We start from the raw sequence: 72,089 nt of genomic DNA, 5'->3' as shown, positions 1-72,089 counted from the left end.
CAATTTCACTAGAATCTTTCAATGTGTTTTAGCTTCTCCCATCTCCCTCAAAATGTCTGTGTTATTCTGAAGTTTGTTTCTAGTCTTTTAAAGAACAGTTCTGCTGCAGAGGCTGGGACAAGAGGGTTGCAAGTTCAACTTAATGAGACCCTGTCTCAAAATGAAATTTAAAGTGTGTGGGGGGGTGTGCTTGTCTCATTCCACCTTTACATGAATTTGGGGGACCGAATTCATGCCATTAGGTTTATAGGAAAGCACTTTTACCTGCTAAGCCATCTCACTGTCCCTTAGACTTTTAAAGTTTAATTATTACTTTTCTAGAATAGATTTAGTTGAGCATTAATACTAATCCAGGGGCTCACTATAGCCTCTAAGCTAGTTAGGATTTTTAATGTTAAGCTTGAAAATACTTACGTGGGTGGTACAGCAAGGAGAGTTGACAGCGCCTTTGATAGGGTTTCTGGTAGTAACTACCTGGCATGAAATCCACCCTTGGTTTAAGGCTGGTACCTTACGCACAAGAAAATTAAGAACCGCTAGGTGGCGCAGGGATACCTAAAGGTGCTTGCCTTTGGAGGGAAAGTGGGACACTGTGGGAGTCAAGGGCTCAGAGATATGCTTCCCAAACGCCCCGGGAGGCTCCTGTGAAGAAACTGTGTGCAAGGATCCAGAGCCTGCGGGAATCGGGGTTGTTGGCTGCGGCCGCCGAGATGCGGCAAGCAACTAGGTGGACTCCGCGTGCGGTTACTAGGAGGTGGTTCCAGGAGCGCTCTTCCCGGATCATTGCCTTTCTCCATCTGCACACATGCAGGCCAAGCTGGACCACTCGGAGGTGCTGGAGCTGATGGTGCGCGCGGTGAGTAGCCGCTCCGCGTACCCGCGAGGGAGCAGGCCACTGGAGCTTGCCAGTGGTCTTGAGTGCATTGCTCAGCCTGCCCAAGCAGGGCTGGCCTTGTCAGTCCTGGTGTTGTACCTTAGGTCCTGCTGGGCGGGAGGTAGCAATAGGTGCTCGCGGTGCAAGGAGCATTGCTTTCGACCTCCTATATTCCAGTGAGAGCAGAAAAGGCTACAGGCAGACTCCAGGGAACTCCTTGCCGCCTGGTTACACACACGAGATTTAAGTGCCACATACCAGACGTTCAAACCTTCTCTGCTGTTAAATTCTGGAACCACCTATTCTGGCTCTGCCACTATGTAAGGTCAGCAGCTTTTAGGGTCTGCTGGCAAACACCCTGGCTGGACTGGCTGAAGCCCCTGGAGTGAGGGGCCTGTAATCCCATTTGCCCAGCCTCCAAAATCCGGTGGACAAACCATCTCTAACCTGAAGAAAACCTAACAGTTTAACTGAGTCAAGAGTCCTTTGATGCTGGGTTTGATGCTTGTGACTCTGGGCAGCTCAACTGCTGGCTTAATCTAATTGCTGGAGACCCTGATGACCAACATTAGCCTTCAAATGTGTGCATGCCTTCCCAAATTTTAATCCTCTATGTCTAAAGTTCAGATATGGCTAGGTATAGGATGCCATCACACCCCCTTCATCCCTTTCCCACCAGTAAATTGGCTTGCAAGACAGCCTCTGATGCCTGGCCTAGTCTTTTCTGATGGGTGTGTCTGTCTGTGTACAGGAGTGTAGCAAACCCCTTTTAGTTGTATTTAATTAGTATACAAAGTAACGGATTTCATTATCGGCTTTTCATGCATATTTAGTTTTTGATGATTCTCCCCCCTCAATTCCTTGCCCTCTCCTACTGCTCTATTAGTCTCTCTTCAACTTTCATCCTACTTGTATTTTGTTACCCTCTTTTTTCTATCCACTCTATAACCTTCCCTTAAGACCTATTTTTCTGATCTTATGTTTTCTAGTTTTGTGACAGGCAGGCAAACAGAAACACACGCAGACACACACACACACACACACACACACACACACACTGAGGTAGTGCATTTATGCACCCTATAGCACTGAGGCAGATGGATAAGAGAATCTTGTAGAGCTATTAAAGCGTTTCACACTTGAGCAGATAAGATGGCTCAGCAGGTAAGGGTACTTGCTGCCATAGCCAGAGGCTTGAATTCCATCCCTAAAACCCAGAAGGTAGAAGGAAGAAAACCCAACTCCTGCAGATTGTTCTCTGACCTCCATCATGTGCCCTGACATAAACATATATATAATTACATTTAATTACATTTTTTCAATAAATGCTTTCCAGCTTTAGCCGTGCCAACGTTCAGTGCCAGGCACTGTGCGGTATCTGGAGACAGATGAGTGGAGTCCCACTGATCCTCCACTGGACTAGGTACTGGGGTCCTGGCGAGTAGGGTTGGTCAGGTCTTGGTCCTGACCTAAACAGAAGCTTAATTTGTTACTTCAGCCAGATGAGCAGAGCAGGCCGGTTTATTCTACAGCATTGCCGAGTTGCCAGAAAGGAGAAAGGTTCTCCATATGACTTGTGTGTCACACACTTGAGTTGGCATTTTCAGCCACTTGCCACCAAACATTCCAACTGCATTAAATGAAGAATTTCAGATTGAAGTTTGAGAAAAAGAAAAGATGGGCATGGTGACACACCCCTATAATCCCAACTTTAAGGATACTGAGCCAGGAAGATTTGGCTTTGAAGGCCAGCGTGGGGTACATAATAAGTTTAAATCAGCAAGAACCATAGCAAGAAAGAGGAAGGGGGAGGAGAGGAGAGGTGGCATGTGTAAGATTTGAGAACATGAGTTTAGGATATTCCAGGCATTGTGTTATCCTGCTTTGGATGGACATGATTAATTACATAGTCCTCCTTTTGGTGAGATTTTGTTGTTTTGGTTTGGTTTTTCAAGACAGGGTCTCTCTGTGTAGCCCTAGCTGCTCTGGAACTAGCTTTTGTAGATCAGGCTGGCCTCAGACTCACAGAGACGTACCTGCCCCTACCTCCCAAGAGCTAGGGCTACTGTGCCACCACTGCCTGGCTTTTTGGTAAGCTTTTACTTGACGTTAGGCCCTTTGTCAAATGGAGTGGCTTTAGGAGTCACTACCAACCAGTCAATTAGCGCTCTGTATTGTTTCTAGGTACCATCCCTCCCTCACTCCGAGTTAGAAGGAGGTAGAAGTTAAACAGCCGGGGGAGGTAATGTGCTACTTCTCATGACTCCTCTCATGCTTCCTTCTGAGCTCACAACCAGGGATCTCCAGTCTTTGAAAGGGAAGTGAATAAAACTTCTGGGGCTTAGTTTGAAAATTCTTGCTTGCTTCTACAGACTATCAGGAAAATTTAGAGGTCTGTGATGTTGTTTAATCAGATTTTTTAAGTCAGTTGAAGAAAAAAATTTAAATAAACATAAGTGAAAGAAAACACTTTAAGTGCTCTTAGTTTTTCATTTAGTGAAAATGACATCATTTTGCACCAAAGCGTTCCAATTTTTGTATAAATATAACATCTATCACAGATCTTCTTGACTCCAATGTATTGTTTGCGAGATATTGTAAGAAATATATATTAAATTTGCATACTGATTTCAATATACATTTTACATATTTTATATTTGAAATATTAAAATGTCAGTTATTTTACAGTGGAGGAAATATGACATATTTCAGTGATGCAAGAGTGCATAATTGTACATTTCCACAGCTGTGAAATGCAATTGTAGGCTGTAGTCATAGTTAACTGTGGTATATATAATTGCTAGCATTTTTTATTTTCTTAAGAAGTTTATTGGGTGTGTAGGTGTGTCCACATGTGCATATGTGCATGTGAACGCAGGTGCCCGTGGCGGTCAGAAGCACCTGATTCTCCTGGAACTGGAATTAATAGGTATTTGTAAGCTGTACAACATGGGTGCTGGGAACTAAACTCAGATTCTCTGCAAAAACAGTATGTGCTCTTAACCACAAAGCCATCTCTCCACCACGAATATTTATTATTATTATTATTATTATTATTATTATTATTATTGTGTGTGTATGTTTGTGAGGTCAAATGTGCCATAGGGTGTATGTGGAGATCAGAGGACACTTGTTTGGTTCTCTCCTTCCACCTTTATGTGGCTTTTGAGGAACAATCTCAAGTCATCAGCTTTACAAGGTAAGCACCTTTACACACTGTGATGGTTTGAATGAGAATAGCTTCCATAGGCTCATTTGTTCTCCATTGGTGCAGTTGTATGGGAGGTGTGGCCTTGTTGGAGGAGGAGTGTCAGACGGGGGCAGGCTTTAAGGTTACAAAAACCCAAGCTATCCACGTTAGCTCTCTCTCTGCCTCCTGCTTTCTGATGAGGATGTAAGCTCTCAGCTCCTGTTCCAGTCCTATGCCTGCCTGTCATGATGGTCATGAACTCGCCCTCTGAAACTGTAAGCCCCAATAACCTCTTTCTTTTATAAGTTTCCCTGGTTATGGTGTTTTGCCAGAGCGATAGAATAACTAAAACATCTACTAGATAATTTTGTGGGACCTATTTTTTTAATTTCTTAAAGGTAAATGAAAGTCGTAAATTAATAATTGCTTTGATATTTTATATATTTTATATGTTGTATTTTATGTGAGAGGTATTTATGAAAATGTATGCCCATACACAAACACATACAGTTCTGTAGAAGAATTTAAATTCAGACGTGCTATCTCCAGTATTTCTTTTGACTGACTCTGGATTGCTTTGAGTATTCAGAAGTCTTTTATGGTTCCATATATATTTTAGATAATGTTCTATTTCTGTAAAGAATGTCATAAAATTGGGGGGGGGGGTTGTTGTATTGAATCTGTATAACTCTTTTGGTAATGTAGCCATTTCCACAATATACATCAATGCTAATTCTGCCTATTTTTTCTTCAGTGTTTTAAAGTTTTTATTGTAGATGTCTTTCAGAAATCTCCTTGGTTAGATTATTCTTAGTTCATTTTTTGAGACTAGTTGACATTGAAGCAAGGACTTGTACACAAACTTGACTTCAGAAACCATACTCTTCCATAATACTCATTCTATCATTCATAAAGGGAGATTGGAACCCAGACGCTTGCTCAACATACATGTCCCATACCGTCTGTAACCATTAAAAACTATGTTATACATTTTAACTTGCAATTTTTTAAAACTTTCATTTCAATAAATTACAAAAATGAAAAAAACAGTACATATAATTAACATATATATTTCCCTAGATTTTCCAATTTAACATCTTTCATAACCACATAAAAATTGTTTGATGCAAGCCATCAGCACTAACACAAACCTCTTTGGGAACCTTAAGGTTATTTTATTTTATTTACTCAATAATTAGATTGAATAAGTGATGTTTTAAGAGCAATTTTGTCACCACGCACCAGGTTCAGTTTCTCTTGCTAACTAATTGTGTGACTTTTGGTCATTACTTAATGTTCTTGAAATTCTATTTCCTATCCTATTAAACAGAAATATTAAGAACCACTGTAATGAGCTGATATAAAGTTTAAATCAGGTATTATATAGGCATCACTGACAAATGGTAAGGAATATTTAAATACTAAAAGTACTGTTATACAAGTCACTCTATAGTTGATAGCATGGAGAAGGAGATCCCTGTCCTACCCACATGAATAGAACCATTACTATATATTAAAGGACACTTTTATGCCTCTTGATCATTATGTACAATGTAAGAAACAATAGTACATTCAGGTGCCAGTGGAGGCCCGCACAGCAAACTCCTGTTTCTCATAAGCCTGGCTCTGAATATCTGTTTGTTTCTAAGCTGTTCCTGACCACATTGCATTTCAGTCTGGGAAAAGGAAGACTCATTTCTATTGTGACTAGCTGCATGGGCTAGATGGATTCCTCATGGATAGAGAATCAGTTTTAAGGGCACAAATAGATCCTTCAGGGCCATTAATCTACAGTCTGTTACAATCTTCAAAGAGAGTAGAAAGAAGGGGAGGTACATTCAAATTTTGATTTTTTTTGTACAAGTTCAAAAATATTTTTTGCATTACAGGTTAAAATTTCATGCCCAGCCTTCATTAAGAATTAAAATCAGATCTTAAAATGGAAAAAATAGTAATATTATGGAACACTTTACAACTTTGGTTTCTTTTTTTAAAAAATTATCTATTTATTAAATATACAGTGTTCTACTGTGTATATACCTGCAGACCAGAAGAGAGCACCAAATCTCATTACAGATGGTTGTGAGCCACCATGTGGTTGCTGAGAATTGAACTCAGGACCTCTGGAAGAGCAGCCAGCGTTATTAAGTGCTGAGCCATGTCTCCACCCCAATGTTGGTTTCTTTTTATTACTTTTTATTACTTTTTATTATTCTTCTTATTACTCTGATTTGTAAAATTTTTTCCATGCATTGTAAACTGAAAAACAAATCCAGTGAAGATGAAGTGATATGCTGAAACGTAAAGAAAATATTAATTCTAATCTTGTACTTGTTAGCAAAGGGCCACACAAGCGTGGGCAAGTTCATCTCAATATTGGATATGATTTTGAAAAAAAAGGGATACTGACTGGGCCCTTTGTGTTTGTGTTAAGTTTGTGTTAGTTTGATTACTTAATACCATCATGTATGTTGTCTAGTCATGGATATTGCTGCTATTTAGTGGCTACTTGGTCTTTTGCTCAGTATCCTTAGAAGGGGGATACCTTTGACTAAGATAATCTTGCTTTGTGTTTCACACTGTGTCTAATTATCCTGTCTGTTTAGCTATAAAATGTCTTTATCTCTGCAATTGCTTTCACCAGCCCTCGGCACGTTATCGCCACTGTGTGATCTTTCACCGCTAGTTAGTGAGGCCTCTGTATCTTAACACCATACAGGACCTAAAGGATCAAGAGGCAGTGGTTCACTGCTCATTTCATTTGACTAACTGTACTTTTAGACATCAAAGAGATTGCAAGAGTAGACGAACCACAGACTAAGTTCCACCTTGTTTGGCTTAGCTTGATATTAATTCTGAAATGGATTTGAGTAGTCTTCAGTAATTTTGTATGTATTTTATTTTTGCAGTGCTGAGGACTGAACCTAAGTCATCACACATTCTCCTTAGGTGCTCTGACACTTAACTATTTAGTCAGCCCTCTTTTCACGTTTTATTTTGAGATTGGGTCTCATTGAGGTGGCATGACTGACCTTCAACACACTCTGAGCTCAGGTAGACCTTGACTTTCTGATCTTCATGCCTTAGCTTCCTGAGTAATAGGGATTACAAACCTATTGTATTAAGCCTTATCATGTGTCCTTTTAAATTTTAATACACAGTTAGATAGGTAGTTGGAGCTAGGACCTAACTTATAAGCAACTAAAATCTATTTTCTCTTAGAAGCCACAATGAACCAAAAGTTGTCTCCCAGAAAGTATTAACTAACCAAATAATCTAATGTGCTAATACAGCCCATCTTTGATTTCATTCATTAATCTTCATTAAACATATATCTCTGTATTAAAGATAGATCTGGTTCACTTGGACCTAAAGTTAGGAGTTCTCAAATTAAGTTATACATAACATGAAATTTTTTTTGGTAATTAAATATGTTTCTGAAAGCCTTGTCCAATGTGAATCAGACATTATTCTTGTTTTTTTGGTTTTTTTTTTTTTGGTTTTTTCTAGACAGGGTTTCTCTGCAGCTTTAGAGCCTGTCCTGGAGCTAGCTCTTGTAGACCAGGCTGGTCTCGAACTCACAGAGATCCGCCTGCCTCTGCCTCCCGAGTGCTGGGATTAAAGGCGTGCGCCACCACCGCCCGGCTTCAAACATTATTCTTATGTGCCATTTGGAATTGTTCATCCTGTTATTTCTCCTTTCATTAATTAAAAATAATCATTGCTAAATGAGTAAGGGTAACATAAAAGGTACATATTATCATGACTAAACCATTCATTCCTTTATTGGAAGTCTGCTTAATCTGATTACATAACATGAATGAATGGCATAGATTTTTGCTAAAATAAGTAAATATGGCATTAATCATGAAGACCATCTGTTGCAACTCATTTAGGGGCTAGTAGCAAATTATTGTCTTTGACACTGCTTCTTGGAATCTGCGAGAGTCATTTAATTCTGAAAGCTTGAATTTCTCTCTTTTTTTCTTACCTTTCTACAGAATTGAGCTCTAGGCCCCAGGCAAGACTCAAGAGGGAAAGCAGGGAAAAGCAACTGGATGACCACACATGTGAACTGTCAGGAAAGATACCAAAGGACAAACCTTCTTGAGGTAAAAGGAAAATTAATGGTATGTGTATTTTTTCTGCCTGGATTTTTGTAGCCATCTTTTCCAGGATTAATATGAGCATTAATTTTGCAATTAATATCGTAGTTCATTTCTAAAATAAGTGTCTCTTGCTTCTTGGGCTAATACTGTATAATGGTGGATGGAGCACAAGGTTTTGCTCTGAAAAGACCTCATCTGTAGTTTTGACTTTTCCATGTACTATATATTTGAGTTTAAAGTTATTTAACTTTATCATATGTAAACTGGCAATTAAGTATTTATTAGGTAAGATTGTTACGAGCATTGAAAAAGATAATATAGGTAAAGTTATTGATATGTAGTAGAGAACAAACATTTCTTGTTTCAGTCCATTATAGATCAAAATAATATTGTTTGTGTTTTTGTGAAGAAAACTGGGCATGTGGACTTCTTTTTGTTATTCTGTGTCTGACATGGGCAGAGCAAGCTGGGACAGAGCACAGGATGAGGGGTCTGGTTGGGACTAAAGGGTTGATATGGTTTGGGTGGGATGAAGTCAGGTGGACACAGTGAGCTTTATTGGCACACAAGATGTGCATCCTCGTCAAAGCCTGGAGGTTGGGGTCAGCTCAGGCAGAGCTGACCAGAGTAGGCCTGGCACTGGTGTGGGACACAGGCACTAGATCTGGGGATTGGGGAGGATGACTGGATTGGAGGATCAGGTGGACTCACCATGTTGAGCCCTAGTGCAAGATGTGCAGGTCCTGGCTTGGCAGAGAGGCTGGATGTGGCATCATGGGGATGAAGTGTCAGGTGGTATTAGGGGCCCCTGTGCTGGTATGTATTGGGGCTAAGACATTCTTTGAAGTTATTTTGTCAGGTTTGCCACAACAATATTAAAGGTTTTTACAACAAGGTCTTAACACATATGTGCCTGCATATACATAGCATGTACACTTCTGAAAGTAGCCATAAGAAACTGGTTCTGGTTGTTTCCTGTAGTGACCAGAAGAAGGTGTCACATCTTCTGGAACTGGAGATACAAATGGCTGTGAGGCGTCATATGGATGCTGAGAATCAAACCCAGGTCCTCTAGACCAGACTCTAAAATGCTGAGCCATCTCTCCAGTTTCTAGATTTAAATCTTTGAGAAACCTCTGAACTGATTTCAATAATATATTAATTTTTATCCCATCAGTGAGAATAAGGATTCCTCTTTCCCCATATTTTCTACATTTACTGTTAGTTTCCTTGATAATCGTCATGCTGACTGGGTTAAGGTGGTAAATATCCTACCATAAAGATATTGTTGCATGAACATTTATTGTTATTCTACATACCATAGCAAGAAAATGGAGCCAACCTAGATGTCCATTAATAAATGAATGGGTAATGAAAATGTAGCACATTTGCAAATTGGAACATTATTCAGCTGTAAAGGAAAAGGAAATCATGAAAATTTCAGGAAAGAGCATGGACTTAGAAAGTATATTAAGTGAGATACCCAAATGCAGAAAGAAAAACTATATGTTCTCCTTCCTATGTGGATCCTAGATTATAGTGGGGGGGTAGGTGTATACAGAGCATAACATAACATTTAGAAAGGAGAGCAATACAGGGTAATATTAGGTAATGAGGAAGGATGGAATGTAGACAATGAACACATGAGTCATGAACGAGGATATAAAGCTATCTTTTTTTGCTAGTTTCAACCCTGTCATAGTTATTTTCTTCTTTTTTGTGGAGGCTGTATGTCCAAAATGTAGTAGTTGAAAAGTAAAATCCTAAGGGAAAGTCCATGGCTTCAAAATGGCCATTGTAACTGCACAGAAGTTCACTGAGATGTACAGAGTTTGAGACTATGCACATATTTGAGTGGCTACCTTAATTGAGCTGTGCAATGTTTTATTTGCGAGTTCATTATAATAAAGTGATTTTAGTTAATAAAAAATCATTTTAAGATTTCAAAACCCTGCCTGTCAGTGGTAGCACACACCTTTAATCCCAGCACTCAAGAAGCAGAAGCAGACAGATCTCTGTGAGTTCAAGGCCAGTCTGGTCTAAGAGTGAGACCCAGGACAGCCAGTGCTACACATTACAGTGAAACCCTGTCTCAAAAACACAAAAAAAGATTTCAAAATCACTGGAGATTAGTAATCATGAAGAGGGGCAATTTATGAAACCTAATACTTGAATAACAAAGAAATAGTATATTAAAAATGAAGGTAAGCAAATGTGTAGAATATATCTGGGGTAACAACCACAATGTTCTGCACTATCCACTGATAGATACAGGAGCCTTGGTGGCAAGTCGTCTCAGTACAGATACAGTGAGGAAAGCAAAAATACCTTCCAAACAAACTTGACTATAAAGTTAGCAGAAGGCTAAATAGAACTGTAAGGAGTAAAGTTACAGTTTTATTCTTTAAACTCTGTTCTGGCTTGGATGCAAAATATCCCCCAGAGTGCCCATGTTTTTGAACACTTGATCCTCTGCTGGTAGTACTCTATGTGGAGGTTGTGGAATCTTTAGGAGTTGGGAGTTAGCTGGAGTAGGTACATCACTGGGGACATTTATTGAGGATTATAGCCCAACCTTGCTTCCAGTCCCATATTTGCTTCTCAGAACTATACAACCAACAGATACTATATGCTCTTGCCATCTTGGGTACATCCCAAGGCACTGTGTCTTCCCTGCTATGATGGGCTATATACCTTCAAACCTTCTTAGCTCAATTAAATCCTTTCTTCTTTAAGTTGCTTCTGTCAACTATTCTGCTACAGTGAGAATAAAAGTCAATAATGTAGAAAATTTGTCCAATGGGTGGGGTCACTGTTATGATAAACCCTGCCATGTAATTCACAGCCTTCAGAACTTGTCTGTGAGAAGAATGTGGACGAGTTTGGAGCTATGGACTAAAGAAACCCTATTAGCAGAACTTAAGGGGTAATTCTGGTGGACTTTCAGAAAACCAAACTCCAGATATTATGGTAGAAGTGAAGGCCTGGCACCTGAGGGTTTTATTAGTCATGGGCTTCATGTCACTCATGTTACAATCTGGCAAAGGATCTAGGTGTATTGCCTTCATGTCCTGAAATTTTGAATGAGTCTAAATTCAAAGATACTACACCAATTTATTTGGAGGAGGAAATTCTAAGACTGCATAACCTTATGTTTATGGCATGGTCACTTTTTTGAACTTTTAGCCAGGTTTACAATGAGAATGGAGAGAAAACAGCAGAGCAGAAGGATGTAAAAATGTACCATTTGGTAAGGAAAGGCATATGAACATATTTAATATAATAGACATGTCATGTGTAAACCGTGATATAATTGTTAAACAGCTTGGTATCACTAAAAAGCAACCTCAAAATTTGCATTGGAGCTGTGAGGGTGGTGCCTTAAGGGTAAGACCCCAACCACCCAAAGTTCCAAGGCATAATTCAAACTCATTTTGAAAACCTTGATTTAAAACTAGAGTGCTGAAACTGGACAGATGTTTTAGTAGCTAAGATTACATACCGTTCTTACAAAAGACCCAAGTTCAGTTCCCAGTACTTAGGCTGGGTGTATCACACCTGCCTATAACTCCCGTTCCACTTCCAATGCCCTAGTCTGAGCTCCATGGGCATCCACATGCACATGTCTACACCCATGCCTCCCCCCACACAAATTAAAAATAAACTCGAATGTTTGAAAAGAGAAGACCCCTCAGTATCTTGCTCAAACAGGGAAATGTGTTCCCTAGTTTGTCCACCCAAGCCCTTGGAGGCTACTAGAGCCAATGGGCATCCAGGACCAGGCTACATTGCAAGCTGGGAGCAAAACTTATACCATCCATGTGGTGCTAGTTTAACAAGCATACAAAATGCAATAGTTATGTGATTATGAGGGACTGACCCAAAATTTCAGAGGGAAAAGTCTGCAAGGCTAGGCAATGTTTAACAGTTATACACTCTGAAGAGAGGCCCTGATAGGCTGGTGTATGCAGCTGTTAAAGAGAGTCCTGAGGGCGCAATGAAGACACTATACTAAAGGAGATGCCAGAAATGTCGAACATCTGCTGAGGAAAGTTAAAAACACTGAGTAGAGTCTCCCCAAGAGAGAGATCATCTATGTTGCAGGAGGCAAGGCTGGAGAGCCAAGGTTACGGAAGTCTATCAGAACCTACATTACGTCATCATGAGCTCTAATGCTGGACAAGGAGCTGCAGAGATTGATTGTCCTGGGGGTTCTGGTCCTGTTTATCTCTGGTTCTTTTCCATTCCTTGCTTTTGAAAGGGGAATGCTTATTCTGTGCCATTGTATATTGGAAGTATGTCGCTTGGATCTTTTATTTTCATTAAATTATTTTTATTTTATGTGTATAGGCATTTGCCTGCATGTAAATGCACCAGGTGCATGCACTGCCCACAAAGGCAAGAAGAGGGTGTTATATCCACTGCAAATGGAGTTACAGATGGTTGTGAGCTGCCATATAGGTGCCAGGAACTGAACCTAGTCCTCTGCAAAAAGAGAAAGTGCTCTTAAACACCAAGCCATCTCTCTAGCTCCTGGATTTTTTTTCTTAAAATAGGGCTTACAGCTAAGAGATTGATTAAAACTTTGGACTTTAAAGATTTGGGTCTCCTTATACTGGCGTTGAGAATATTAAGACTACAGGTATTTTTGAAGTTGGACTGAATATATTTGCAATCATGAGATAATCATGAGCCTGTGGAGGAATACTACAGTTTGAATATAAGGCTCATGTGTTGAACACTTGGTCCCCAGCTGGTGGTGCTGTTTGGGGAGGTTTCAAAACTCTGAGAAGGCGGAGCTGAGCTGGGGAAGTCCGTCACTAGAGGGAGGTCTTGAGGGTTGTGGCCTGGGCCTGCTTCCAGTTTCATCTCTGCTTCCTGGACCAAGATATGCATCCACAAGCTGCAATGTACTCTCGCTGGCCTGGATTGAGACCCCGCTGGCCTGAATGGAGACCTCGCTGGCCTGGATGGAGACCCCGAGGCCCTGGATGGATCTCTCGCCGCCATGGATGGAGCCCCAGCTGCCATGCCTTCCCTCCCACAATCAACTGTATCTCCTCAAACTGTAAGCCAGATTAAAACCTTTCCTCCCTTAAGTGTTTCTATCAGGTATTCTCTCACAGTTAAAAGAAAATTAATATGAATGCTAACCAGTTTCTAATGTTTGATCACCAACATTTATGACTTAGAAGTGTGATCTGATTCTCTAGCATCGGCAGAGAGAAAAAAGCTTTTGAACATTTGGTCCCCATTATACTGGTAGATAGCTTAAGAACAATGCCAATTCTGCTAGTACTCCATAGCTGATACCAGACAGGGAGATAACGTCTTCTGAGACGTTCCAGCTCTATGGGTGATTTTGCAGATGCATTTCACACAGCTTTCATAACTCCTCATTGAGTCTTAAGACCCTGTGGTTGGTGATAACAGAACTACTGTAATGCTTCTATTTATAAAAGACAAGCCGTTTCCCCGTCCAAGAGCCTTTCTTTGTGAAGCCTAACTAACCAAGATCTCCAAATCTAACATTCGGAATGTAAATGACTCTTTATAAGGGTATGGACTTATGAAATGCAAATTTTCGTGAAGTTTTCGTTAAGAGCTTAACCAAAGTATCATTTCAAATTGTCATCATTGCTTGAAAATAAGTTGGGAAGTTCCATTATTCATTTCAGTGAATCTTATGGTCTAAAACAACTACTTCAAATTGCAGATGAATTTAGGATGAGCTGAAATGAAAAAAAGAAACATTAAATTTGTGCTGAAAGGCATGCTTTGTACTACTAAAAACTGCTGCATAACCTGTGCCAAATGTCCTACTTTATATTAGATAAAAATTATAGGACGCCATTGTTTGAGATTTTAAGCCCCTGCAGAAAGTTCCAACAGAGCATAATAAATATCGAAATATTGTTACTCATACTGAAGCAAGTTATCTGACCTTCCAAAACTGAGAGATAATAGTGCAATTTCTCAAACAAGCCAGTTACAGTAGGCAGGAAAACTGAGTCCTCCCTGTTCCCAATCTTTATCCCCAAAAGTAACCTGAAGTAACCTAGAGTTAATCAATCAGTGTACTTTATTCTGCTCCTTCTATATATCTTCTGCCATAGGAACCTTGACACAACTAATCCATTTTGTTATTTGTGTATGCTTTCTTAAGCTTCTCTTTGTTTATAAATCTTCCAGTCACTTAATTGAAGCACTTTTTTCTGCTTCATGAAATGAAGTGCTCCCTGAATTAAGCACCACAAAGCCACTTAAAGATCTTTAAGATAAACTTGTATTCTGTCTTTTGACAGCAGTCTCGTTCAGATTGCCTATGTGCACATACCTTGAGTATGCTTAATAAATAACCAAACTAATTACTTTCTATGCTTTATAGAGAGTAGCCTGTGTTGGTAGCATTTTTACTTCCTGAGTGCAATGGATATGCACAGATATTAAACAGGGCAAAAAATGTTAGAAGTCAAAAGTCCAGGCAATGTATGTAACACCTACTTATCTAGACTTGAAAGCAGCTAGATACCTGAATTCACACACAAATCAAAACCCAGGGAAAACACCCAACTAGAAACCATGCCTGAAGGCCAAAGACATAGAATTGTAAGGTATATGGAATGGAGCAAACCTAGCACAAAGCACAGATAGCTATTCAAGGACATTCAGGGGAGAATAAATGTTGAAAGACAAGGAAAAGAGGGTAGTAAGATATTCAAGTATAGCCAGCATTTCTTCCAGGGCCAAAGTGGATGAGGTAAAACAAAAAGCAAGTACATTGTTTCCTATATTAAGAGAACAGTATGTACGAAGTTGTGCTAGCCAGAGAATTCGTGTGTATTTTGTGACCAATCATAGGGCTGGCCAAGAGCACGGAAAAAAAAAATAAGGGAAAGTGGTAATTTCTATCAACAATGTGACAGTATTTCTAGTCTATCCAAACTAATTCTAACTCTCTGTTTATTTTGTGGTAACTTTAGAATGAGTAATTTCACCAGCCAACATCTGCCACACATCTAAAGAGAACTCTAGCTTACTTAATTCTACTTTTCAAAAAACTGACATAAGCAGGTATCTGATGAAAATATGCTAACTGTATGCAGTGAAAAAATGATGTAGCAATTTTAAAAGGATAAATTCACATTTCACGTGTTTACACAGAAAAATAGCCTTTTTATGCAATTTAAAAGATTTAACTAGTACATTCAGGTAAGCCTACACCATATCTGTATATGGCCTGTGTGTGTGCTCTGATGATTTTCTTTCTTATACCAATTATCAAATATTTGCAATGTCTTATTTCTATATATGCATAAAATGTTCACTGAAGATCTAACTGTGATATCTCTCACTCCTGCATGTTCTATAAATCTACTTTATTGTTCTCTAAATAAAAAACATCAATAACATTAAAAAGAAAAGCAATAGCTAATCCACGTTGACCATTTCCCTCAGGGTGTAAGCAAGTGATTCTCAAATCCCACAGTGTATTAGAATGGTCCAGGTACTTTAAGAGCTATAGAAATTTTCTTTTAATTCAGAGTGGTAGGTAGGTATAGACAAAAATATCTTACAAATATTTTAGGTGAGTCCAATATGCACTCAGAATTGAGAATCCACCAAGAACACAGATGAGAAAACCAGGCTACTTGAACTTAACTCTTGGCTCTGTCTTTTATTCCTCATATAGACAAATTACTTAGACTCTGTGTGCTTCAATTTTCTCCCCTGATAGAAAGCTGCGAATGTTAGTAGCAACAATCACTAACAGTTTTGTGAGATTAACCCTATATACCCCACGAACACAAACAATGTACTATAAAGTTTCTTCTGTCCTCTGGTAAGTACTGTCATCCTGGATCTAGTAGCAGCTCCTCATTCAGCATCTGTAATATAGTGCAGCCAAATTTTTATCCTATTTAATAATATATTAGTTACAAAAATAATTTTGAAGCATCTTTCTTATCTCAAAAAATGCAACACTTGAACATATGGGATCTGCTCCCTGAAAACATGATTCATCATTCTGGAGAACGACAACTTTCTTCGATGAAACTGTTTTGGTGCCATATAGAGTAGCATCTTGGAACAGGAGGTTCTAGATTTTTCAGTGAGCCTCACTAGTTCCACTATCTGTCCTCAATCCATAATTTGTGAAAGGTTACATTATGTATGGTAGAATGGGGAGATATAATTAATGGGAAGATAGTGTTACATTTACGTGTTGTATAGCTAGACTCAGGAAGCAGGAACCTGGAAGGATCATCTCACCTTTAGGCAAGTTCCGCAGTCATTTTTCTGCAGGTCCTGAATGTCCAGTGAAGCAGTCCAGGCAAGAGCAGTTTCTTGCCCAAATGGCTAACCAACTCCATAAGGTGCCTCTTCACTGCCCATCATCCTTTTGAAGTAGCTTGGTGCTGCCAGGAGCAGCTGTGTCTCACTATCATGAAAAGTCCTAAGTTCTTAAACATTTTAAATGCCACATTCTGTAGTTTTTGAAAGGTTTGAAGAATGCCTATCCATCTGAAATATACCTCTATACATCTAGAAAAATCTAACTAACATGACTACAAGCTTGACTATTAAAGATGATTATCTATTACCCTATATTTCTTAATTATACATTATATTTTTAAAAGAGTTGGACAAACATAATACCTTAATCAAGATCAGAAATACATATACACAGTATAAAAAAATGACCTTAAATTTGTATCAATAAAGAAAGATCCATACCAATGCAAATCTCTATAGCATATTCTCCTTTAAATGTAAACAAACATTTATAAACAATATTTGGGAATATGAACATAGTTCTGTCCATACTACTTCCTGTTGTTTGGGGATGCTATTAATCATGTCTTTCATGATGTATCCTGTGTGCTAGGTTCATCTCAGTCAGCAGTTGGGAGAAGTATTTTCTTTGTGGGAATGTTCACAGCAACCTTTCAGAGAGTCTTGTTCTATGAAACCATATTTGTCTGGAAGCAATTCACAGGTTCTCATATTCTGTGAAAACAAAAGAAAAACCTCTTTTCCAAAGCACCATATCCTTAGACTCAAATTTCGGAATCAAGATACCTTTATGTTGGCTTAACTTAGCAGAGCAATGAAATGTCTCTCTGTACTTAGCTCCTTCACAGTCAACAAATTCAAAGAAAACACAATAATATACGTAATCCAGACTCTCTGTGAATTTTCCATTTTTGTTGCTTATTTTTCTTTACTTCTTTTACTCTATGACTGTATTCTATCTCTTTAAAGACTTTTTTAAAGAATGATTTACTTCTTTTTTAACTCTCTATACTCTTTTTCTTCTCTCTCTCAAGCCTACAAACATTTATCCAACAGTATGACTTGTAGAAGGAGCTGCAGGCCACTTCCCGCCGCCCAGCTCCTGGCCACCTGGCTAGCTTATGCCCTGAAATAACAACACACAAATTGTATTCATTTAAACACCACTTGACCCATTATCTCTAGCCTCTTACTGTCTAACTTTCACATCTTGATTAACCCATTTCTAATAATGTGTGTAGCACCACGAGGTGGTAGCTTACTGGGAAAGATACTAGCCTACATCCGTCTCAGGTCGGAGAAGCATGACGACTGACTCACTTCCCTTCTTCCCAGCATTCTGTTCTGTCTACTCTACCCACCTATGTTCTGACCTATCAAGCCAAGCAGTTTCTTTATTAATTAATCAATGAAAGCAACACCTAGAAAGAAGACCCACCTACATCAATGACTCATCTGGATTTTTCTTTATTGCATATCTGTAATTCTTTACTGTCCTGGACCACTTTTTAAAATGCTAAGTGCTTCTTAAAACTTAAGCTGCGCCATTATTATGATATATAAGGTACTGCCTGCTCACTCCGCAGAGAGATCTCTAGGCACACAGCCGGTCAATGCCACCATGAAGCAAGCTGCAGCAATCTGCTCACAAATCCCAGTTCAATGCTTCATCTCTGGAAAGAGCCAGAGGTCGCATGGCCGCATAGCCCAGAAAGCTGGCATTTTTAAATGACCAAGGCTTTTTTCCTGCTATGGCTGAATCAGAAAAATCTCTCTTAAAAGAGCTGTGGTATGCTGTCAGCAAACAGTGAAAAGCTGTGTTAAACTCTGTATTTTTTTGTCTAGAATTTCTTTTCAAGCCCTCTCAGGTTTTACATGGATTTAGTTGGCCACGTGGGCGCCAATTTGTTTCAAGGAGCCATTTGTTCATCCCAGCTGCCCAGAACTGAAATTAATTCATTAATGTATTAATTTAATACAGAAACTGTATTAATTAAAACACTGCTTGGCCCATTAGCTCTAACTTCTTATCTCATAAAGGTGGAACCAGTATCATAGCTTCTGAAGACCTCAACTCTTGCTAGTAATTAACACCAGGTGCTTCTTAATGTCAATATACTTTAGTATCATGAAACAGAGGATATTTAGTTAAGGCAATTCACCTACACCCCACATTACCGTCTGTGCAATTATGGGTATTTGAGAAACAAAGTAGGTGAAACCTTGGTGCTATGTGAGGGAAAGGAGATAGGTAATAGGTCAGGTGTATAAAAATTGTTAAAGTTCCTCAGTTGGGCCTATCAGAAGGGTGTCCTGATTTCCCTCTAGTGGCCTCTCTAGCAGTCAAAATATTTGTTATTTGCTAAATCACACCTCACCTTTCAGAGAAATTCTCTAGGTACATGTGCAGGTATGCAAGTAAGGGAGACAGAGCAGCATGTCACATTTTCAAATTTCAGTAGATATAGGATTAATTACTCACTAGAGTTAGTTAAGAAAAAACAATATATTTTAACATTTTTCCTTGTGTTGTCAAACCCCTCAGCTTATTGCTATTTAGTAGAAATTTCCTTGTTGTGTTCCAAAAGTAAAAGGTGATGGTACAAAAGACCATAGCATGGTGCTAGAATAGCTAGACAAATAAATGTAATGAGGAAACTCATGCTGTTTTACTGAGCTATGACTTCCATAGTGACTGTTACTGGCCATTTACTTTGTGCACTTGAGTTTTTATTTTTCACAGTTTAGAAGACTGCTAATAATAACTGTGTGGTGTCAACTGAATGCATTATTCTTTCTTCTCACTGCTTACTATCTCTTTTGTAGTAGAAGCTTTCTAGTGAGCATTAGTACACAATATAAAATTTTTCACTGTTTACTGACCCCCATTCGTATGGTTCCATGCCTTCTTGCCCATACCACCTTGTACCTGATACTCCAGTCATTCCCTCTGTAGTAATCAGATCATTTTGATAAGTCATTTCCACTGTATAAGTTTACAAACATTTTTACCTTTGCTTGGAAACAAAAGAAATGGCCAGATGCTCTGCCCTCCACTGTGTGCCCTCATGCCATCCATAAATCAGGTTTGGTCATTTTCCTTCTCTATTCACCAAGGCCAGTGCAAGTATTGATAATGTAGAAATCTGGAACTCCCTGCTTCAGCAGTGTCCTTGTACATTCTAGAAATGCATACACAAATCTTTGAAAAACCATTTTCATCATATAATGAGTTATCATTATGCCCATTCAAACAGATAATATTGTGGGTTTAAAAGTATTTCATTTATTGTGGGAAATTTCTCCTCTATACTAATTCTTTGCTAAAGGATTAGATTGTCTGTCTCTACCAAGGCCCAATAATATGTGAGACCCCCTTTTAAGTTTTTTCTATTTTTTTTTACTGCAGATAGCATGCCCCTGTTCCAGACCATCAAAAATTATGCTGCAAATTTCCTGTGATAGTTATCACAAATTACATGTGGAGTCTGTTCCCTCTGCATATATTCAAATATCATTAAGGCCATTAGATCAGAGGTTCTCAACCTATGGGTCGCACCCCCCTGGGGCAGTCACACATCAGCTATTCTGCAATTCAGATGTTTACATTATAATTTGTAACAATAGAAAAATTAAAGTTATGAAGAAACAATGAAATAAGTTTATGGTTAGGGTCACAACATGAGGAACTATCTTTTTTTCCTTTTCTATGATTTATTATTTTCTTTTAAAGTATATTTATTCTTTGACAATTTCAAAAATATATAAAGTATTTTGATCATATCTATCAACAATCCTCCTCCAGACTTCCCCAACATGTGCCCCTTCCACTTTCATCTCCTCTTCCCTTAAAAAAAAATAACTCAGATTGCCATTAGCACTGCTTTCATGGGCATGGGGAACCTATAACAACCAAACCTGACCCCAGACTTGCCCTGCTCCCAGCAAATATCAGTTGCCCAAAGCTCGCATCACGGGCCTTTCCCTGATACATATAGGAATTTTGACTAGCTTCAACTTAGGAAGGTCTTACATGGCTGCCATGTCATCTTTACAAAGCAGTGTTTCATAGCTCTTCCCCTCATCCTCTGACTCTTATATTTTTTCTGTCTCCTCTTCTGGGAGACTCTCTTGCATAGGTTACAAAGGATACCCCGTTTGCTCCTTAGCCCAGAGTCACTTACTAGTAATTCAATGCATTATGCCTCTGCATTAACTCTCCATGGTATAAGGAAGCTTTCTCATCTAGGAGCCTGTCCTTTTGTTGTAAGAGGTTCCTTGCAAGACCTTCCCCATTTCCTTTGTACTTTCACATTTTGAAAATTCAAATACAATTACATCATTTTCCTCCTTTCCTTTCCACCTCCCAAGGTCCCCTATTTCTCTCTCTTGCTCCATATCAAATTCATGGCCTTTTTCTTGTCTAGCTGGAGGAAGTGGGTATCAGGATTAATTTACACTGTTAGTGTCTATGTTAACAAACAAGAACTACAGTAAATTAGCATCTAAATTAATTAATTAATTAAATTAATTAATTGTTACACACACACATGAACACATGATTGCATAAATATGTAAACACAACCTGCTCAGTTTGTTTAGTGTTACTGTATACAGAACAGTCATTGCCAAATTCCTTTTATGAAGCTACAATTACCCTGATACCTAAACCACACAAAGACTTAACCAAGAAAGAGAATTACAGGCCAATCTCACTCATGAACATCGATGCAAAAATTCTCAATAAAATACTGGCAAACAGAATCCAAGAACACATTAGAAAAATTATCCACTATGATCAAGTAGGCTTCATCCCAGAGATGCAGGGCTGGTTCAACATACGAAAATCTATCAATGTAATCCATCATATAAATAAACTGAAGGATAAAAACCATATGATCATCTCATTAGATGCAGAAAAAGCATTTGACAAAATTCAGCACCCCTTTATGATAAAGGTCTTGGAGAGATTAGGGATACAGGGGTCATTCCTAAATATAATAAAGGCTATTTACAGCAAGCCGACAGCTAACATCAAATTAAATGGTGAGAAACTCAAGGCCATCCCACTAAATTCAGGAACGCGACAAGGCTGTCCACTTTCTCCTTATCTCTTCAATATAGTGCTTGAAGTTCTAGCAATAGCAATAAGACAAAACAAGGGGATCAAGGGGATTCGAATTGGAAAGGAAGAAGTTAAACTTTCGTTATTTGCAGATGATATGATAGTGTACATAAGCGACCCGAAAAACTCCACCAAAGAACTCCTACAGCTGATAAACTCCTTTAGTATCGTGGCAGGTTACAAGATCAACTCCAAAAAATCAGTCGCCCTCCTATATACAAAGGATAAGGAAGCAGAGAAAGAAATCAGAGAAGCTTCACCTTTCACGATAGCCACAAATAGCATAAAATATCTTGGGGTAACTCTAACCGAGGAACTATCTTAAAGAGTCCAAGCATTAGGAAGGTTGAGAATTACTGTATTAGATCATATGGCCCAAATTGCAGAGTTACTTTCATCCCAACAAATTTTCCTGATTTTGGTCCTACTCGAAGTTGGTATATTTGCATGTCACTCACTCAGTAAATGTATCAGAACAACAACTCCAACTTAAGAGTATTTTACCTTCACAAAAGTGGTCTAGGTGTGGTGTTTTCTACTTACTGATGGATAACACAAAAAAGCTGTATGTGCTGTGGCTTTCCAAGGTTGTCTGAGTACATTCTGAAAGCTCTTGGACCCCTCAAAACTTTGTTGATGTGAATCTCAGATAGTTCTATTAATTGCATGTGCCAGTACTTGAGCTTAACTTCCAATCAATTCTTTCTCACGTGGGCCAATTATTGTTGTTTTCTGTATAATGGATCAAATACTGTCCTTCAGAAGATCCATATGATCTGCATCTTTTATAACAAAGGGTGAGTGTTAATATATCCCTGAGACAAAGCCATCAATTATTTATCTTCTCTAAATAATGTGAATGTAAATTACTTCTGTGTCCTTTTCATGGAAAATAATTTTATTAGATTTATGGATACATACCATGTATCTGAACTCATATTAACAACTGCTAGCACAGGTAACCACATCTAGTACAGACAAACTAGTTGTTTTGAATTTTGGTAATTCTCTCCTTTTCCATAATATCTTGGAATTATTTAATGGTATAGACTGGTTAACTAAATAGAAAATAACTGGCATTATTTCCTATGCATTATTAGATGGCATGAATTTCTGTTGTTCTCAACAGTATTTTTATAGGTATCTGTTGTTGCTATGTATTTTACTGGTTTGGACTATAGTAGCATTATTAGCATTTTCACTTTAGATATTGTCAGAATCAGAACAACTTCTTCACAGATCAAGGATTTCTGGTTAGCGTTAACTGTCAACTTGATACAACCTAGAATCACCTGGGCAGAGTCTTAATGAGGAATTATCTACATCAGGTTTGCCTGTGGACATGTCTCCAGTAGACTCTCTTGACTGTTACCTGATGTGGGTAGACCCAGTCCACTATGGGCATTTCTGAGGCTGGGCCCTGAACTGTATAACAGTGTAGCAAGTGAGCAAGCAAAGACCCATGTATTTATTCTGTCCCTGCTCTTGACAGTGGGTGTGGTCCCTAATTTTCATCCTTGACTTCCACACCATAATGGACTATTCCCTGGAGCTGAAAGCCACATAAGCCCTTTCTTCCCTAAGCTGCTTTTCATCAGGGCATTTGTCACAGCAACAGAAATGGAACAACACTGCTTTCTGTCCAATTGGATTCTCAGCACAGGTAAACTTAGGTTAAAAGAAAGCATTTCCCTATAGTTGGAGTTAACTAGTACAATATATGTAAATCTTTGGTGTTTATAAACATGGGAAATATTAAGCAAGACCTTGCAAAAGATCTATATACTAAACATGTTACAATATTTTAGACCTGTCTCTAATCTGACAAGAAATGTGTGTGTGTGTGTGTGTGTGTGTGTGTGTGTGTGTGTTGAGGGTAACAGAAAACAAAAAATGACATATAAAAATTTATACTATGAGACTAATTAGGCATATGAAGATATATTTTTTGAGGGGCTTTTTTAGAGACAGGGTTTCTCTGTAGCTGTGGAGCCTGTCCTGGAATTTGCTCTGTAGGCGAGGCTGGCCTTGAACTCACAGAGTTTGCCTGCCTCTGCCTTCTGAGTGCTGCAATTAAAGGCATGCATCATTGCCGCCTGGCATGAAGATATATTTTTATATAATGTTCTCTACAGTCTTGAGGCTACAGCTGATGCTCTCTGGTGAGGTAGTTCAGTTGGTAAAGTGCTTGCGATGCAATCATGGGAACCTGAGTTTGATCCCCAGAATCTACATACAAAAAGCCATGCATGGTGGTATCTACTTGTGACTTCAGCAGAAAAGAGATGTAGACTGTTGGATCCCTGAGGCTCCACAAGCCTATCCTTCTCAGTGACCTCCTGGCTAGTGAGACACTGTGCTTTAAAAAATGGTGAATATGCCTGAGGAATGATATCTGAGGTTGTCTTTTGGCCTCTATACATGTGTGCAAACATGTTCACATACACACAAAAAGTACAATATAACTGACTTAATTTTCCTGTATGCATGTCTGTGCACATGTGTGCCTTGTCCTTGCGCAGACCAAAAGAGGGTGTCTGATTCCTGGGAACTGGAGTTACAGATGGTTGTAAGCTGTCATGTGGATGCTGGGCATGGAACCCAGATCATGAGGAAGAGCAGCAAGTGCTCATAACTGCTGAGTCATCTCTCCAGTCCCCCTCCTATTAAAATGTATTTATTACTTATGATTCCATGTATATCAGCATTTTGTCTGCGTGTATGCCTATGTATAGTGTGCGTGTAGAGGCAGAAGAGAGCGTTGGAGCCCCTGGAACTGGAGTTGCAAATGTTTGTGAGTGTTGCTGTGGGTTCTGGGACTCCATTATACTGCTAATATTTAATTAAGTATATATTTAAAACAGCCAATGCCAATAAATGTACTTTAAATTCCATTTCTATATATCAGTTCTAACCAGGTACATCCTATGATACCACAATTTTATTATCTATTATTTTTTTAAATGGAGAAAGATGAGTTTTGCTCCATTTTCTTCTGAATCCTAAGCTTCCACATATTTTTCTTTACTTTAGAGACATTTTTCTGTATATAATTCAAATGCTATATTTGTAGTTCTTTTTCTTTTTGCTCAATGCTAGGTCTAAAGCCCCTCCACACAAACTCGTGTTGAAACTTAATTGCCACTGTGATAGTATTGAGAAGTGATACCCTGGATTGGAGAAATGGCTCAGCAGTTAAGAGTACTAGTTGCTCTTGCAGAGGACCTGGGTTCAATTTCCAGGACCCACTAATGGGTAGTTCACAATCACCTGTAATTTCAGTTCCCGGGGATCTAATGTCCTCCTCTGGCTTCCATAGGTACTGCACATATGGTACAAAGACATGCATGCAGGCAAAACAACCATACTCATAAAATATAATTTTTAATTTAAGAAAAAGGAGTGGCATTTTTAGGAGGCAAATTATGAGAACAATGCCACCAGTAGGGCTTAAAGATGCATGCATAGAAAAAGTGTACTTGTGTGCACATGTGCTCACACACACACACACACACACACAGAGAGAGAGAAAGAGTTTATTTTGTACGCTATTCTATAAAATAATTTTTTTAAAAGAACGTTGAGGGAGTTCATTATCTTCTGCTCTTCTCCTGTGAGGGGAAAGTATTCTTTAACCCTCTGTCACCGTTTCGCTTTGGCCAGAGCCAAAATACCAGTGTCTTAATCTAGAAATCCCAGCCTTTAGAACAACAAGAAAAAAATTCTTGCCTTCCTTCTTTACTTCCTTTATTTAGAGGCAAGGAATCATGTTGTATGCAGATTAGCAGTCCTCCTGCCTCAGCCTCCCAAGTCCCAGGATTTCAATCATGAGTCACCACACTCAATGTGTAAATTTGTCAATTATTTAGTGACATAAATAAATACATATACCATTTTATGCATTTTCATTTATGTATCCTAACATGTCTATTTGATATCCTTTCAATGTTATTGAACAACTTTCGATATATCCATCACTTATCACCTTTGAAGCATTGGTTGATAAAATGAAGCATTTCTGTTCTATCCAGTAAGATTCACTTTGTTGTTGTTGTTGTTTTTGTCGTGCGTTATAGCTTTTAATGGTGAGACATCTCTCCAGCACTATTTTTTTAATGTGTGTAAGTGGTTTTGCTTGAATGTATGCTTGTGCACCAAATGTATCTCTGGTTCCCACGGAGACCAAAAGAGAGTGTTAGTTTCCTGGAAGTTATAGACTATTGTGAGCTACCATGTGGGTCCTGGGTCCTGAACCCTGGTTCTCTGCAAAAGCAGCAGGTGTTGTGGAGAAGAGGGCAGCATTAACTAAAGAGAAATTGAATAGGTTACCTGGAAGAATTGCACTATTATCTAAGTTTCAAGGGGTGTGTGGACTTTATTAGGCACTTGCCTAATATGTGAGGACCTGGGTCATTTCAATAAGTGAAAGAACCGATAAAATACACGACACCATGTAATGACATGGTTTTCACAGGAATCTATAAGATTTAGTACTGTCGATTCTTTTGATTTAAGAGGGAATAGGCAGGGAAGGGATGGGACCAAGGAAATGAGAACATCAGTAATATAAAACCACATCTCGGACTTCGTCTAGCAAAACAAGGAGAGCTAGTGATGCATGACAACGATATGAAAATAGGCTGGAGGGATGGGAAGCAGAGGAAAAATATCAGTGAGACAGATGCCATAGCTCTGAAAAGACATGACAAGGAAATAAAGAATGAAAGACTTGAAAGGAGAGTAAACACGAAACACTGGACAAGTCTGCTGGGTTTGTCTATTAACAAGGAAATAAAGGAGTTTGTCCACTATTATCAGGAAATACCTACAGCTTCAAGTAGCAACATGGATGTACCTTACAAGCAAAATGTAAAATAAATGAACTAAGTCCTAGAATACTATCCAAAAATATTCCAAATTTTGGTGAATTTTGTAAGCAATCAAAACTAATGAATACTATTTATTCACAATGTGAAGATAGTCATATTACATAATTACTTTTGCCAAATAACTTTTAAATTGCAGGCAGACTTTAATATTATTAAAAAGACTCAGAAATTTTAAGTTTTTTAATTCTATGAGAATTTCATACATATCCTCAATGTATTTTTTTAATCATACTCACCCTTTATTCCTCCTCTAAGTCCTTCCAATTTCATGTCCTTTTGGTTTTTTTTTTTAAACAACCCAGCGAGTCCAGTTTCTGCTGCTCATACATTTACGGCTGTGGGGCCATCTGCTGGAGCACTGTGGACCTACCAGACGCCACAGTTAAAGAAAACTGACTCTGCTTACCCTGCCTTCAATTTGTCCATAGCTCCTCAGCTAGTATTGGGGCTCTTAAAGCCCTCTCCCCAATGCTGGAATGTGAACTTGTACAGATCCTGTGGGGGCTGTGAATTCCTCTATGCCATGGTCTTGTCTTATCCGGAAGACAGTTGTACTTTGTTCTCTCCAGCCTCTGGCTCTTAAAATACTTCGACCCTTTTACTTCAACAGTTTCTGAGCCTTGCTGAGAGGGGTTGTGATATGGGTGTCCCATTTGTGGCTAAGCACTCCATAAACACTCATTTCTGCACTTTTTGACTAGTTATGAGTTTCTACATTAATATCCAGCCATTCATGTGCCAAGAAACTTCTATCATGTCTGAGAGGTGCACTAATCTGTGGTAGTGATGGGAATTTAGAAGGCAGGTAACTATTATCTCCACTTCTCAAAAACAGTAGCAGGTTCTCCCCTGGACCCTATGAATGCCCCAACATTGGTTCTTGGGCAGATTCATAATAACAGGCATATGTTTCCTTTTAAAAAGAGATTTTTGATGCATGGACTCTTACAGAATTGATCAACTACTAGTAGAATACCTAACAGAATACCAACAGTAATTTACATGAAAGAGTCTAATACCAAGGATGAAACTGTGCCCTTTACATTTCATTTTTGGAGCCTGGGGAGATGGCTCAGCTGTGAAGAGCACTGATTGCTCTTGCAGAGGACTTGGGTTTGGTTCCCAGCACCCACATGCAGCCCACAATTGTCTGTTTCAGTTTTAGGGGATCTGACACCTCCTCTGATCTCCTTAAGCTCTTGAATGATCCCTGGTGTACTTTCATACATGAAGACAGACAGAAAGACAGAGACACACAGCCAGACATACTATCTTTAAAACAAATTTTTTTAGAAAAGAAATTATAAATAACACTTCTGAATACTAATATATATTTCTGTATATGTGATCATTTTGCAAAATCTTTAAAATTTAATACTTGGAATCAACAAACTGAAATATTGTAGTTGGGGAATTCTAAATTACAAGTAATGCTTCACTCCAAGCCAGCCAATTCGATTATTTCCATTAAATATATAATTACACTCAATTTTCAAACTAAAAATCTTATCTTGTTTAGTAATGCCAGTTGTTAAACGTATTTATTCTTGATTATAAAGTAGCACTTTAGACATATATGTCTGTAACAATTAGTATGTTTTAAAGGCAAGGAAATAAATGTAAATATTAGAACTCTAAGAGTTTTGGGTAAAAATGATAAGGAATCAGTAATATTTCAGTTCTTTGAGTACCAGATTTACCATAATTTAGATGGATAAACTGTTGTTTAAGGTGCATGAAGACTGTAGTACCAGATTCTGCTTATTTCAATTCTCTGTACTAAGATTTATAAAACAGGAGAAAATGTCTCTTAGAGATATTTTGGAGGAAGGATCAAGAAATATGCTGACACATTTTTTTTCCAAAAAAAAATGGGTGTTGGATTACAGCTTCAGTCCCCACCATATAAGGACATTTGTTTTTACATCCCGCGTTTTTTGCCCTTCGCCCTTGGCCATCTTTTCTTCCTCTCCGGAGGGAGGTCCATGATGCAGGGCCACTAGGGAAGGGGGAGGTGTCCTGCGGGCACAAGACTCTCCGATTGGTCGACACCAGGAACCAGAACGAGGCACGAGCTGGAAAAGAGGAAGCAATGAACGGGGCGGAGCTTAGGGAAAGGCGGTGCTAAAAAAGCCTAACGGAATCCAGACGTCTGTGCAATTGTGTGCGCCAGGCTGCGACGGCGGCTGCGGCGGCGGCGGCGGCGGTGGTGGCGTCGCCGAAAGCTGTCGCTCAGCTGGCGAAGTCTTCCCCTCGGGAAGCTCCCTAATCTGTCGCCTCCGCCGCCGCCTACCCGGCGGCAGCGGCGGCGGCCTTGCTGGTGCCTCCCTCCTCTGCCACCTCCACCCCTGCCTGCTCTCTTGCCGGTGCTGTGGAGAAGGCGGCGGCAGCTTTGGCGGCTCCACTATGGCGGCGGCGGGGAGGGGGGACAGTAGTTTTAAAGTAGACACCTGCCCTTGCCTCAGAGAAGGTGAGTTCCCGACCCGGGACGCGAAGGCGGCCTGTTCGCCTTCGCCGCCAGTCTCCAGCTGGCCTAAAACCCGGGCTGGGCGCGGTTCGACACCGCCCCACCCCCCACCTGCTGTGGCGCAGTAAAGGCCAAGCTCGCCCCGCCCCGCCCCGTCCCGCCCGCCCGCCCCGATGCTTCGCTGGGCTTGGTCCTGTCCCACCCCACCCTACCCCACCCCACCCCACCCCACCCCACCCTCCCTTATTAGGCCCTAAAGTGCCAGATAGACTGAAGCTGTGAAGGGTGTCCCTAACCTCCCTTCCTCCAAAGCCCCCCCCCCCCCATCCCAGGCAAAGGAATGGCAAATACTCTTAAGGCAGGAGTTTGAAGGGAAAAAAAAATAAACAATTTTTGTCTTAGCCAGATGCTTTAGTGTGAAGTATGCTTTAGTGTGAAGTAGGACGCCGAGGTGCGATTTGGGAAGAAAAGGCAAAGCAGAAGTGCTGTGGATCTCCAGGGCCAGGGAAAGGAAAGGGAGAGCAAAGAGGGACTATCATAACTGTTAACAGGAACCCCCCACCCACCCACCCACCCTGGTGAAATTCTAGGGATTGCAGTGTAGAAAGTCAGTAAAGAAACTCGGCAGTGAGATATTTACAGAAAGATGGAGTTAGCAATTGGAGTAGGTTAGCGTGCGTACTTGAGCTTTCAAGTAGAATTTGTTGGAGATAGGGTCATAGGGTCCTCTGGGGCAATGAGGCCTGTACTGAAGAGAAACAGTGCTTGGCAGAAGCGCAGATTTCAGAAATCATTTGGAGAATTTTCTTTGGTATTTGAGGTTATGACCTAGCAAAACAGGGCTTAAGGGCCCATCTTTAACATTTCTTTGGTTTCAAGTAAGTGCTGTTGTACCTGCCAGTACTTACTATGCCAAACATGGAAAGCTATCTCTTGATTATTTGAATATGAGCGATCTTCACATGGACTATTATTTATCTGTAAACAGCCTACTATTGGACTGTGAAATTTGCCATTGCAATGTGTTTGAAAGCAGTTTTGGAAATGTTTTTAAATGGTTAAGCCTGGCTCTGCTGCAGAAGCTCTCCGATTTCATAATTTCTGTAAAATATTTGCTGGGTTACCTTATCTTGCTCATTTACATCCAAAGTGAAAGGTTGTGAATGTAAAAATAGAGGATGTAATTTAAGTTTGTTTATCTTGGATAAGGACACTCATTAAAATGAACCTCATAAACTAATTTCTTCACATTCATAAATCATATACCCTTGTGTGCAATTCCATAATATTTCACACCTTTCACTTTGGTGGAATGGCAAAGCAATTAAAAATCCCCCATAATATTTATAATAGGCACATTATATAAATACCACCTACTAAATACAGAAATGGGGAATTCACCGTGATATGATCGTGCTTTATTTATCACCAGTCTTACTGAAGACAGTCTTTGAAAGACTAATGTCTTCAATGAGTCATGAATTATACCGTTGTTTGGAAACTCCTAGACTTTTCATTTTCAAGGGGTTTTTGTGCTTGCTTTTTTTCCCCTTTTTGTCTGTTTTGGTTTGAGATATGGCCCCCTTGTAGTTCACACTGGCTTCAGACTCACTGTGTAGTAGTGAGCCAACAGATCCTCCAGTCTCCACCTCCTGAGTGCTGGGATTACAGGTTTGTGACACTGTGCCTGGCTTTAACTTGGAAAACAAACTTTGTCTATAACCAGCAAATAGGTGAGCGCGGTTTTGTAGGCATCAAACAGTTTGGCTTGGTGACCTATTCATAGTAAGGTTTAGAAAAAGTATTTCATAGAAAACTGACTTTCTGCCTCATTGTGTAACTGCTTTGGTTGCAGTGTCTTTGAATATATGCAAATAATAGGAGCATTGTAAGAGAGAATTTCAGGGGGCTGCATAATGACACAGTAGGAAAAGGCTCCTGCTGCCAAGCTTGAGGACCTGAGTTCATTTCCAGGAACCCCCATGTTGAAAGGAGAGAACCAACTCCTGCAAGTCGTCTTCTGGCCTACACACACACGCACACACACACACACACACACACACACACACACACACATTGTAGCACATATGTATCCACACAAAATGAATAAATGTGAAAAAAGATAATAAAGGAAAAACAATAGCTGGACTCTGGCACAGTAAATACAGATTACGATGCTCATAAAACTATCAGACTTTGTGAGCCTGAATTCATCCCAAATTTCCTTGATTTGGGCTTCCATTTCTGAAATAAGTGATTTGGATAAGACAAACTCTGACATTAATTTCTGATATGAAAATATAAATGATTATTTTGGATTCTTTTTGTGGAATTTCTGTAGCTGTATATGAAAACAATAATTCATAAATCATAAGAAACCTTGACTATAGTTACCACTTGACACTTCCTGAGTAGCAAAATCTGTGTTGAAATACTGTTGAGAAAGTTTACTAGGATACAAAAAAAATGTAATTGTTATCTAAAAATTAACTGTCATTTTAGTTAAGTATCCTTCATTAACTCGGATGTCCAAACTAAAACCCCCTTATGTTTTCACTTTAAAATGGTAGATATTTAATACATTGTAATATTCCAAGCACTATTAGGCCTCAGAATCTTGTCTAAATATTTATAATGCACTATTTTGTTCTAGTTATAGTGTACAAAAGGAAAAGAAAATAATGCTTAGTTGTGTGTCAATGTCCTTTTTTATAAATCCTAGTTAAGATATAGCTCTGAAATATGTCAGAGTACTACTGGGATCCCAATTATTTCACAATCACTCCTGATAAGATCATGAAAAGTGGTTTGAAAAAGTATCTGCTGGCCCATTTCCAATTGTAGCCCACATTCACAAGGACTTTTTTCTACATTAGTAATGAGGAAATGGCAGTAGAAATAAAAAATATCATACAGGGAATATTAAAATTTTTCAAAAAAATTCTATTGTGGTATTGAACAACAAACTTAAAACAAGCAAAAGAAATTCCAAGAAAATAATATGCAAAAAGACATGTACACACACAGAATACATGGGTAAGGGGAGTCAGGAGGCTTTTAGGATACTTCATATTTCATCAAGTGAAGTTTTTCAAATGTATTATGACAAAATGAATTCTGATCCAGTAATTATGCTACATCTATTTGTAGTTTCTTAAACCCTCCTGACATATTTCTTTTTCCCTTTAAAAACAGAACCAAAGAAAAGGTTCTGAGTTTGTATTTTAGATTAGAAAGCATTGTGGATTTCAATTTAGTTGTTAAATAGTTTCCATGGCAATTACCTTCTTGCAATTACAGAAGCTTTCTTTTGTCTCCCTGTTCAGTAAAGCTTTGAGTCATTATGTCACGAAGTCCTCCATGAGAAAGCCTAGTTAACCTTTCCTTCAGTTACAAAGTAATCATTGAATGCCAGTGTGTGTGGGCGAACCATACTGGCTAGTGCTGAGAGCCTACGAATGTATTGGGAACATCTGTAATGAGTCTGGGCAAATGACTCAGTACTTTTTCAGGACATTTGCCATTCTTCCAGAGGATCCAACTTCAGATCCCAGCATCCACGTCAGGAGGCTCACAACTGCCTGGAACTCTAATTCCAGGGGATATCATGCCTGCTAATGCATGCACATGGTTGTGCATGTACACATAAATGCACATGATAAAAATAATAAAAAATAAACTTCTAAAGAAACAGCTATAAAAACAACTCTCTAATGGTCTGTAGGCATAGCTCACTTGGTAAGTGTTTGTCTCAAAATCATAAGGCTCTGAGTTCTGTCCCTCCAGAACCCATGTAAAAACGTGCGTGGTGGTGCACACTTGTGATCTCGCAACATTGGAGAGGCAAATGCAGGAGGACTGCCCCCTCCCAAGGCTCACTAGCCAGCCAGGCTAGCCTAATTAGTGAGCAAGCCAGGGAAAGACCATGTCTCAAAGGATATGGATGGCATTGAGGAAGACACCACCACCACACACACATGCACCAATGCACATACAGATGCATAATAAAAAGTAAAAGAGAAAGAAACTACACCCAGTAGTGCTTGATAGTAAAATTCTAACATAAATCAAACAGTGGGGAAAGTGTAGTTTTAAATATAACTGATCAGATTCCTCAACTGTCATTACCTTTCAAGTATTTCTTAAAAATCTGTGTCTGTGGAATCTTATGTATTATAAGCACACCAAAACATATTATATCGTGAATCTGATATTGGTGTTTGACAAAATAAATTAGTAAACAGGATTAAACTCCCATTTTCTACATTTGGTGGATTGGCAATGTCTAGAGTGAGATGAATGGCCATTTATTGGTGTCCGTCTCCATGAATTATATCAGTATGTAAAAATAATCACTAGTCATATTTTTAGCCTAACAAGAAAGTCTCCTACTATACATTACATATATGCTAGGATAGAACTTTAATTACTTTCTATCTGAAACACTCTTGTACATTCATTCACATGTGTTCAACTGTTGGCATGAGTAGCGTATATTTAGTGCCTATCTGATATAAAGCAGCTGCTGTGGGATCAAGGAAATTATGATTACACCGAGCCTTAGCTGTATTTCTGGCTTCATAAGCATGACTCCTGACCTTCCTAGCCACAAAGGCTTATTGTTACTAAGGTCAAATACTCCTTGAGCATAAAGACAACACAAATACTAATCATAAGCATAGTATTCCCAATTATTTTAATTGTGTTTTATTTTGTTATTGTTGAGGTACCCTGGAAAAGCCTGCATTGACTGTGATGACCTGCATAAAATTGCAAGAACTTGTCAAACTCATAAGCGAGAAGCTATTTTAATCATCATAAAACTAAGGATGCAAAATAGCACTATAGCTATGAGCATTTGTCATGCTGACAGGTACATATCACACAGAGAGTCTGCATTAGATATAAACTAATTGGCCCATTAACTCAGGCTTCTTATTAGCTCTTATAGCTTATATTAACCCATTATTCTTATCTATGTTAGCCACATAGGTTGGTACCTTTCTCAGCAGGGCAGGTCACATGTTCTTTGGTGATCTGGGCAGAACTCAGGGGAATGGGCTTCCTCCTTCCTAGAATTCTCCTGTTCTCATTGCCCTGCCTCTACTTTCTGTCTGGTTGACCCACCTATACTCCCTGCCTGGCCAATCAGCGTTTATTTAAAACATGATTGACAGAATACAGACAATTCTCCCACACCACTTCACCCTCTTTTTTTAAAACAAAGGAAAATATCCATAGTCCATTTTGGGGGAATGTTGGCATAGTATTCCAGGCTACTTCTGGTTGGGGGTGCTGATAATTTATGGGGACCTAAAGAAAATTTGAATTATGATCAAGTCCTGACTGGAGTATCCTGTGAGGCTTGATCATCTCAGGCAGCATCTTGAATCTATTCTGGATGTAGAACTCAGACATCTGGGCCATCTGTTCCTACTGGACATTTCTCAGGTGGTCTCTCTTGATCAAACCTCATTTTTCTTAACCCAGAATGAATCCACAGTCCCTCATTTACTGTGGAAACAAAAGTAAAATCTCTTCTCCAAAGTAACATACCATTTGACTTCAATTTTGAAGCCAAGGTATTTTCAAAATACCTATCTTGGATTAGTTCAGCAGCATTTATAAACAAATATCTTTTAGCATCTGTTGCTCCTTCCTCAGCATTCAAACAAATCTAAGAGGGCATAATAGCATACAGTATCAAGATTTTCTGTGTGTTTTCCATCTTTATGTGGCTTCATTTTAACCTCTATTTCTTTTATTTTTAATTTTTGGCTTTTTGAGACAGGGTTTCTGTGTATCTTTGTCCTGGAACTCACTCTGTAGACCAGGCTGTCCTTGAACTCACAGAGATCTGCCTGTCTCTGCCTCCCCAGTGCTGGTATTAAAGGTGTGTGCAATACCACACTTTGAACTCACAGAGATCTGTCTGCCTCTGCCTCCCAGGCATTGGGATTAAAGGTGTGTGCCACCATGCCTTGAACTCACAGAGGTCTGTCTGCCTCTGTCTCCAAGTGTTGGGATTAAATGTATATGCCACCGCACCCAATTACTCTCTTTCTTTCTTTTTTTTATTTTAAGGACCTTAACCTTTTTTTTTAACACATTGTAAACCATTTAGAGGTTTTCTTCATCTTTGAATCTCTCTTTACTGTATATCTCTCTTTTTCTGACCACGTGAGTCTTTAATTTACTAAGAAGTATGGGTAGGGTTAAAGCCATGGCTTTGACAGCTAGATCCAGCCCATTTCTTAGCTATCTGCAATTTCAGGCTCATGGTGGAAGTACTGGCCCCAGACATGTTTATTACCACAACTCTATGGCGTTTCAAGGTCCTTGCCGGCAAGCAAGCTGCAACAGTGTGTCCACAAACAACACTCAAATGCTCTCTCTGTAGTCTGACCTTCTGCCTCAAAGAGTCAGAGTTTGCCCTGGCAGGAAGGCCCAGAAAGCCAGCATTTTAAAACAGCGCGGCTTTTTTCCTGCTACAACTGAAAACCAAAAAGCATGTGGTTGGCTTTTCAACAACACTATTTAAGTGTTTTGTGGCAGGACCTCTTAAAAGTGCTGCAAGATTTTGCAGCTAAAGCTGAGTGAGGAAGCCTCTCTTAAATGAGAGCGCTTGCTTGCCTCTAGCAAACAGAGCAGACGAGAAATTGCTGCTACCAAGAAGCCATGCTTTATTCTTTTCTGCCCAGAATTACTTCCCAAGCTCTGTCAGGCTTTATGTGGATGCAGTTGTCCACGTGGGTGCTATTCTGTAGCTTTATCCACGTTGGGAGCCATTCTGTAGCATGAGGGCCTGCTTGTTGGGGTTTCTGTCCTGCCCGGTTCCCGCAGCTGTTTAACCTCAAAGAAAATCACACAGAGAGTCTGCATTGGATATAAACTAATTGGCCCATTAACTCAGGCTTCTTATTAGCTCTTGTAGCTTATATTAACTCATTATTCTTATCTATGTTAGCCACATAGGTCGGTACCTTTCTCAGCGGGGCAGGTCACATCTTGCTTCTTTGGTGATCTGGGCAGAACTCAGGGGAATGGGCTTCCTCCTTCCTAGAATTCTCCTGTTCTCATTGTCCTGCCTCTACTTCCTATCTGGTTGACCCTGCCTGGCCAATCAGCATTTATTTAAAAATTTAAAACATGATTGACAGAATACAGACAATTCTCCTGCACCACATATCCATATTTTAATAAAGTTACTATTTCTGAGTACTCTTTAAATGAAGTGTAGCCTTTAGAGAGAAAGAGTATTAAAAATGTTGTGGCAACTTTAACATGCATCCTCATTCTCTTCTATCTCAGGACTATGCTCTGCTGATTTTTCCTATGATAATGATGGTATTAAAGGAATATAAAAGTCAAGTTAACTCTTGCCAAAAAAGTCTCATTTAATGAAGAATGTTTAAGGAAGATTACTTCTAAAAATCTATTCACAGAAAATACAGCACGTATGTTCTTTGCAAAAGCAAAATTACTATTTCACAGTTTGCTCTGTGAATAATGACATTTGTGCATATAGAACTGCAGTTCATTCTTGGGTTTTCCCTACTTTGTCACTGTCAAAGTGGTATATAAGGTTCTTTACAATGCTATGGGTCTTTACATCAAAATAATTTAGCTATGAAACTCACAATTCAGAAAAGCATTAAACTTTATATTAAGTAATTGTATAAACATCTGGGTTTCCTAAGGATATAATTTGCTATTTTGTACAACAAAAATAAATTATCATTTAAGAAATGTGAAAATGATTTTATTATATATAGACAGTTATATCTAGAATCACCTAATTTGAGTAAGTTTAAATTTATCGGACCAATCAAAGAACATTCTATTACAGTAAACAAAGAAAATTCTCATTCTCAAAACTGAAGAAATATGATAACCTTCCATTTCCTTTCTTCAGAAATACTATCTGGTTTATAATTCTATAAGTGAAATTAAAACAAAACCATTATTCTTTTCTGACTTCTGCCGTAAGTGTTAACTTTTTGTTACAAAAAGCTATATCACACTAAATTTCCTGCTGTATGGTATGAAGAGAAAGTTTCAAAATAATCATTTAGATTTCACATGCAGTTGAATTATTTTTTGATTCAGAAGTTAATGTTATTTTACTCTAATATGACAGCTTAGATGTTTGCAAAAGGCAGGATCCAACAAAAAACTAAGTTTTTGTAGAGTGGATTAATTTTTATACCATCAAAGTATAGATTCTGATATAAACGGAATGAGTGTTTAATCAATACATTAAATTTTACTAATTCTTACATCTAGAATGTTGCCAATATTGATATTCATAACTAAATTGCCTAAGAGCATCCCTCCGTTATTACTATTGTCTTTCTCTAGATTGTTGCAATTATTTTTTTAAACAAATCCACATAAACTTGGAATCACAAATTTAAAATTTTAGCTCTCCCAATCCTTTATTCTTCTATAGTTCCTAGCTTTTTCTTTTATGAAGTAAAGTCATAGGTTGGATTGGCTCTACACTGTAGGTGGTTTAACCCCACAAAGAACGTTTGCCAGTGTTTCCACACACATTTGGTTTTCATACTAGGGAATACTACTACAGTCTTACTGGTCAGAAGCCAGGGATGCTGCCGAAAACCTGTGCTGAACAAGATAGCCTTTCAGCAATGGGTTATGTGGCCCGAAGTAGGCGTACTATCAAGATTGAAAACTGTGGAATAGATGATCACTTAAATAACACTGAACTGAACTAGAGTGATTATATCTTCTAGTAAATAAAAATTTCAAAGCTTCTAGATAAATAATCATACTTTTATTTAGTATAGAATACTTGTTGAACATTTTTGGGAAAAAGCACATCTTTTATGTTTGACAGATCCAAGGAATTAGAAATTATACATTATAATTCTATATTATTCAGTGGAAAATAGTTTAGAATGGTTAAATTATTTACTCAAGGTTATATGTATTTTTACTAATGTGCCATTTTTATTTTTTTCTTGTTGCCTAGCACTACAGATCAAAGACCCTAACCTCACTCCAAATTATTATGAATGTTTCATTTTCTCAAATTATATAAACCATCCATGTAGGAAGGAAATGAAATAGCAAGACATCTTTTTGAGGTAAGGTCTCACTGAGCTTCCCTGGCTGGCCTAGAACTCTCTGTGTAGACAGGCTACCCTCAAACTCACAGAGATCTGCCTGCATCTGTCCCCTGAGTACTGGGATTAAATAAAGGTGTGCACCACTAGATCCCACTAAAACATTTTTATTAACAGAAATAATGTTGATTCATTCTCCAACCAAAGACTGAAGCTGTACTTAAACATAAATACATTACATTGAACAGATGGACTCTTTTATCAGATACCAGTTATAATTTGTCACAAAACTACTGTTTCATTTCAAATAATCTTCCTAAATACTATGCAAGAGAGGATCGCTGACATCACAATACCATAACAAAACTTTGTGAAATAAATTCAAGTGCAAAATAAACTTTAGAAATAGAAATCTGAAAGCCTTTGTCCAACAACTAACTAGTTAACAGCAGGATGAACCTGGTCTGGTAGCTTTTACAACTGATTTCTTTTGAAATTAAGGATCTTCACAAGTTCATGTTTACCCATCTACCAAAAATGTTTGTTTTCTATATTACTAAGGAAGAAGGGGGAAGCTTGAGAAAAGTGTAAGGGAAAAGAAAGGAAGATATACATCTCTCAGGCTTCTTCAGCTGTGCCTCAGTCCCGCAATCCCAGTCTTTGACAAGCACTTCAGGTTAGGGCCCGAGTGCTTTCTTGATGTGACCCAAGTGACTCTCCCTCTCCCAGCAGCTATCAGATACCAATAGCCTCTCAGCCAAAACAGCTTCTCTTCTCAGTCAGACTTCCTCATTACAAATGTCGGCCTAAAGAAAAACCCTGTCATTCAACACTTCAACCTATTTAAGAAGTAGCTCTCAGGAACTACTTGGGCAGAATGATATTTGAATCCTGTCTCTAATCCATAGTTTATGTGTGACTTTGAGAAGACCACTAATCCCTGCAAGCTTCACATTTCACTTTTGAGCACATAGAATCATGTTCATATGAATGTAGGAGACATGCAGATTGAGGGGGAAATTGGACAGTTATAGACTTATCCTTAAGAACAAGAAATTTGTTCTCAGTAGAAATCCAACTTCCACAATACTCCTAATAATAAATGTAAGACTAAAAAAATCTCTTTTTTTAATTTGGGGGGAAGTGGTGCATGTTGACATATACCAGAGCATACATGTAGTAGTAGAAGTAAGTTCTGCCCTTCTATCATATGGGTTCTGAGAAATCCAATTTAGGGCCTGGCAGCAAGCACCATTACCTACTGTGCCATCTAACTAGCTCAAAAGGGATCTTAGGAGGTTAAAATGATTATTTGAATATAGCAAAGCAAAATGTAAATAGTAGTAATATAAATATATATTAGGTCTGCTTTGGGGTGTAGTTTAATCGACTCTAGATAGAATAGAACCATGCATGTATTTGTCAGAAAGTACCAGAGTGTGAGTCAGCAATATGGTATGAACTTGTCTTGGGCTACATTAGTAGAAGATATGTATTCAAAATAAGGGTTTAAGTATACTTAACACTAACTAACCATATATGTAAAATGGTTGCAATACTAAACTGTGTTTTTCAGAATTTAACAAAAAGAAGGTAGAGCAGAGTGCAGTTGTCACACATGTAATAATAGCACTTTAGGAAGCCAAGGATATAAATTCAAGGCCAGCCTGAATTACATAATAAGAACCAATCTCAAAACATAAAAACAACAACAAAAGTCTGTTCCCTTTTTACTGGTCATTATTATGACATTGTTAAGGGGATTGTACTTAAAAGAACTGCAATTAATTCACAAAAGTAGTAAAGAGAAAGGTAAAGAAAATAATTCTAAATATTGAACAAATGTTATACTGGAAGGAAGGGATTTATACTTACCATGTGTTAGGAAAATTAAAGTAAAGTAAATCTTAGGTATATTTTTTGTTTGACTTTTTTACTGATATTGGTATTTTTGAGTTAGAATAAAAAATAATGGGATACAAAATAATTTCTCTATGACATTTTAATACTAAAATATTGTTGTGATTTATTCATACATACCTCCTTTTACCCTCCCTTGGCTTAGTTCCCCTTTTCTCTTTGTCACTTTCTTCCAAATATATATATTAAATATTTCTAGTTCTTTCCTCAATTAGTCTCTTATTCTTTCCTTATTCCTCATTTAGACCCCTTCCTCATTTGGCATGGTCAGTTTTTGATTTTCATGTCATATGTGTATATAAATAACATTAAATATATCATATGTTAACTAAAATATAGAATGAAAGTATTTCAAGTAAGGCAAGTATATAAATAGTAATGGAAAGTTTAAATTAGAACCAAATAATGATAGGATTCATTAGGGCATATGAATTTAATTCTATATTAAATATAATGGAAGTAATGTTTTACAATTGATAAATGGCATAATATCGAGTCTTCATAGAAGAAAAACATAGTATTTGCCAGAGTCTAGCTAACTTTTCTTAACATGTCCCATTCAGTTTCCTGTAGTTGAAATAATTTCACTCTTTTGTATGAAAAAAACCCTTGCGTATAAATACTACATTTTCATTATCCATTCATCTGTTGATGGGTATCATGACTAGTTCTATACCTTGACTATTGTGACTAGTGCTCTAATAAACAGAAATGGGTAGATTTCTTTGGGAATATAGCAAAGGACTAGTATATTAAGAATACTTCAAGAGTAGATCATCACCCATCTTCTTTTATTATTTCTCACATCATATATTTCAATTTTCTATTATAATTTTTAAAACAATCTTATTTTACATACCAATCCCGGTTCTCTCTCCCTCTCATCCTCCCACTTCCCCCACCTTCTCCCTACCCCACCCTCCATCCACTCCTCAGAGAGGGTGAGGCTTCCTATGGGGAGTCAACAAAGTCTGTCACATCACTTGAGGCAGGACCAAGGCCCTCTCTGCTGGATCTAGGCTGAGCAATGTGTCTCTCCATAGTGAATGGGCTCCAAAGAGCTAGTTCATGCAATAGGGATAAATACTGGTTCCACTGCTAGTGGCCCCACAAACTGCCCAAGTCAACACAACTGTCACCCACATTCAAAGTGCTTAGGTTGGTCTTATGCAGGTACCCCAACTGTCACTCCAGAGTCAGTGAGTTCCCACTTGCTCAGGTCAGCTGTTCCATTATGATCTTGGCCCATTTGATCATAATATCTCTCCTCCTTCTCTCCGACTGGACTCTAGGTGTTTGGCCCAGTGCTTAGCTGTAGATCTCTGCAACTGGATGAAGGTTCTGTGATGACAATTAAGGTAGTCATTATTCTGATTACAGGGGAAGGGCAGTTAAGGTATCCTCTCCACTATTCCTTAGATCCTTAGCTGGGAGGTCATCCTTGTGAATTCCTGGGAATTTCCCTAGTGCCTGATTTCTCGCTAACCCCACAATGGCTCCCTCTTTCAAGGTATCTCTTTCCTTGCTCTCCCTCTCTGTCCTTCACTCAACAATTTTTTAACATGCTAAACTCGAAACACTCTGATGCTCTAATAACAAAGAGAATTTGCCACTGGTGATAATTGTAAATTGTAAGGTTGAATCTCCACCTCTTCTCAGGAACAGCATTACTTAAGCTTAAATATGATAGATCTAAATGTCTACCATATTGATAGAAAATGCTAAGCTCAGCCTTTAATACCCTTTGATTTTGAGAGATGGACCTTTTCTTTATGTATCTATGGCTGGTTCAAGCCTCAAGTCTACAACTGACTGATAATATACCCATGTTGAGTCACTTATTTCTCTCTAATGTAAATAAATTCAAATACCCTAAAATAGCTTATCATTATTTGATTCTATTCTGAACCTTCCACTATTATTTATACTCTTGCCTTCCTTGAAATACTTTTGTTCTGTTATTAATTTTTAAAGTTTGTATTAATGTTTTAATTAATGCACAAAGTAAGGTGTTTCATTTTGGCATTTTCTTGTATGTATTATTATACATTGTTCTAATTTGTACCCCTTCCCCACTGCCCTTTTCTGTGCCTCCCAGGGTTAGTTCTCTGTCACCCCTTGAAAGTGATCCCCATTCGTCTACTTTCTTGTCTCTCTTTTTCCACCATCCCTTAAGATCTTTTCCTCCCTTTTAACAATCCCCTTTCTAGCTTGATGTTCTGCACACATACTTGAATGCATATACACAGGTATATACACATACATATAATTTTAAATCTGGGTTCCACATATAACAGGAACCAAGGTTCTAGAATCTTGCTTATTTCACCTAGCATGATTTCTAGTCCATCCATTTTCCTGCCAAATATCATAATTTCATTTTATTTATAGCTTAGTGAGATTCTATTGTTCACATGTATTTTAAAGCTTAGACAGAACTTGCTATCCATAATTTTCATCCCATTTCTCACAGAATATACCATTACCCTCTTACATCTTTTATTGCCTGAAACATTTTGGCCTGGGGATTTTAGTTTTTCCATACACATCTTACTTTCCTTATTTAATTGTACTCCTTGGAGTTAGGGATTAGTCATTTACAACGTGGAATTGTGTGTGTGTGTGTGTGTGTGTGTGTGTGTGTGTGTGTGTGTGTGTAATGGAAAGAGTCAAAGTAAAACAAAGGTTTGTGTACCATTCCACCAAAGAAAGCATAGCATATTATTTCATTTTCACTTACTCCCAATTTCTTAACTCAGAATGTACAAAGTACTATTTACTGTATACATTTGTGTTAAGGTCTAAGTGTTTAACATGAACAGATCCTCAATTATATTGATCTTTTGTCTACTTCCTTCCAGACTATGTTACATAATGGTGTAAAGCTAAGCTTAATTAGTATCAATAAAACTAAAACATGTTGGAATATATAGAGGGTGTGAATTAAAGTGTTGTTATGTGAAATTCAAAGGAAGACATAGATAGTAACAAATTAGTTAGGAATCAGTGATTCAGTGAAGAGAATGGCTAATCTTTTGAACCCGGCTATATTGTGCCATTTGATAAACAAACAGACCAAACCTTGTTTGAGAAAATAAGTTAAAGACAGTAAGTCTTAACAGTACTATACTAAAGGGGAAAAAGACAGTAAAGTAAGCATAGATTTATTCAGGTTAAAAGAAAGAACTCCCAAGAGTGGAAGGGACTCCCAGATGGGAAATGACAATTTCATCTTCAAGAAATTTTCCTTCAGTTGTAATTTTTTTTTGCCACCAAGGTATTGCCTGTCTAAAAACTTGTGACAGGCCACATGATGTGATCCTCTAGAAGGCTCACTGCTAGTGTCCTTGTGCACTTTCCTGTTTAGGTAAGCAAGTGTGCATGCCCACATTCCCAGGCTTGGCCCTGAAATCTGAATCCAGTTTGGTAGATTTACTCGTCAGTTATTTAGGGATGGGACTAGAGTCTGGGTCCACAAGGATGACCCTGGATCTTGTATCTGTACTGGGTATCCTGGAGTCTGGGGACTTAGTTCCTGGGGAATGACTAGGTATAAAAGGGTTTAGTCTAGGTCTTAGAAACTCCAGGGGCCATCCTGGGAACTGGTAACACAAGAGTGGTGTTGGAACCTGTATATGTGGGGAGATGTCCAGCTCTAAGGTCTAGTGGGACATACTGAACACTAGTCTTTTAGAATATGGAACATAGAGTCTAGCATGGAGGGTGATGCTGCAGCCTAGAGGTGGTATAAGGTCCAAGTTGACAATGTGGCAAGCTAAAGATTCTGTCTACAAGTACAAGCCTGAAGCTCTGTCCACAATAGCTCAAGAGGTTGGGGCCCATGTGAGCTAGCCTGAAACCCAAGGCTGTTGAGATGATTCTGGTGCTAAGAGTAAGCTGGCAAGACATTAATTAGAGCAGCCTGGAATCTAAAACTGTTACACCACCCTAGAGCCTGAAATGGCAGGATCCAGAGAGTTCCCAGAGCTGGTTTAGAAACTCAATCTGGAAACACCTGCCTGATTAATATGGGGCTTTTGGGTGCCTGCGAGGTGATGAGTTTTAACAAACTGTGCCCACTATTAGGGTTCAAAGTAAAACACGATTTTCATTACCTGCCGCTTCCTCATACACAAAGTATCTTCCTTCATTCCATTCCAGCAGGTTTGGGGAAGGGATAATACAGGTAACCTGAAGTTTCCATCTTATGCTATCCAGTATATTTTATGTCTTAAATACACCCAGATACTATAATCTACAGTCTGATTTCCTTAACTCATGAAAAGGTAGTTTGTAAATGGATAATTATTTGAATTGATATCCTACCAGTTTGTTGATATCTATCCTCACCATATACAGAAAATGCTGTGTGCTTTTTACAAAACAAGTTGTGAGTAAAATGTAAAGTCTTCTTCTCTTATCCTCCCCACTTTCCAGAGCTAAATACATTTAAATTTAGTTGAGATCATTCTGTAACTTTCTATGTGTATATGTATGAATATTTCATGTTATCTTTGTTAGAAATTGAGTATATTGTATTTTAGTAAAACTTTTATTTATTCAGTATACCATCCATGAAAGTATGTATAATACAAACTTACTCATTTAAATAGCCAAATAATAAGTGAAAGTATGATTATTTTTATTAATATCCTATAGATAAACCAATAAACACTAGCAGCAAAATATGCTGAAACTGTTAAGGACATTAAATATAAGTGTGGAACTAAAGTGTACATATAAAACTATTTGGTATGTGCTCTTTATTGCTGATGCAGACACTATAGCATAAGTTTCTTGACTGTAGTACATAAACATTACTTTATATATTTGGAGGGAGATTTATGTGAGATCTGTATGCACAAAAGTGTTCTGGTATTTTTGAAATGATGGGAGAGATTTGTGCATTGTATCCAGTGGCAATTTTTAGCTAACCCTAGAGCTGTATCTCATATGAAAGTCTTACATAACTGAGCATTGTCTTCTGTAAAACAAAATATCAAGACTGTTTTTTAAATTCAGCCTTTCATTACTGATTCCTTAAATCATTCTTTGAAGTTCAATAAGTAACATATATCCATTTAACTATTCCTTTACAAAGTTATTGCCTGGGTTTGCCATTCTAAATTGGTAACTGTTACCATATTATACATCAAATATATGTGTGTGTGTAAATACATGTATGTATATATATATATACATACTCATATATATATATATATATATATATTGCACATTCAATGGCATATTTGAAGAGAAGGCTGTTAGTGCGTACTCCCAAATATGAAAATTTGATTAGTTCACATTTCATTGCTATGATAGATTTTTTCTTTACTTTATTGATAGATACCACCTGTGAAGGACAAGAAAGGTCATCATATTTTACAGATGATTTTTGTCAAGCATGTGGAGTGGTACTGCAGCTTGAATCAGAAAGGATTTCACATTATAAGGTTGGTTGGTTAAATGTGGTGGGAATGAGGATGAAGAATCATATTTTTAAGTGTAGCAAGTTAACTGCATTTAAGTCATCTTAATTGATTAATTTAAAGACCTGAAACATGGTAACATTTCTTTTTTCTTTCTTTTTTTTGAGACAAGGTTTCTCTGTAGCTTTGGTGGCTGTCCTGGAACTAGCTCTTGTAGACCAGGCTGGCCTTGAACTCAGAGAGATCTGCCTGCCTCTGCCTCCTGAGTGCTGGGATTAAAGGCTTGCGCCACCACCTCCTGGCAACATGGTAATATTTCTATTTGGCAGACAGGAATATTGGCTCAGGAAAGGATAGTCACATACAAATTTAAGTTAGAGAATATAGATTAAACTCTTTGGTTTTGATTGTAAACTTTCTTTTCTTTCCTTCACACCATTCTGCCTCCCTTTGTATTCTCTATTATTATAGCAAATATATTGTAGATATTAACAAGTTTGAGGGATACTGTAGAACTCCTAGAATCTTCATTTATAATAAACGTAGACTATAGATTTGGCTTGTCAGCATCCTGCCATTGAGGTTGGAGAGGCTCATGAGACCCCTTACCCAGGTCCATTGACGGTTAACAGTTGTTAGGAGGCCTCATCACTCCCTCTGCATTGGCAATTGATGGTTGTTGGGAAAGGGAGGGTTTTTCTGCAATGATGTAGCCACTGATGAGGTGCTCATAATCCTGGAAATAGCTTTTACTAGTCTTCATTTATATTATGCTAGTGAAGATTGTTGTGGTATACATAAAAAGGCGTGAAAGTAGAAAGGGAAGTGAGTTGGGATGATAATAGGTAATATAATAAAATATATACATGAATGAAAATGTCATAATGAAACCCATTGCAATGTTTAACTAACATAATAAAAATAAAATACTGACTTCTAAGTTGTAGAATCATCTTATTTTAATTTTAAATGAGGTCTAAAGATTTGAAAGGAGTGAAACTTTCTAGTTATTGCAGTCAAGGGTTGAGGATGTAGCTCAAAAGTATGTCACTTGTCTAGCCTGTTCAAGGACATGATCTCAAAAAACGTTAATATAAAATCTTCTAAAATTGATGTCTCCTGAGCTCACATTCAGAGAGGTGCACATTCTAGGTGTCTCTGTTGTTAAATAAACAAAGCTGTATCTTTTTCCAGAGTGAAATACATGCTCAAAATGTTAAGTTCTATTTTCAAGTGCATGGGGAACTAAACGAAGTGTCTGGTAGAAAAGTGAGCATGCCTGTTGAGAATTCTCAGGTGAGTTGTCTTCATGAAATGTTATAATTGTGAACTCTAAGATTTTAATATTTAAAAAATAAAAAAGATTGAATGTGCTTTTTACAGGTGTACAAGAGTGAAGAAGTCAACAGAGACAAATTTAGTGGTTTCTGCAACATGAATTTTGACTCCTCAGCCATTTCTCAGACTCATTTTGTGGAAAAGAGCCATGTGCAGAATCCGAAGCAGTTACTGGAAGAACATCACAGAGTATCTCCATCAGGATGCCAACCAAAGACAGGTAAGATTCTGTTCATCTCTTTAACAGATATATATCTTTCCCATACATTGTATCATTCCTTTTGGGGAGCAAACTCCCACTACAGTTCAAACAACTTGATTATTTTTCTACTTAGTAAATCACTTTCTGTATTCTTGTCTGTGGAGATAACTGCTAACTAAATTATATATATATATATATATATATATATATATATATATATATATATATATATATTATGGTCACTATTCAGTTTACTAAATCCACATAAAGCAAATGAGTGCTATATGTTATTAATAACAATAACCATCTAGAGAAACCAAAAATCTTGGCTTTTTAAATTATGTTTCCTCGCCTTGGCATAATTTTTTGATGTACATCTTTATCTCACCTGTCCATTCAGATCAATGTCTTCAGTATAGTATAGTTATATACTCTAGTGTGTATACTATATAGTATACTTCCAAAGCTGTAAAAAGCAAACTAAATTGCTGAATCTCCTTCAATCCTGATAATCCATTCTTTTATTTCTATAAATGTGAAGTACCAGTGAATAATTATAGAATGCTAAATCCAAAAGATACAGAGAATTATAGAACATTGCCTCTTCCTTCTAGTAACGTTCAAATGAAGAAATGAAAGAACTTCCACTGAATTACCTGAACTGGCAGAATACATTTTGGAAAATAGCTCATATTTTGAAAAATTTACATGCTACCATAAAAATGATGCTTGATCAGCTGGAATAATTGATCTAGCACATTCTTAAGAGCTTTTACTGTGTCACTAAGGCATTAATTCCTGAAAAAAAATCATCAACATTCATGTCCAGCACATCATATAGGTATTTTCCAGAGCAAATTACCTCAGCATATTATTAGAATTTATTTATTTCTAGCTGGGCAGTGGTGGCACATGCCTTTAATCCCAGCACTCGGGAGGCAGAGGCAGGTGGATCTCTGTGAGTTTGAGGCCAGCCTGGTCTACAAGAGCTAGTTCCAGGACAGGCTCCAAAACCTACAGAGAAACCCTGTAAGAGGAGGGCCCATTTGTTCATCCCAGCCACCCAGATAGCTTAGCCACGAAATAACCACACATAAATTGTATTCATTAAATCACTGCTTGGCCCATTAGCTCTAACTTCTTATTAGCTAACCCTTACATATTAATTTAACCCATTTTTATTAATCTGTGTATTACCACGAGGTTGTGGCCTACCAGCAAAGTTCCAGTATGTCAATCTTCAGCGCAGATCCAAGACGTCTCCCTCTGCCTCTTCTTCCCAGCATTCCATTTAGTTTTCCCCGCCTAGCTCTGGTCCCCTTATAGCTCTGCTATAGGCCCAAAGCAGTTCCTTTATTAACCAGTGAAAGCAACACATAGACAGAAGGACCTCCTACACCATTTCCCATTTTCTGTTTAAACAAAAAGGAAGGCTTTAACTTTAACATAGTAACTTACATATAACCAAACAGGTATTAAATAAGAATTGCAGTTACAATATTTATATCTACTTTATCTTTTTATTATAACTAAGGAAACTATAACTATCTATCTATTCTTTAACTCCTTTAAAGACTCCAGAAGGATATACTATTGCCTAAGTAAACAGGAAGTACATTGTAAGTAACTTCCAAAACTCTAGAATTGACAGAGACATTTCACTGCCTGGACAGTCACCCAAAGTTTTTTTGTACTGTTGAAGCATCCATCTTCAGCCTACAGGCCCATAGTATCCAGAAGACTTTTCCACAAAGCAGGAAATGTTAAAGACAGTTTAGTCACTTTTTTTGTATCCTGCAGAATGTCTCACAGACTCTTTCGTGAAGCAGGAACCCCAAAGGATCATCTCACCTTTAGGTAAGTTTAGCAGTCATGCACCTGCATGTTCAGTTTAGCAGTTCAGGCAAGAGCAGTTCCTTGCCCTAATGGCTAACAAACTCCATAAGGAGCCTCTTTGATGCTCATCTCTCTCTGGAGCTGCCGGAGATAGACGTGCTAAAACTTGGCTGGTAAGCCACAACCTTGTGGTGATGCAAAAATTAATGGATATTGGTTAAATTAAGATGTAAGAGTTAGTCAATAAGAAGTTAGAGCTAATGGGCCAAGCAGTGATTTAATGAATACAGTTTCTGCGTGGTTATTTTTGTTCTGGGCGGCCAGGATGAATAAGTGGCCTTCCTCCTACAAAACCCTGTCTTGAAAAACCGAAAGAAAGAAGGAAAGAAAGAAGGAAGGAAGGAAGGAAGGAAGGAAGGAAAGAAGGAATTTATTTTTTCTAATAAGATACACTATAATTTTTATATTAATTCTAGTCTGTCGTATTGTCATATGCTTATTTTCTTATCTGTTAATTAAAAGAGAGACATAGTCATTGTGCTTTACAAGAGAAACTATTTTGTAAATATCTTACCAGTAGCCCCCAAATTCATTTCTTTGGGTTCAAGGAGGAAAGTAATTGAAAAAGACATACAATAAAACATAGTTTCAAGTTATTAACTGATGAGAGCTCACTCTGGTGTAAACATGACAAATCAAGACAGAATAGATGAAAAATATCATCTTAGAAGTTCATACCATCTGATTTATCTTGTGTGTTGCAAAAGAATCATCTTGAAATAGCCCCCATGCTTTTATTGTTTCCATTAATAGAAATGGTCAAACAATACTGGTTGTAAAATATTTCCTCCTTCCCAAGTCTTTGGTTTCCAAACTAGGTGACAAACTAGCATGCACATTTATCTCACAGAAGAGCCTTCACGACTTAATTTCTTTTATCCAGAAGCCCTGTGCTAAGTATGTAGAAAGATAGTAAATCTTTAGAGAATTTCTTTAATACTTTACAATGGATGCAATTTAATATTTGATCAGATGTTAATAATTTTTCATTACAATTATTTCTGCAGATAAACCCAATACTACTTCAGCAGCCCCAACCTTCCTAAAATCTGTTATTGTGAAGCCTCCTCCAGGTAGGAATAAGGTCAAAACAACTCCTTTTTTATCTTGCAGTGCTTTGGATCTGGATAATCCAAGCAGATTGTATAAGCTCTTCCCTGCTTCTTTTAATAATCTACTAATGCTTCACAACATTATATTAGGAGCAAAAAAATGAAGATAGGAAAACATTTATAGCTAAATAGCTGAGAAATGTCTACTAGCAAAATCAAATACAAATAGCAAACTAGAAAAGTATTCTATACTCTTTCACAGGAATTTTGTATTTTATAAAACATACTAGTTTACTAATAAACCACTGGCTTTTATTAATTAAAGAACTTGTAGTATTCAAGCGATCAATTCTATCTATTTTTATTTGTTTTTCTAGGACATGAGAGCCAGAAAGTCTTTTATGTCTCTTAATTTCAAAATCATATGTGTGTGTATGTGTGTGTATGTGTGTGTGTGTGTTTCCATGTTATTTTAAGAAATATTTCAAATTAGTGTGATACAATGATATTCATTTGGGGTGCTAAACTAGTCATTCTTGGTAGTATAAATAGGAATATACCATTTTCTCTACAGAGGAAAATGTATAAACTAGTTAATAATGCCTCATTGCAAAAGAATATATATATTCTTGCACATATTTTGCTAACATGAAATGTCTTGGTCCATAGGTTTCTATGATTTTGAGTGATAGAAGTAGAAAGTTTGAAATATGACCAGATGGCTTAGAGCTAAGAAAGGGTAGCAAAATTTCATGTACAACATAGAGACTTGCCTTGACTGGAGAAATATATCTGTTCCTCTGTTATATTCTTTATCCCCCCACCACATACAAACACCTTTTTATTACTAGTGTGTCTTATTGCCCTTTCATAGTCTCTCTTTTACCTTTTCTTCAACTCATTATAGTTCACCTGTTCTTAGTAGATAGACTTCCATATGAAAATGTTCATTACTTTTGACCTCTTAAAATTCTGTTCTTTTCATGTACAATTCCTCACAGTCTGGTTCTACTTTATTTCATTGGGTTTTTTGTTTTGTTTTTGTTTTGTTTGTTTTTTGCTATCTACATCAGCTCTTTGTCAGTTCAACACCTAGATTTAGGTCCTCCCAGGTTCCATTATTGGCCTGACTCTGCAAGCACAATTCTGTGTATTCCCCTGGTTTTAACTGTCATCTGTACTCTCATATCCTGTCCATCAAACTTAGACTACCTGTCAAAATGGGAGCTATTATTGCAGTTGGACATTTTAAATAAACACTCTTCCAAAATAAAAACCTATATCTAACTGTCAACTCCCCAATACCACACCATCATAACTTTCTAAATCAATTAAATGCCAAATTTTGATTGTCTTACCTCCTGAATTATTACTGTCCCCCTAACTCTATCCTCACCATTTCTACACTACTATAGGTCTTTATATATTCCTAGAGCTTTGTTAGTCAGACTGTGAGATATGGACCAGAATTGTTGGTATCATTTGAGAGATTATTAGAAAATAGAATTCAGCCCTGCTTATAGACCTACTTATTCAGAATTCACTTCTTTAACAAGACCTCTAAATGATTTATATGTAAGAAATGTGAAGACACAGAGTATCATAGCCTTCTAAGTACTTTTTCTCCCACTGGTTTTATCTCCACAAATGCACTCTCAATTCAATTACTGGAGTGTTTCCTTCAAAACACAATTTTTTTCCATGATACTGTCAACTTGAAATTTCTTCACTGCTTTTCCAACTTCTAAGGATGAAATCTAAATGCCCCAGCCATCTCCTTCTTTTCCTTCCTCTTCATGCTTGTCCTCTGCTACTGACATGCTGTTATCTATGCAGGTCAATACCTGCAAGTTGTATGGCTTCCAAAAACCATTACCTTGCTTCTTTTATTTGTACTTTTACTTATACCCCTCCCCTCTTGTTGCCTGAAATACTTCAATAATCTGCTTTTGATTAATTCATACTCATTCTTAAACATTCTGCTGCTACCTGGAAGCCTTTTTGCTTCCTTTAAGGCTACCTACCCTTCTGTGTGTCTACTTTTCTCTCTAAGTACTTTTTCTCCCATTTCAGCTTAAGGTTTTTAAGGGAGGAAATGTCATGTAATTCATTTCTATTTCCAGTGCTAGACATAAAAACAAGCCTAGAACTATTTCTATCTCCGTAGAGATTAGTTTAATATATGAATCAGTGAACTATTAATGAATTTTTATCTCAAATGCTTTCCCTTTGTTTATATTATTTCAGTTTCCTATATAGCGTGGTCAAAGTGCTAAAACCTTTTGTGGGGATATGTAGTTTTACCCACTATTTTAAAGAATATTGAGTTAAGTAATCATAAAAGTAAAAGTGGCAATTTACTTTAAATGTCTGAAGAAATGATGAATTGCCAGTTGTTGAGTATTTTTCCTACTGGTGAGTTGAAAGTGTCTGAAATGTGTGTCTTCTGTATAAATTTGAACTGAGTCTAAATGAGAGGTGTTTGAACTGTTGCTGCTGCTGTGTGAGACAGTATTTTAGCACTCTGAAATGTCAAGATTATTAGAATGAGGGAAGAAGAATGTTTGCTTTCTCTTAAAAAAAAAAAAACACTGTGACCAAAAGCAACTTTGGAAAGAAAGGGTTTATTTTAGCTTACCACTTATAGTCAACTATGGAGGGAATTCAAGGCAGGAATCTGGAGGCAATAACTGAAGCAGAGACCATAGAGGAACGTTGATTACTGGCTTGCTACCACCATGGCTGGCTCAGTCTGCTTTCTTAAATAAATAGCACCATTTGCTCAGGGGTGACACTGTTCACAATGAGCTGGGCCCTTCCACATCAATCATGGATCAAGAAAGTTCTCCACATGCTTGCCACAGTCCAACCTGATCAGTTTTTTAAATTGAGGCTCTGTCATCCCAGATGACCCTAGCTTGTGTCAAGTTGACAAAAATCTTACCAGCAAAAAGAACTTTGGTGAAGTTCATATCTGATCATGAAATAGTGTCAGTAAAATTCAATCTATTTATTGAAAGCATTTTACACTAATTTCTGAAGGTAGTGCTCAAAGAATAAACATATTCTGTCATAACTCCTGTCTCCCGAGCCAAAACATTTGAGCATTATAAAAACAGCTAGTTCACCTAGACATGGTGGTACATGCCTATAATGTCAGTACTCAGGAGGGAGAAGAAAGAGTACTGTATACTATATGTTTGAGGCAAGTCAGGGCTACATAGTGAGTTCCAGGCCAGCAAGGGCTACATAACAAAACCCTTTCTCAAACAGCAACAACAAAAAGGCATATCTAGAGAAATTAAATTAGCTAATGATAATTTCAGAGAACACGGAACAGAATTCCATGTTACAAGTGAATCAATTTTAAGAAAAAAGCAATTATGGGGATGTAGAGATAGCTCAGAAGCTAAGAGCCCTGGGTGCTCTTGCAGAGGATCTGAGTTCAAGTCCCAGCATCTACATTGCAGCTGATGACCATCTCTATTTCCAATACCCTCTTCTGGCCTCCATGGGTACTGCATATACATGTTACACAGACATACATGCAGGCAAAACACATAAAATTTCAAAAAAGGCAACTTAACACCATATGCCACTTTAATTATTCTACTATTTTCATTTTCTTATTTCTATCTATCTTTGCCTCTGTTTATCTTCTATAATGCACATGTTTCTCCATATTTGATTTTTTTCTTCCTCATTATCACTGCTTACTTAAGTCCCTATCTAGCTCAGCTCAGGATTGACTACAAGACTAATGCTAATACAATACTAAAGTATGTATATATTTTTAAATGTTGTGTTTGTTTTAGTTATCTTACTAATTTTAGTTCTACTATTGCATTTATCTAAAATTAAGTTAATAATTTCTAAATTCAACTTAAATTGCAAAAATTTGTTCTTGATAGTATCACTATTAGACACCTACACTTGAATCTCTAACTACTTAATTCCCTATACTTTTTCTATAAGTAAGTATCATCAAATCTTCTATTATACCTGTTTGTACTTTTCTTAGATTTCCATAGTTAATCTTCACATGTTAACACTATTGGAACCATCAGTATAAGGCTGTATGTTAATTAAAAATTAAAATAAGGCTTTTTAAAAGGTGTAAACAAGCCTGAGTTTCCATGTGAACTTAAAAACGATTGTAGCAGGTGTATAGCAGAGCTAAACAGGCCCAAGAGCAGTCTCTGAGATAAGAGCGTGGAGAGTGTAAGAAACAGTAGGGATGGGTTATAAGATTAGGCCAGGGTCCTACAAGATAGCTCATCAAGCAAAGGATCTTGGTACTAAGTCTAGCAACCTGAGTTCAGTCCCTGGAACCACATGATTGAATTAGAGAACTAACTCCACCAAGTTGCCTTCTGGCCTCCACATGAACAACATGGCACATGCTTGAGAATATAATATACAAATCATATGTGTGCATATGCAAAATAGACTTTAAAATAATTTTAAAATATTGGGCCAAGAATTCTGATAACTGTGACAGTGAATAGGTTTCCTGTCTATACAGAAATGATTTATATATTTTTACTTACTATACTATACTATACTATATCTGAGTTATCCATATTCTAGAAAGTGGTAGCATCAACATGTAGAAAATCCAAGAGTTAAGGTAATAGTAATCGCACCACAGTTCTGGAACTGCCTCTAAACCCTTTGAATGTGACAGAAACTCTTTTAACTCCTATATTTCCACTATTAGAGCATGAATGTATGAAAAACCAAGGGCTAAGTTAGCATGAACATTTTCCACATAACTCTAATGTATAACCAAATTTGAAAACCACAAATCTAGAGAAACCCAGGAGTCTTGTTCATCATGCATCACTTAGGTACACCCTCTATATATGTTGTTGATCAAGGCCATTTCTGGTTTGGTTTTCACATCTATAAAATAAATATAGAAATAATTTTCTGCAAAGCCTTGCTGTGGAGACCCACAGTTTCTGATTGAATAGTTTGTTTTGTAGGACATTCATAGTCTTCAGCTAATAATCTTTAAACCATAGACTCACAAACTTGAAAGAGGCCAATAGATAACTAAGGAATTATAAAAATAGTTCATTTAGGATATTTCTCACAGTGTCGCTGATAATCCATTTTCAGTATTAGTTTTCAAAACTAATTCCCAATTCCACTATAGAAACTGAACTCTATTCTCCAGGAAAGAATTCTAGAATTCTATGCCTAATGCTCCGGGTGGTTCTTACCAGAGAAATTGGTGTACTTCATGTTAGTGAATTGTCATTCTAATGTTCATTTACAATAATAGGAGACATTATTTCCAGGTCTTGGGGTTTCTTGAATGTCTATGAATCCATACTATATTTTTCCTGGTTTCAAAGAATATAGGAAATCAGATTAGAAACAGGAAGTTTTAATCGGCATGAAATAAGAGCATAGAGACAGAAGATGATTTTTAAAGAATCATTCATTCAAAGTTTTCAAACACACAAAAATATTAAAGCTGTGGGTATTTGTGGGAGTATCATAATAATGTTTGATACAGATATACTTATATATAAGACAAGTGAAACTGGGTGGTTGTGGTGCAGGCCTTTTAATCCCAGCACTCAGGAGGCAGAGACAAGTGAATCTCTGTGAGTTCGAAGTCAGCCTGATCTACAAGAGCTAATTCTAGGAGAGGCCCCAAAGCTACAGAGAAACCCTGTCTCAAAAAACCAAATAAATAAATAAATAATAAGACAAGTAAAACACATTTACATCTTAAAACATTTATGATTTTGTAATGAAGTTTTTCAAAATCCATTTCCTTGCTTTTTGAAATATATAGGCTGTAATTGTTATCTATAATCACTATACAGTGGACTAACACCCAGACCTTCTTGCCAGCATCTTACTGCTAACAGTGCACTTTTACCTACCTGTATATGTGCTTTCCTTGCTTTCTATTCTTCTTGGCCTTGGTGATGGCCATTCTAATCTAAACTTCTATTGTATTAAGTATTTTAGATTTAGCATAGGCAGAAGGTTACATAGTACTTTTCATACCGGCTTATATCACCTATAATAGTTACATTCAGTTCCATGTATGTTGTCACAAGAGATAGGTTTTCAGTATTTTTTCATGACAAAATAACATTTCACTGTGTGTACTATGTTTTATCCATTCAATAATTTGTGAGCACTTGAATTGTTTCATTTCTTGCCTATTGTGAATAATGTAATAAACATAGGAATGTATACTTTTCTTATATGTTGATTTCAGTTTCTTTGGATATACATTAATATTGCATTTACAAGAACATATGGTAATTGTCTTCTTATTTGATAAAGTGGCCTCCATACTTTAAATGGCTATTCTAATTTAGGTTTCCATCAACATTTTCTCCACATCCTCATCAGCATTTCCTATCCTTAGGGTTTTTTGTTTTATATTAGCCATTCTTCTTCAGGTATTATGGCATCTCCTTGTTCTTTCAGTTTGCAATTACCTGGTGATTGGTGATGTTTTATATTTTCCATTTACTTACTGCACATTTTGGATGTCTTCGTCCAAGAAATGACTTGAGGTTTTATTTTGTTATTGAGGTTTTTGGTTCCTCAATATATATTTCTTTATATATTCTAGATATCAATTGCTTGTTATTATACACAAACCACAAATTTTATCCCATTTGTATATTGTCTGTTGATTGTGTTATGTGTTTCCTTTGTCCTGCAGCAACTTTAACATTTTTTTAAAATCCTATTTGTCTGTATTTGCATTTGCTTCCTGAATTTTGAGAGCCACTTTCAAAAATTCCTAACATATTACAGTGTCCTGAAACATTTTACCTGAATTTTCTTCTAGTAATTTTATAGCTGTCACTGTTTCTGTTGTTTAGTTTTGAGATTATATTTTAGCTGCAGCTTTTATCCCATCCCTTTGCTCTCTCAAAGTTCTCCTGTACACTCCTTCCTACTCTCCTCGAAATGTATGGCCTTTTTTTCATCAATTGTTATTGCCTGCATGCTCCTGTTTGCCCCTATACCAATCTTATATTTAAACTCTTTAGTCTATTTTGAGTTGATCAGTGTAACTGGTGAGATACAAAAGTCTACCTACGTTTATATGTAAATAATTTTCCTAACACTGTTTTTTGAAAAACTGTTTTCTGTCTAAAGGATGTTCTGAGTGTCCTTATCAAAACATTCATTCAAATTTGAATGTAACCTGTTGATTGCCAGTTATTAACCATATGTATTAATAATAAACATGTTATTCAATATCTTTATTTTTATTTTACCCTGCAAGTAGTCTCTTGTTTCTGTAAATAATGTTTGTTCAACAAAGGTCAATACACTTGAATATGATTAACTTATCTTCCTTTAAGTGATTAAACTGCTGTTTGATTTACAAGAAGATGATTCTGGTTGTCCTTAAATTTTATATGGTATTAATTTATTGCCGTGCCTCTAGAATAATGTTGATTTTATACTTGTCTCATGAAAGTTGTTCTGCTGACCAAGAAGAAAGTTGAAAGATGGTGGGATTTAGAAATAAGTTTATCTCCTGCTTCTAATTATCCTTTGGAAGCAGAATAGTTAGCTGTTATATAGCTTCTTTTTATAATTTGTTTGTTTTGAAAGGTTTTCTGTTTTGGTTTTGTGTTTTTGTCAGGTTTTTTGTTTGTTTTTTATTCATTTTAAAAGGCAGCTATCATTTTAGAATTTTGCTTTCACCTTTCATCCTGTGCATGGGCTCAGTGATTCTCTTTTCTAAAATTTGTGGAAATTATTTTTGGTAACTAGTGAACTACAATGATTTCAGATAAGAGAGTAAAATTTTCCTGTTTTAAATTAATGTTTTGTGACATTTCAGGGTTTGGTTTTGTAAGAAACTAACTAATAGCAAACAAAAAGGCTGTTGAAGACCAATAAAGCCCCTGCTATACAGTGTGTGTAGCAACATCAGGCAAGCAGATAGCATATTCTTAGGAAATAAATGAAGACTATAGATACAGTGTATAGTATAAAGGATTCTGGGCATTAAATTTAGAGACCTGGGCTAAGAGATGCTAACGCTATTCTTTGCTTCTGTGACTATCAGTAAGTGATTTTATGTCTTTGGACCAGTCTTTCTTAGGATATTTCAAGTAGAGGGTCTCTAATAAAGTATTATCCATCACTGGCATTATATGATTCTAAGTGTTTCCATATTGATCTTCTTAAACTCTATCATTTTTTATAGCATATAGAATGAGAACCTACGTATGCCATATCTGCAGTATCACCTTTACATCTTTACATATGTTCCGGTCCCACATGCAAGGAAGTGAACATCAAATTAAGTAAGTGGTTTTTGCTATTTAAAAAAACAAAACAAAACAAAACATCATCATGTTACCAAAGACCAAATCTTCTAGTCAAATAATCTTTAATATATTTTACAAACCTTCTAGATATTCATTTCCCCATGATCTGAATCTAGAGGAAGTAGACAGTATTTGTAACATATTGCACACTAGTGTCAAGGACATTTTCTAATCACAATAATGCACTGGCAGATCTTTCTGGAAAATTGCTACACCCTCCTGAATAAACAACATTGTTTTTCTTTGTAGATGTGCTAAAAAAAAATAAGTTTTTCAGGCTAGCCATGCAAATTCAAGGCATCTTTAAAAGGTTTTCTTAATTCCAAGGATTCAGTGATCTAATATTCATCTTTACAGTGAGGTATAATAGTTCAGAACAAAGGTCATGCTGGTGTACCTAAAATACAGAATCCAGATCCGTTTTTAGCAATATTAATATTTGCTTTTAAGACAAGGAGAAATTTGTGGCAATTGTACAGTAGGTAATTTTGGTAGCAGGGCAAGGAGTTATTTATGTTTTGTATAATTTTGGTTGTTGATTTTTAAATCAAAATGTAATATTTACTATTTTACCCTATACGAACATATTTATAGTATTTGTGATTACTTAGAGGTATCTTAGTTACTTTTCTATTGCTATGGCAAAATACAGATATCAAAGGCAACTTATAAAAGAAAGCACTTAATTGGGATTAACAGTTTTGGAGGGATAAGAAACATGATGATGAAGCAAAGACCTGGTGCTAGGAACAGCTGAGAGCTCACATCTTGATACATATTTAGGAGACAGAGAAAGAGAACACTGAGAATGGCCAGAGTCTTTGGAAACCTTAAATTCTGCCCCCAGTGATATACCTCTTCCAACAAGGCCACACCTCCTAATCCTTTCCAAACAATTCCATCAACTGGAGACCAAATATTCAAGCATGAACCTATGGGGGCCATTCTTATTCAAACTACCACAGGAATTATATTGCAGACTCAACAAATGAAACTACACTATAGACATTAAAACCTCAGAATTTTAAATCTATAACCTGTCACATCTGTGCATCTAATCAAAGAACTGGCTTAAAAATGTGACATTCAGACAGTTATTAGGACATTAGTTATTAATGTTAATTAGCCACACATACTAGCATGCATTAATATTTGTGGTATTACAGTAGAATGAGATCATTTCACTCCTATGTTCATCCTCTATTTTATCCCAGGCCTGAAAATTTATTACCACATATTTCATATGCAAAATAACTGCTTTTATTGTGATGTTTTTCCATATTTATAAACCACACTTGGGTCATATTCATTCTCCCAATTATGCTGATGTCCTCCCTCTTTCCTAGTGGCTCCCCTTTTACTGTAATGGGAATTTCTAAAAATATCAAGATCCCATAGATGAAAGAAAAACAGTCAATACTTGTCTTTCTGGACCTGGGGTAGTTCACTTAACACCATGATCTCCATGTCTTTTATTTTAACAAACAATATGATTTTTATTTTATTTTCCTTTGTTATTAAATAGTAAGTATTTCTTTGAGAATCACAACATATTCTATATCTGCTGGCAGTCCCCTAAACTATGGTGTAACTTGGCTATTGTGAATAGTATTGCATTAAGTATTGCTGTTTAGCCATCTCTCTTCTAAGCAACCTAGGACTCTTTTGGATATATGTTTAGGAGTAATATAGTTGGATCTTATGGAAGTTATACATTTAGTTTTTGAGTAACTTCCATTTAGATTTCTGTAGTGGCTGCACTAATTTATATTTCCACTATAATGTATATTCATTTTTTTCTCTGCATTCTCATCATTTTTATCTTGCATTTTCTTCTTTAATAAGTAGATTTTGTTCTTTAATAATTTTGTACATGTACACTATGTATTCTTTTTACTCTTTCAATCTCTCCTGTTGTCCCTCCCCCCACTCACACACCCTACTAGCCTCTTTCACTATAAATATCTTCCCCATGTGTACTAGCTTGGTTCTTTTTAGCGTTTCACAAAGTTTATTTAGGGTTTTCTGTGTGATCCTGAGTGCAGAACCAACCATCAGAACCTTGTGGGATCACCATTGGGTACACGTCTAGATACTATGCTTGCCCCTCTCCAAGAAGCTGTGGTTGACAGTGGATCAACAGTATGTGGTAGGGCCTCATGAATCCTTTTTTTCTTCATAACTGACTGATAGGAGGGCTCAACTTCTGTGGACCTGGTTACAGTATACACAGCTGCTATATAAGTTCATATTTGTCACTTCTGTGTTGTGCTTTAAAGATATAATTTCTAACACCTCTCCCCATTTACCAGAACATAATATTCTTTCTGACCCATCTTCCCCAGCATTCCTTGAATATTAAGCAGGTGGTATAAATGTCTAGTCTAGGGCGAAGCCTTTATTCTCAGCATCTTATGCAGCCATGGGTCTCTGCATTTATCTACAAAGGAGAAGATGCTCTGTTCAAGGCAGAGAATAGTCTTTGTCTGTGAGTATAAACATAGACATTTAGAGGATGGTTTAATGTTACCCATTTAGCTAAACAATAATCTTACCATCCCTTCCCAGGGTCTAAAACCTCTTCAGTCATGGTTTTTTGAGCAGATTTACAGCAGTATGCATGGATTCCCTCTTATGAAGCAAGCTCCAAATCCATTTAGGGAGCAGCTTTTCTCTTCTCTCTAATGTTTCCCTGGCTATGCAATTCCAGGAGCTATTGAAATGAATGTGTATTGTGCAGCTGTTGAATCAAATACTGTATGCTTAGTCCATTTGATTTATGGTGTAGTTTAACTCTAAAGTCTCTTTGTTGATCTTTTTAGATCAACACTGTATATATTCATGACTCGGATGGACAGTCGGGATTTTGAAGATATTAAAATGCATGTATTTATACATCCGGAAGTAAGGCTGGACAACAAGACAACTTTTAAGATAATTCTTCATTTCAACAGCAATGGGTTAAGCTGAGAAATACAGGAGACTTCTTTGGGGCCAGATTACTAATAGATCATAAGTCTTATATCTAAGACTGTATTTTTGCAAGGTGCTAGTTTCTGTACTTTGAAATTCACCAAGAGTTTCCTTCTGTCTTCTGCTAAGAGCCCCACTGAGGGGCATCTTCCTCATCCGTAGTTTATTACTGTGCACTTGTTATTATGGTTCTCCATTTAAATATCTTACAGTTCAAACATTCGGTATTCCTGTATTTCACTTTGTTATTGTCTGCTGTTGCATTCTGGTATCTTTCCACAACATTCCCTCTCCCTGAAGCTCTTTATCTATGATTTGATTTCAACATTTCAGTACATGGAGAAAATGAAAGTATCATTGTCTCCCATCTACCATCTTCTAATAAATGTTTTTGCCTAAAACTTGTGGAATTCTGGAGAGATATCTACCTATCCATGCTATGATTTGAACATCAAAATTCTTTTTATAGTTTTAGATTTGTGTTTCAACCTTTGTAGATTTTATTTAAACTAATATTTTAGAGCAAATAAAATATTCATAGTAATCAAAATTTTGTATTTTTTTCTTTATAGAGAATCTCATGTTATCAGTCAAGTAAAGAATTCAAAGAAGATACAGGAGTCTTACCAAGGTGCAGATTATAACAAAGTGAAGAAACCTAGAGAGCTAGAGTATAAGGTTCATTTCAGGAAGATGGAGGATAATTACTTGGAAGTCCATGGGTACAGAGAAATGGTTGATTCCAGACCCAGACAAAAAATGCTGGAACAACAACTTCCACTTGAAAATTTCTGGACACAACCAGGACCATACAATAATCCTCGAGCAGTAGAAGACCAGTTACCTCATTGTTTACCAGCACAGTCAAAAACATATGACTCCTTCCAGGATGAGCTTGAAGATTACATCAAAGAACAGAAGGCCAGAGGACTTGATCCCAATATTAGTTTTAGACGGATGACAGAAAACTATAGGTATAGGGATCATGGTTACAGAGAAAGGGTTGATTCTGAACACAGACAAAGGATGTGTGAGGAAAGATTTGCATTTGAGAGTCCACAGACCTACCAGCGACAATACAATGGCTTACCAGTAGAAGGCCAGTTACCTCACTGGTTACCACCTCATTCAAAGAGGAGAAATGATGATTTCCCAAATGAATTTGATGATTACAGCAAGGTGCAGGAATCTAGAGAATTCAAGCCAAAGACGTCTTTTAGAAGAATTGATAGTGCTTTTGAAACTCGTGATTACAGAGAAATGGTTGACAGAAGATCTAAGCACAGAATGTTTGAACAAAGATTCCCGTGTGAGACTTTCCAGACTTACACAGATCCATACAGCAGTTCACAAGCTGTAGAAAACAAGTTTCCTTATTATTTACCAGCATATGCGAGCAAACAGAACCCAGACTCTGATAGTTACTATCAGTTCACAAGAGATTGCTTCTCAGAAAAACCTGTTCCTCTGAGCCTTAGTCAGCAAGAAAATAACCCTGGCTCACACAGTGTAGAATATGACATTTACAAGGAGCTGCCTTCATATGACAATACCAGTGCCCTTGAAACAAGTCATAAAAGACGACATCAGAAGAAAAGACGACATCTGGGGGAAGAGAAAGAAAGGCCAGAGAAAGAACAGTCCAAGCATAAAAAGAAGAGGAGCTATCAGGATAAAGATTTAGACAAAGACAAGAACATTGAGCGAACTAAAGGAGAGGAAGATAAAGCTGGAGTCAGTTCTGAAAAACTGAAGCATCGAAAAAAGAAAAGAAAACATGAAGTGTCCTCAGAGAAAGAAGAACGTAAGCACAAGAAAGTGAAAAAGAAATTTGTTGAAGAAAGAACAGAAGAGGAAATCCTTTGGGATGAGTCAATTCTTGGGTTCTGAACTTACAAGATACCCAAGAATGGCTAAAAGAAAGCAATACTGATTTAGATAAAGTCAGGAGTGACTGGTGAAGTTAAGGAAAGACAGGTATAGTATCAGCTCAAAAACCTTAAGGTTTTTTGTTTGCAAAAAGAATATGAGAAAAGAAACACAAGATATCTAAATCCATCCTTTAAGAAAATGTTTTAAGGTAAACCTACTCAAGAATTTTGAACTTTTAGTTTTACTATCAGAAGACTGAATCAAGAAAATCACTGGAAAAGTTCTGAGGAAATTGAGATAAAGCACTTCAAATGAAGAGAAGAGATAAAACTCTCTCCCTTCCTCCCTCTCTCTCCCTTTCCTTTTCCCTCTCTATGTGTGTATGTGTCCTCTGTTCTGTTCTTCTCTCTCACCTCCCCGCCCCTCTCTCTCTATGTCACTCCCTCATTTCAAAATGTGATTGAAAGTAGAACCATGAAGTCTAAACCTAGCCTTCAAGAAGCAAGAACAAAATACTAAGAATGGGAGAGGAAGAAACCTACTGAAGAAAATCTAAAAGATTCAGTGCTTTCTATTTTGCAGTTTTGTTCCCTTAAGGTTGGAGAAAGGTTTAAAAGTTTGGTTTTTTGAAATTTGTGTTATTTGTGTATTTGTACATGTGTACAGTTAATCGCTAACAGAAGCCAGATAAAGGCAAAATATTCAATATGCTTTTTAAAGTTACTTTCTCTGATTTTATAAGAAAAATTATTCTATTGCTTATATATAATATGGTTTTCTTAAGTACAGGTGTTTCTACTTTGTCCTTCAAGTTGCAGTGAAAATGACTTGTTTGCTCATGGAAATTATGTACCTAAACGGTGAGTTACAAATCAGTCTACAGCCATACCACCCTGAATTTTCCCAGTCTTGTTTGGTTTTGGAAGAATGGTCAGGCCTGAGGGAGACCAGACTTCTCAGATTACATTCTTTTTAGAATTTATGTTAGTATTGGTGGTATTTTGCTACTGTTGTGTGTTAATGTTTATGTTTTCACCAATGAAAATGTATGAAGCAACTTAGCCCTTTTTTTGTTAAATCTAATTTGCAGTGTATTTTTGTATTTTCTAGTTCTGAAAGTGGAAAATTAGTGTATAATAAAGTAGATGATATATACTTTTAAAATGTTCTCCAAAGGGCTGATAAAATCAGTCTATATTCTGAAAAATGTTTATATTAAAGTGTTTTAATTTCTAAATACTTCTTTGTGATTGTTTCCATTAAAAGATGATTATTCTATCCATGTGAGGTATAAGAAATTGAGTTTACAACTAATTTCTAGGAAGACCACACAGTGAGGCTGTAATTTGATTTATTCTACAGATTGCTTTATAGAAGTTAGCATTGTTTCGAGTTTAACTTTAGGTTAGAAAAAGATCTTCAACTTGAAAGTGAAAGAGAAAAACATTATAAATGCTTAAGAACTATGGGGATTTTTTAACTTTAAAATATTTAATTTTAGTTTTTTTTCTGATAGTGCACTATGTTTTATGATAAGTACTTTCTGTACAAACTTGAACATTATTATGCTATAGTAGGAAGTATAAAAGCCTAAGATTTCCAAATCCCAGGATTATAATCTTAGTAGTGCCATCAGGTTGCTATGGGATTTTGCAAAGATACCACCGGAATCCAGTATGCAGTCCCGAGACAGAAAAGCTAAAATACAGAAAGCCCTGTATATGCCAGTCCTGTCAAAAATCATGGCAAATGTGATGGTGATATATCTGAATCTGAGAAAATGATTTTATATTTCTTCTGAGGTTTGAATTAATGACAAGTAGATACTAGAACATAATGATGATTGGGTTTATTCTAAGATGAGTGAACTATTCCAAAGAATGTTAGGTTGTCATAAAATCAGTTTCTCTTCCATGAGACTTTTAGTATAAGATAAATGTATATCAGTGTATTAACGCTCTCTTTAAAGAAACATTTGGTGTACTGATGAAAAAATAGTAAGACAGGTAGAAAAAGTAGACTGTAAATTCCCAGCTACAATACTGGCAATTTTCTTTTGATCACACACATACACACACACACACACACACACACACACACATTGTATTCACAGAAAATGTTAGAAATCAATTGAATTGATAGGATCTTTAGAATTGGTAGATTCTTTTCTGAATATCGACTTTGTGCTCAAATCTGTTGGAGACATTTAAAACTAACATATTTTGTGAGTGAAAATAGGAGGGAGCAGGTTGGGTGGAGGGAAAGAGTACTGGGAGAGACAACTGGAGTTGGGGTACAATTGGGGGGGATCATGTGGAAACCTAGTGAAGTAGAAACTCCCAGGATTCTATGGGGAAAACCGTAGTAAGGACTTCTAGTAATGAAGGATACAGAGCCTGAATCAGCTATCTTATATAGCCAGGCAAGGCTTCCAGCAGTAGGACTGGGACACCAATTCAGCCACAAAACCTTCAGCCTATAATCTGTCCTGCTTGCAAGATGTGCCAGTGTAATGGTGGTACAGAACTCCACAAGGGAGTGACCAACTAATGACTGGTCAAACCTGAGGCCCATGCCACAAGAGGGAGTACATGCCTGACATTGCCTGGATGACCAGAAATCAGAAGCCAGACAGCCCAGAGACCCAGGGTAGAACCAAATATGACTGGGAAAAAAAATCAAAGAATTATTACTAATGCTATTCTGCTATACTCATTGATTGGTGCCTAACTCAATTATCATTACAGAAGCATCTTCCAGCAACTAACAGGAGCAGATGCAGAGACCAACAACCAAATACTAGGCAGAACAGGGGAACCCTACAGAAAAGGAAGGGAAAGGATTGCAGGAGGGAGAGGAGTCAAGGACATCACCAGAACACAGGCCACAGAATCAACTAAGCAGGGCTTACAGGGGATCACAGACTGAAACAACAATCATGGATTACGTACCACATATGTGTCTGAGCTAGGTCCTCTGTATATACATTATAATTGTTTAGCTGGGTCTTCTTGTGGGACTCCTAAAAGTGAAAGGGCGCTTCTCTGACTCTCAGCTCTTCTTGGGATCCTCTTCCTCCAATTTGGTTGCCTTTTCCAGTCTTGATATGAGGGCGTGTACCTAGTCCTATTGTAACTTGTTTGTGCCATGTTCAGTGGGTATCCTTAGGAGGCCTAAGCTTTGTTTTTGAAGGAAAAAGAGGAGGAGGAGATCTGGTGGGAGGGGAAGTGGAGGAGGTGGACTAGGAAGAGTGAAGGAATAGGGGGAAAAGAAAGAAAAAATGCTAAAAAAATCTATATCATAACATTCACTAAGGTACCTAACTACTGTGATCTTTTCAAAATATGTAGAATTATTCTGCATTAAAATTAGCCATACTTTCTATCTTTATGGCTAAAACAGCAAATTTTTCAAATTAAGCCCATTTAAATCAGATATTGTGAGTGGAAAGAAGGAAAAGGTTGTAGTGTTGGTTAGTTACAAGGAAGTCACTGGTTGCTGGTCCTAGGAAAGGGAGTTTTAGAGATTTTTAGGACATACGTGTTTCTGTCCCCAAAAATAAAGGTTACGTTATCGAGAAAACTTAACTCTCTGGTTGAAGCTGGTGATAAAGACCTGGAGTCTAACTTTGGCACATTTGCTTTGTTCTTATTGCCTGCTTCTGAGCACAAGCCTACATCCAAGTTATGACATTTAAATATGTATATAGGATTCAAAAATTCATATGTACTATCTACTTCTTCAGCTGAATACTAAACCTATTAAGATAGAATTTAATAGAATAAATAAATCTTGAAGTTGGATAGGGAAGGCAAGAAAAAATACATTAAATGAAACAAAATAGACAGTGTCTGGCTGTATAGCAAGCAATACAACTCATTAAACCTTTACAAGTGATGCTGGAGAAATGTCTCAAGCAGTTGAGAGTAGTGGGGGAAATAGCTCATAGACTCTGCTGACTTTATTGAATCTCACTGATGCATTGGAGGAAAAATGAAAGGCTGAAATAATTGCCAAATTAAGACAAAATATGGAAATCTGAAGACTTATATACCGAGGAACTTTCATCATTGTTCTTAATCCTACCTCCTCTGAATACAATGCAATAAGCTGAAAATTTCCATTATATTTAAATTTCTTATAAAGTCTTTTTACTATATATGAACTGTACAAGACAAAACTAACATTGAAAAACAATTCATTGTGTATCTAAATTCCAAATTTAACTGGGTATATCTTTCTGTGTTTTTTTTTATTATTTATTGCAAATTTGTGGTAAGTTGTCTTGCACGTTACCTGGTGCCTTATGAGATTTTTATCGAAAAATTTCACTTCTATTACTTCTGATCCGGTGGTGAGATATTTGGTGACAGGAGCCTGAACAGGAGGAGATGTTAACTTTTTGATAGAGAAATGTGAAGGGAACAGGGACAAACTATTCCGCCAACGACTCACTTCATATGATCTTCCTTTAGCTAGGCTCCAGCTTCCGAACTGTCTAGAGCCTCCCTGAATAACACTGCCAGGGTTTAACATAAGAGTATCTGTGAGATATTTTATATTCCAACTATTATGCAACACATTTTCTCCTAAATAATAGGTATACCATTACCATGATTGATAACAAGCCCTTTCCCCTCCCATTTATTCTTATTACTCATGCTGGTAACCAAACCAGTAACTATGATCAAATCACAGTTTAGCGCAGCCTGAGAAAGGCTACTGTGATGATGAGAAAAGAGGGATTATGTACATTTTAAGGCAGTGGTTCTCAATCTGTGGGTCGTGACATCTTTAGCAAACTTCGATCTCCAAAAATATTTACGTTACAATTCATAACAGCAACAACAAAATTACAGTTATGAAGTAGGAATGAAAATAATTTATGGCTGGACGTCACCACAACCTGAGGAACTGTATTAAAGGGTCACAGCATTAAGAAAGTTGAGACCACTGTTCTAAGGGAAGTAAAGGACTAGGAAGAGATTTGGTGGTACTGCAGATCCCAGGTCAGATGATCTGTAACCAGACTCTAAGAGGTATAGAGGCATGTGGAATGAGCAGCACAAGGAAGGGGTAATCGGGGATAGAGAGTGTACATCCAAAGTGGGGCATCTCATGTGAGGCATTTATGACAACGGATATGAGAATGGAGGGTGTAGTCAGGTAAGGTCAGATCTGAATGATATTGACAAGGAAAAGAGGGCTATAATATTAGGTAAATTCATGTGCTTAAAAATTAATCCATAATACAGTAAGGTTAAGAGATGGGAACCTAATGGAATGTGTTTAGACCATAAGATGCCTGTCTTCACAAATATATTAATGGCTGTATAAAATGGGGCTTGTGAATGTGACATCAGTTTTTGCCACCTTTGCCGTGTTGAAGGAGAGTGTTCATTCCCTTAGAGGATGCAGCATTCAATACCCATCTTGGAAATGGAGTTTGAGTCCTTACCAGATGCCAAATGTGCCACCACATTTCCAGTCTTCATAAATAAGAAATGTACCATTCAGTCCATATGAACAGTTACAGGGTTTTTTTGTTATAAAAACAAAATGGACTATATGAGAGCATCATTGAGTATTGATAAGCAGAAAATATTTCCTATACAGAAACCTCTTTGCCTATAATTACACTGATATACTAAGAGTAAATGAATAGAATAAAATATTTCAGCAAAATTAAAGCCAAAGTGAATCAAACATACATATTCAGAAATGGATTTCAAAAGTACAAGTAGACAACGAAAATTGTAAATTGATAACAAGGAATTTCTTTTTCTTTTTAGTTCTACAGTGCCTAGAATAGTACCTAGGGTCTCATTCTTGCCCAGCAAGTGCTCTACCACAAATCAACCATCGTCATATTGATAAAAAGAATTAATTTAGCAAAAAAGTATATATCTACTCATACAAATTAAAACATTAAAATTCATTAAGTGGGAGATTAGTATACTAGAATATTAGTTGAGTACTTCAACATCCTATTTGAATCAGAGGGAAGATTATCCAGCAACCAAACCATCAGTGTTAAATCAAATGCTAGGCCAAATGGACATTCATAAAATGGACATTCATAAAATTCATAAAATATACTGAATGCCGGGCGATGGTGACGCACGCCTTTAATCCCAGCACTCGGGAGGCAGAGGCAGGCGGATCTCTGTGAGTTCGAGACCAGCCTGGTCTACAGAGCTAGTTCCAGGACAGGCTCCAAAGCCACAGAGAAACCCTGTCTCGAAAAACAAAAAAAAAATAAAGATAAAATATACTGAAGACACATTTTTGTCTAATAAACATGAAATATTTTCCATTAATCCCATATAGCAGCAACTTGGTTTTGATGAATGAACCAATAAATATGGAATAACAATATTCAATTACAAAACAAATTATGGAAATCCATAATTTTTGACCTTACAAAAACCTATATGATGTAACAAAACAAAGAATAATATGGATATTTATACCAACCAATGCCTACATTAAAAAAACAGAATAATCATAACCTGAACGAGACATGCTAAAGTGGGAAAAGTCCATGGAGTCTGAACCCTACACAGAGAACTGCAGGCAACTAAGGAATGCTGAGAGTGGGAGAAATAGTCTTTGCCAAGGAAGAGCACACCAGTTGGTTATCCAATACCAAATGGTCAGCCCCCAAAACATACAAGAAACATTATACAGACAGAGCAGGTTAATAGCTAGTAATATATATGTATATTATATAATTATATTTATATGATTTTAAATAAATATAATTATATAGAATAAATGTATACCCATATATGCATTTATAAGCATGTAACAGCAATTAATAAAAAAAGACCATGAAATGGAAAAGGAGCAAGGAAGAGTATATGCAAGGGTTTGAAAGGAACAAAGGGAAGGGAAAATGATATATTATAATCTCAAAAAATAAGTTAAATGAAAGAAATTATAACAATCTTTAAGAAAAAGAATCATATTGCTAAACATCAAGGAACAAGGAAAAGAAGAGCAACCAAACAGAATTAAATGATAAACATCAATGCAAATATAAAATAATCTAAATAATACAAAAGACCTGCAAACCACCCAAAGAGACATGCCCACAGGTGAAAATCAAAAGATAAATAGACAACAGATCTAACCCTGAAATGATATAGATCATCCCAGTACTATTTGCTTGCTTCCTCTGTTTCCTGGTTCCCATTACAATTAACAGCTTTGTGTCACCATGAGTTGAACATCTTTGTCCCACTACATTCTCTCAGCCATGACGTTCTGCTTTAGCTTGTGCCCCAAAAGCAATGAAACCTGTTGATTATAGACTGAAGTCTCTTCAACTGTGAGCTCACATAAATTCTTCCTCTTTTAAGTTGGTTATATTATTTTTTATGTCAGAGCAAAGAAGCTCACTAACACAGAGAAATACAAATGGTATCACAGAAATGCAACTAACTGTTAGAAAATATTAGAAACAACCATATATTTTCTATAGCCATAGAAGATTCTCAAGAAGCCTATACTTTCTGATCTGAATCATAAAGAAATAAAATACCTGAACAACTAAATTAAGAGTGAAGCCATTGGATCAGTCCTAAATATTTTCCACAAAATAAAGTCCAAGCCCAGATAATCTTAGTGCTAAATAGTACCTACTGTTTAAAGAACTAAAAAAAATGAGTTGCTATTAAATTATTCTAAAAATTAAAGGTAAGAGAATTCTTCCAGACTCATTTTATAAAACCATTACTACTCTAAAACCAAAGCTAGACAGGAGCACAATTAACAAAGAAAGTTACAAACCAGTATCTTTGATGAATATAGATCTGAAAATCCTCAATAGAATACTGACAAACTAAGTCAAGCATTATATTAAAATTTATTCATTATTACCAAGTAAGACAACTTGTGTAAATCAGTAAACATGCTACACCACATCAGTCAAATGTAAGACAAAACCTATATGACCATGTCAATAAATGCACAAATTAACAGCTCTTCAATATGAAAACCCTGAACAAATTAGGTGTAAAAGGAATGTATCTCAATATAAAAATAAAGGATGCATACAAACCAAGCCAATAACTAACATCAGTACTTGTTCTAGATTGCTTTCCATTGCTGTGATAAAATACTCTTACCAAATATTTTTATGTAGCTTACACCTTAAAATCACAGTCTATCATTGAGAGAAGTCAAGGCCAAAACCTGAAGCAGAAAATATGAAGGAATGATGCTTGGTCAGGCCCTTGCTTAGCTAGTGTTCTTATATAACCCAGGACTACCAGCCCAGAGATGGTGCTGTTCACAGTAATCTGGGTCCCCCTACATCACTTAACAATCAAGGCAAACCACCCCCACAGACATACCCACATGTCAATCCAATCTAAGCAATTCCTCAAGTGACACTTTCCTCTCAGATGACTCTAGACCATGCCAAGCAATAAAATTAACTAGGACAGAAATAAATACTGAAAAGATTAACATGTTCTGTCTAAAACCTGAAACAAGATGAATATGATAGCCTTCACTACTTTCATTCACCACATTACCAGAAGTCTTTTTTTCAATTTAGCTTTTATGTGTACAGGTGTTCTGCCTGCCTGGATGCCTATGTGGTAACATACATGCCTGGCAACTGTGAAAGTCCAAAGTGAGCGCCAGGTTTCCCAGGACTAGAGTTATAGGTAGGTTGTGAGCTGCCACATGGGTTCTGGAAATTGAACCCTAATATTAACCACTGAACCATCTTTCCAGCTCCAATTACCACAAGCCTTAAATGGAGCAATCAGTCAAGAAAAATAAAGGAAATTCAAATTGGAAAAGAATAGGTCAAATTGTCTGTTTGCAGAAAGCACAATCTTATATGAAGACAGTTCCAAAGACTCTTGGAACCGAAAAATAAATTCTGTGATTTACAAAATCAACATGCAAAATTCAGCAGCATCACTTTATACCAAAATCAAATTATCTAAAAAAAAAGAAAAGACAATCCCACTTCTAGCAGCTAAACACACAAAATAATAATAATAATAATAA

The 72,089-nt window shown here is 37.1% G+C and overlaps 1 protein-coding gene across 1 annotated transcript; it reads left to right on the top strand.

Moving 5' to 3' along the window:
• The first annotated feature begins 28,876 nt into the window (after positions 1-28,876).
• Positions 28,877-64,104, top strand: Zmat1 (zinc finger matrin-type 1). The gene is made up of 8 exons (XM_038316964.2): positions 28,877-28,955; positions 45,308-45,414; positions 46,585-46,686; positions 46,774-46,948; positions 48,731-48,787; positions 49,834-49,899; positions 58,091-58,190; positions 61,760-64,104. The coding sequence occupies exons 1-8, from the start codon at positions 28,892-28,894 to the stop codon at positions 63,075-63,077; spliced, it is 1,989 nt and encodes a 662-aa protein (XP_038172892.1). The 5' UTR covers positions 28,877-28,891; the 3' UTR covers positions 63,078-64,104.
• The last annotated feature ends 7,985 nt before the right edge of the window (positions 64,105-72,089 follow it).

The sequence above is a fragment of the Arvicola amphibius genome, chromosome X, assembly GCF_903992535.2.
Source record: "Arvicola amphibius chromosome X, mArvAmp1.2, whole genome shotgun sequence".
NCBI classification, from domain to species: Eukaryota; Metazoa; Chordata; class Mammalia; order Rodentia; family Cricetidae; genus Arvicola; species Arvicola amphibius.
This window is presented reverse-complemented; position numbering and strand designations above follow the sequence as displayed.

Coding starts and splice junctions, on each gene's coding strand:
- Zmat1 (XM_038316964.2), top strand. CDS start 28,892: ATGGCGGCGGCGGGGAGGGGGGACAGTAGTTTTAAAGTAGACACCTGC. Junction 28,956..45,307: donor CTGCCCTTGCCTCAGAGAAG/GTGAGTTCCCGA, acceptor CTTTATTGATAG/ATACCACCTGTGAAGGACAA. Junction 46,949..48,730: donor AGGATGCCAACCAAAGACAG/GTAAGATTCTGT, acceptor TGTATCCTGCAG/AATGTCTCACAGACTCTTTC.